Source organism: Haliotis rufescens, unplaced genomic scaffold (assembly GCF_023055435.1).
Source record: "Haliotis rufescens isolate VD_foot unplaced genomic scaffold, xgHalRufe1.0.p SCAF_13, whole genome shotgun sequence".
Classification (NCBI taxonomy): Eukaryota; Metazoa; Mollusca; class Gastropoda; order Lepetellida; family Haliotidae; genus Haliotis; species Haliotis rufescens.
This window is the reverse complement of record NW_025963813.1, coordinates 41,146,985-41,214,950: the sequence shown is the minus strand read 5'-3', so window position 1 is coordinate 41,214,950 and position 67,966 is coordinate 41,146,985. Positions and strand designations below refer to the sequence as shown.

The 67,966-nt window shown below is 41.7% G+C and overlaps 3 protein-coding genes and 13 long non-coding RNA genes across 18 annotated transcripts; 1 reads left to right on the top strand and 15 right to left on the bottom strand.

The window, feature by feature from the left end:
• Nucleotides 1–450: 450 nt before the first annotated feature.
• On the bottom strand, nucleotides 451–1,398 carry LOC125378823. Its single transcript, XR_007220527.1, has 3 exons — nucleotides 1,305–1,398; nucleotides 804–1,024; nucleotides 451–595 (listed from the first exon to the last, which is right to left on the bottom strand). It is a non-coding gene; the product is annotated as an uncharacterized LOC125378823 (long non-coding RNA).
• A 5,526-nt stretch (nucleotides 1,399–6,924) lies between these two features.
• LOC125378704 (holotricin-3-like) lies at nucleotides 6,925–10,543 on the bottom strand. Of its 3 annotated transcripts, XR_007220484.1 has the most exons (3): nucleotides 10,468–10,482; nucleotides 9,965–10,191; nucleotides 9,612–9,756 (listed from the first exon to the last, which is right to left on the bottom strand). XR_007220484.1 is itself a non-coding variant. In XM_048394644.1 (2 exons), the coding sequence occupies exons 1-2, from the start codon at nucleotides 10,502–10,504 to the stop codon at nucleotides 6,937–6,939; spliced, it is 246 nt and encodes an 81-aa protein (XP_048250601.1). In that variant the 5' UTR covers nucleotides 10,505–10,543; the 3' UTR covers nucleotides 6,925–6,936. The 3 variants fall into 3 exon arrangements, 2 of the variants coding, with proteins under 2 accessions (XP_048250601.1, XP_048250600.1); XM_048394644.1 differs by lacking the exons at nucleotides 9,612–9,756; nucleotides 9,965–10,191 and adding an exon at nucleotides 6,925–7,145 and having other exon boundaries at nucleotides 10,468–10,543; XM_048394643.1 differs by lacking the exons at nucleotides 9,612–9,756; nucleotides 9,965–10,191; nucleotides 10,468–10,482 and adding exons at nucleotides 6,925–7,145; nucleotides 7,422–7,517.
• Nucleotides 10,544–13,012: 2,469 nt separating this feature from the next.
• On the bottom strand, nucleotides 13,013–13,605 carry LOC125378703 (holotricin-3-like). The gene is made up of 2 exons (XM_048394642.1): nucleotides 13,510–13,605; nucleotides 13,013–13,233 (listed from the first exon to the last, which is right to left on the bottom strand). Exons 1-2 carry the CDS (start codon nucleotides 13,544–13,546, stop codon nucleotides 13,025–13,027), a joined length of 246 nt encoding a protein of 81 aa, XP_048250599.1. The 5' UTR covers nucleotides 13,547–13,605; the 3' UTR covers nucleotides 13,013–13,024.
• Nucleotides 13,606–15,715: 2,110 nt separating this feature from the next.
• On the bottom strand, nucleotides 15,716–16,661 carry LOC125378705. The gene is made up of 3 exons (XR_007220485.1): nucleotides 16,566–16,661; nucleotides 16,069–16,289; nucleotides 15,716–15,860 (listed from the first exon to the last, which is right to left on the bottom strand). It is a non-coding gene; the product is annotated as an uncharacterized LOC125378705 (long non-coding RNA).
• Nucleotides 16,662–18,752: 2,091 nt separating this feature from the next.
• On the bottom strand, nucleotides 18,753–19,698 carry LOC125378822. Its single transcript, XR_007220525.1, has 3 exons — nucleotides 19,603–19,698; nucleotides 19,106–19,326; nucleotides 18,753–18,897 (listed from the first exon to the last, which is right to left on the bottom strand). It is a non-coding gene; the product is annotated as an uncharacterized LOC125378822 (long non-coding RNA).
• A 2,088-nt stretch (nucleotides 19,699–21,786) lies between these two features.
• Nucleotides 21,787–22,732, bottom strand: LOC125378702. The gene is made up of 3 exons (XR_007220483.1): nucleotides 22,637–22,732; nucleotides 22,140–22,360; nucleotides 21,787–21,931 (listed from the first exon to the last, which is right to left on the bottom strand). It is a non-coding gene; the product is annotated as an uncharacterized LOC125378702 (long non-coding RNA).
• Nucleotides 22,733–24,839: 2,107 nt separating this feature from the next.
• LOC125378699 lies at nucleotides 24,840–25,785 on the bottom strand. Its single transcript, XR_007220480.1, has 3 exons — nucleotides 25,690–25,785; nucleotides 25,193–25,413; nucleotides 24,840–24,984 (listed from the first exon to the last, which is right to left on the bottom strand). It is a non-coding gene; the product is annotated as an uncharacterized LOC125378699 (long non-coding RNA).
• A 2,098-nt stretch (nucleotides 25,786–27,883) lies between these two features.
• LOC125378700 lies at nucleotides 27,884–28,829 on the bottom strand. The gene is made up of 3 exons (XR_007220481.1): nucleotides 28,734–28,829; nucleotides 28,237–28,457; nucleotides 27,884–28,028 (listed from the first exon to the last, which is right to left on the bottom strand). It is a non-coding gene; the product is annotated as an uncharacterized LOC125378700 (long non-coding RNA).
• A 2,088-nt stretch (nucleotides 28,830–30,917) lies between these two features.
• Nucleotides 30,918–31,863, bottom strand: LOC125378701. Its single transcript, XR_007220482.1, has 3 exons — nucleotides 31,768–31,863; nucleotides 31,271–31,491; nucleotides 30,918–31,062 (listed from the first exon to the last, which is right to left on the bottom strand). It is a non-coding gene; the product is annotated as an uncharacterized LOC125378701 (long non-coding RNA).
• A 609-nt stretch (nucleotides 31,864–32,472) lies between these two features.
• Nucleotides 32,473–33,196, top strand: LOC125378698 (cold and drought-regulated protein CORA-like). Its single transcript, XM_048394641.1, has 2 exons — nucleotides 32,473–32,551; nucleotides 32,832–33,196. The coding sequence occupies exons 1-2, from the start codon at nucleotides 32,515–32,517 to the stop codon at nucleotides 33,041–33,043; spliced, it is 249 nt and encodes an 82-aa protein (XP_048250598.1). The 5' UTR covers nucleotides 32,473–32,514; the 3' UTR covers nucleotides 33,044–33,196.
• Nucleotides 33,197–33,963: 767 nt separating this feature from the next.
• On the bottom strand, nucleotides 33,964–34,909 carry LOC124149557. Its single transcript, XR_007220479.1, has 3 exons — nucleotides 34,814–34,909; nucleotides 34,317–34,537; nucleotides 33,964–34,108 (listed from the first exon to the last, which is right to left on the bottom strand). It is a non-coding gene; the product is annotated as an uncharacterized LOC124149557 (long non-coding RNA).
• A 2,109-nt stretch (nucleotides 34,910–37,018) lies between these two features.
• LOC125378821 lies at nucleotides 37,019–37,964 on the bottom strand. Its single transcript, XR_007220524.1, has 3 exons — nucleotides 37,869–37,964; nucleotides 37,372–37,592; nucleotides 37,019–37,163 (listed from the first exon to the last, which is right to left on the bottom strand). It is a non-coding gene; the product is annotated as an uncharacterized LOC125378821 (long non-coding RNA).
• A 2,127-nt stretch (nucleotides 37,965–40,091) lies between these two features.
• Nucleotides 40,092–41,037, bottom strand: LOC125378819. Its single transcript, XR_007220523.1, has 3 exons — nucleotides 40,942–41,037; nucleotides 40,445–40,665; nucleotides 40,092–40,236 (listed from the first exon to the last, which is right to left on the bottom strand). It is a non-coding gene; the product is annotated as an uncharacterized LOC125378819 (long non-coding RNA).
• Nucleotides 41,038–43,149: 2,112 nt separating this feature from the next.
• On the bottom strand, nucleotides 43,150–44,095 carry LOC125378818. Its single transcript, XR_007220522.1, has 3 exons — nucleotides 44,000–44,095; nucleotides 43,503–43,723; nucleotides 43,150–43,294 (listed from the first exon to the last, which is right to left on the bottom strand). It is a non-coding gene; the product is annotated as an uncharacterized LOC125378818 (long non-coding RNA).
• Nucleotides 44,096–46,194: 2,099 nt separating this feature from the next.
• Nucleotides 46,195–47,122, bottom strand: LOC125378817. Its single transcript, XR_007220521.1, has 3 exons — nucleotides 47,045–47,122; nucleotides 46,548–46,768; nucleotides 46,195–46,339 (listed from the first exon to the last, which is right to left on the bottom strand). It is a non-coding gene; the product is annotated as an uncharacterized LOC125378817 (long non-coding RNA).
• Nucleotides 47,123–55,337: 8,215 nt separating this feature from the next.
• Nucleotides 55,338–56,283, bottom strand: LOC124149570. Its single transcript, XR_006863127.2, has 3 exons — nucleotides 56,188–56,283; nucleotides 55,691–55,911; nucleotides 55,338–55,482 (listed from the first exon to the last, which is right to left on the bottom strand). It is a non-coding gene; the product is annotated as an uncharacterized LOC124149570 (long non-coding RNA).
• Between the last annotated feature and the right edge of the window lie 11,683 nt (nucleotides 56,284–67,966).

Genomic DNA, 67,966 nt, shown 5'->3' with positions numbered 1-67,966 from the left:
ATGTCCCAACTACTTTCAACTGGTACGTGCGTCGGGTCTCTCAAATGTGCCACTGAGTCATATATATCTTGTATCAACCCACATACTTAGCAAGGATTCGTCGTCATTTGATGGTATTAACCTAATATGCACACCATTGTCGATATGCATTGAATTTATCATATGGACGCGGGAGGCGCTATCAGCTATCAAGATAGCAAATGTGTCAGTAGGCTTGTTTGTCTGTTAGTGTTTGTGAGAGAGAGAGAGAGAGAGAGAGAGAGAGAGAGAGAGAGAGAGAGAGAGAGAGAGAGAGAGAGAGAGAGAGAGAGAGAGAGTCCATGATAAACCAGTGTGCATATGAATCATTCCTCATACCAATTTGGTAAGAGGTAAATGTATTGGCGGCCAGAGCATTCTCACTTTAGCCCAGTGATCCCCGTACACAATAAAAGAGAAGATAATGTGTAATCAGATTTAACACTTTGGAGTGTATTTTTATTCAGAGGTCTGGTCAAACAAAATACAAGATCATCATGTTTTACATGAGTTGTTGTTTCCCCGTTGTCCAGCAGCAGTGGAATAAAAAACAAGGGCTTTCTCGTGACACATCTTTCTGAAATGAAGAATAGGCCAAAGTTATCAGGCATGTCATTTCTACTAAAATTTGCAGAGGACATTGCCTCCGAGATATATACTTTATGTTTACAGAAACGAGTATTCCCGAGGAAAGAGTTCATCCCATCAGGCGTTAATTGTTCTTTGGAAAACACAGTTAAGAACGTTTGCAACACAACCATTGTGAGATCTAACCGTCTACCTACCAGCTGCTATGTTTATCCATGGTGCCCCTTTCCTCCATGGCCGCCTCCATGTCCTTTGCCCCCGTGTCCGCCACCATGGCCTCCGTGTCCCTTGCCCCCATGGCCACCACCATGACCTTTGCCGCCATGACCCTTTCCACCTCCATGACCGCCTCCATGACCATGACCATGACCACCACCATGACCCTTGGCCATGCTGGTTCCGAACACTGCAGCAAGAACTGTCAGAAAGAGAGAAACACAATACATTATTTGCGACGCTGATAATGTGTACTGTTCAGGCTAGTTAAAAGCAATTATTAAGACGTAAACACAGTCACATCGCGTTAATAAAATGTTGACAGTTGGAGTAGATGGCATATCATATTTAGGTTTTCCTATATAGATTGACAGTGACTGTCAAGTAACTTTTCTCACAAATGATCTGAACTTTCAGCCAGGCGATTATACAGCCGTGACTAGTGTTAGATTTACATTTAGGCACCAACGAGGTATGCTCACCTGCTACAAGGAGCACTGCGACTTTAAGAAAATGCATATTTGATGGTTCTGATGAATGCAAACCTCAGAAAACGTAAAGTTACCTTCTGCACGTTCTCTTTTATAGAGAGGTGTAACAGCATGTTCTGTGCATGCATGGGGATGCGGCGCACCTTTCCAAATCAGATTAATTAACCAGATGTTTAATTTCTACATCAACTACACTTTTTTCAATTTTACTTTTTCTCAAGCGTTTGAACTTTTGCATTAATCTCCCGCCACGATCTCCGCATGTCCTAATATAGATATGGCCCAGCTTTTAGGTGTTGTCTGTTAGGGAGAAATTACTTTGTGTCCTTTGTTCAAATTAAGTTTGTTATTGTTATCGAATACATGCCACAGAGACAATTGAAATAGTTCTTGTACCGACAAAAGGTAAGAGGGTATGGTGAAGGCCAGTCTAATGGTAATTGATAAAGGGGGTTGAACTACATGTATGTGTTAAAACGAAAACATTTAGCCGACAGCAAATCACCACATGCATCGCTTGCGGGATATTAATAGGCTTCCTTGGAGCTCTGCGGTGTGCTTGGTGTGTAGCTAAAACCACTGTGACATCACCACAAGCGTTACAAAGCAGTTTATGCAATAATATCATTATGATATAATTTTTCTACCATTTCCGCGATCGCGAGGTATATAAGTTCGTAAAAAACTGGCAGCTATCAGTTTTTTCCTTTCGCTTACCAAAGAAGGACATTACGATACAATATGCAGTTCTCTAACTTCGCCGCACTTCTTGGCCTTGGTGAGTATTATCATTCTGTTGTCATGCTATATCAGTTTAAATGGTATTAGCTGTCCGAAATAAAACGCTGGAAAGTAACATGTCCCATGCAATCTTTAAAATGGAGTTGTTTGTGTGTGATATGACAGTATTGTAACTCCAAATCCTATATTCCAACAGCGTAAAAGTGTTAATTTCACAGGAAAGTGTGTTGCTTCAAGTTTCAAGCAACATCCTCCTCAACATCTACTATATAAAGTGTAATGCTTTATACATGGGCGTGTCTTTGTTTATTTTCCAGCTGTGGCAGCCGTTTTGGGTTTGGCTAGTGCTCACGGTCATGGTGGCCACGGACATGGTGGTCATGGACATGGTGGTCACGGACATGGAGGTCATGGACATGGACATGGTGGTCACGGTCATGGAGGACATGGTCATGGTCACGGAGGTCATGGTCACGGAGGTCATGGCCACGGAGGACACGGTCACCACGGATGAAGCTGCCGAGACGTTGGGGATTGATATCCTAAGTACACAGTCACATGAGAATCTGGATGCTGGGAATCCACTGTGTAGTCGATAACCTATTGTATTGATTGTGATTCGTGTATCATCATTGCCTCAAAGAATTAAAACATCGATCTGACAATTATACTACTGTTTGTATTATTCATTCTCTTCTATATGGATGCTAGAATGACTACAGAACTAAAGCAATTGTGCAAATAAAATAATACTTAGTGCATGTACATAACAGCCCAAGTGACAGACGTAGGTTTAAGTCTGACAGCAAGAGAGTATGGTCTGAGATATGATAAGACGACACATCCTTGTTTCGTGCATGCTATAAAATCCACTCCCGAAACACCATGGCTCATGTCATCCAAAATGCCGTAGTGTTTAACTGCAGCTATAAAGCAACTTAGGATAGAGGTAGTAATCAGTCCAATCTGCACAACGCCTGCTCTATGGCATGTCCCCAACTACTTTCAACTGGTACGTGCGTCGGGGTCTCTCAAATGTGCCACTGAGTCATATATATCTTGTATCAACCCACATACGTAGCAAGGATTCGTCGTCATTTGATGGTATTAACCTAATATGCACACATTGTCGATATGCATTGAATTTATCATATGGACGCGGGAGGCGCTTATCAGCTATCAAGATAGCAAATGTGTCAGTAGGCTTGTTTGTCTGTTAGTGTTTGTGAGAGAGAGAGAGAGAGAGAGAGAGAGAGAGAGAGAGAGAGAGAGAGAGAGAGAGAGGAGAGAGAGAGAGAGAGGGGAGGGAGAGAGAGAGAGAGAGAGAGAGAGAGAGAGAGAGTCCATGATAAACCAGTGTGCATATGAATCATTCCTCATACCAATTTGGTAAGAGGTAAATGTATTGGCGGCCAGAGCATTTCTCACTTTAGGCCCAGTGATCCCCGTACACAATAAAAGAGAAGATAATGTGTAATCAGATTTAACACTTTGGAGTTTATTTTTATTCAGAGGTCTGGTCAAACAAAATACAAGATCATCATGTTTTACATGAGTTGTTGTTTCCCCGTTGTCCAGCAGCAGTGGAATAAAAAACAAGGGGCTTTCTCGTGACACATCTTTCTGAAATGAAGAATAGGCCAAAGTTATTAGGCCATGTCATTTCTACTAAAATTTGCAGAGGACATTGCCTCCGAGATATATACTTTATGTTTACAGAAACGAGTATTCCGAGGAAAGAGTTCATCCCGTCAGGCGTTAATTGTTCTTTGGAAAATACAGTTAAGAACGTTTGCAACACAACCATTGTGAGATCTAACCGTCTACCTACCAGCTGCTATGTTTATCCATGGTGCCCCTTTCCTCCATGGCCGCCTCCATGTCCTTTGCCCCCGTGTCCGCCACCATGGCCTCCGTGTCCCTTGCCCCCATGGCCACCACCATGACCTTTGCCGCCATGACCCTTTCCACCTCCATGACCGCCTCCATGACCATGACCATGACCACCACCATGACCCTTGCCATGCTGGTTCCGAACACTGCAGCAAGAACTGTCAGAAAGAGAAAACACAATACATTATTTGCGACGCTGATAATGTGTACTGTTCAGGCTAGTTAAAAGCAATTATTAAGACGTAAACACAGTCACATCGCGTTAATAAAATGTTGACAGTTGGAGTAGATGGCATATCATATTTAGGTTTCCTATATAGATTGACAGTGACTGTCAAGTAACTTTTCTCACAAATGATCTGAACTTTCAGCCAGGCGATTATACAGCGTGACTAGTGTAGATTTACATTTAGGCACCAACGAGGTATGCTCACCTGCTACAAGGAGCACTGCGACTTTAAGAAAATGCATATTTGATGGTTCTGATGAATGCAAACCTCAGAAAACGTAAAGTTACCTTCTGCACGTTCTCTTTTATAGAGGTGTAACAGCATGTTCTGTGCATGCATGGGGATGCGGCGCACCTTTCCAAATCAGATTAATTAACCAGATGTTTAATTTCTACATCAACTGCACTTTTTTTCAATTTTACTTTTTCTCAAGCGTTTGAACTTTTGCATTAATCTCCCGCCACGATCTCCGCATGTCCTAATATAGATATGGCCAGCTTTTAGGTGTTGTCTGTTAGGGAGAAATTACTTTGTGTCCTTTGTTCAAATTAAGTTTGTTATTGTATCGAATACATGCCACAGAGACAATTGAAATGGTTCTTGTACCGACAAAAGGTAAGAGGGTATGGTGAAGGCCAGTCTAATGGTAATTGATAAAGGGGGTTGAACTACATGTATGTGTAAAACGAAAACATTTAGCCGACAGCAAATCACCACATGCATCGCTTGCGGGATATTAATAGGCTTCCTTGGAGCTCTGCGGTGTGCTTGGTGTGTAGCTAAAACCACTGTGACATCACCACAAGCGTTACAAAGCAGTTTATGCAATAATATCATTATGATATATTTTTTCTACCATTTCCGCGATCGCGAGGTATATAAGTTCGTAAAAAACTGGCAGCTATCAGTTTTTTTCCTTTCGCTTACCAAAGAAGGACATTACGATACAATATGCAGTTCTCTAACTTCGCCGCACTTCTTGGCCTTGGTGAGTATTATCATTCTGTTGTCATGCTATATCAGTTTAAATGGTATTAGCTGTCCGAAATAAAACGCTGGAAAGTAACATGTCCCATGCAATCTTTAAAATGGAGTTGTTTGTGTGTGATATGACAGTATTGTAACTCCAAATCCTATATTCCAACAGCGTAAAAGTGTTAATTTCACAGGAAAGTGTGTTGCTTCAAGTTTCAAGCAACATCCTCCTCAACATCTACTATATAAAGTGTAATGCTTTATACATGGGCGTGTCTTTGTTTATTTTCCAGCTGTGGCAGCCGTTTTGGGTTTGGCTAGTGCTCACGGTCATGGTGGCCACGGACATGGTGGTCATGGACATGGTGGTCACGGACATGGAGGTCATGGACATGGACATGGTGGTCACGGTCATGGAGGACATGGTCATGGTCACGGAGGTCATGGTCACGGAGGTCATGGCCACGGAGGACACGGTCACCACGGATGAAGCTGCCGAGACGTTGGGGATTGATATCCTAAGTACACAGTCACATGAGAATCTGGATGCTGGGAATCCACTGTGTAGTCGATAACCTATTGTATTGATTGTGATTCGTGTATCATCATTGCCTCAAAGAATTAAAACATCGATCTGACAATTATGCTACTGTTTGTATTATTCATTCTCTTCTATATGGATGCTAGAATGACTACAGAACTAAAGCAATTGTGCAAATAAAATAATACTTAGTGCATGTACATAACAGCCCAAGTGACAGACGTAGGTTTAAGTCTGACAGCAAGAGAGTATGGTCTGAGATATGATAAGACGACACATCCTTGTTTCGTGCATGCTATAAAATCCACTCCCCGAAACACCATGGCTCATGTCATCCAAAATGCCGTAGTGTTTAACTGCAGCTATAAAGCAACTTAGGATAGAGGTAGTAATCAGTCCAATTCTGCACAACGCCTGCTCTATGGCATGTCCCAACTACTTTCAACTGGTACGTGCGTCGGGTCTCTCAAATGTGCCACTGAGTCATATATATCTTGTATCAACCCACATACTTAGCAAGGATTCGTCGTCATTTGATGGTATTAACCTAATATGCACACCATTGTCGATATGCATTGAATTTATCATATGGACGCGGGAGGCGCTATCAGCTATCAAGATAGCAAATGTGTCAGTAGGCTTGTTTGTCTGTTAGTGTTTGTGAGAGAGAGAGAGAGAGAGAGAGAGAGAGAGAGAGAGAGAGAGAGAGAGAGAGAGAGAGAGAGAGAGAGAGAGAGAGAGAGAGTCCATGATAAACCAGTGTGCATATGAATCATTCCTCATACCAATTTGGTAAGAGGTAAATGTATTGGCGGCCAGAGCATTCTCACTTTAGCCCAGTGATCCCCGTACACAATAAAAGAGAAGATAATGTGTAATCAGATTTAACACTTTGGAGTTTATTTTTATTCAGAGGTCTGGTCAAACAAAATACAAGATCATCATGTTTTACATGAGTTGTTGTTTCCCCGTTGTCCAGCAGCAGTGGAATAAAAAACAAGGGCTTTCTCGTGACACATCTTTCTGAAATGAAGAATAGGCCAAAGTTATTAGGCATGTCATTTCTACTAAAATTTGCAGAGGACATTGCCTCCGAGATATATACTTTATGTTTACAGAAACGAGTATTCCCGAGGAAAGAGTTCATCCCGTCAGGCGTTAATTGTTCTTTGGAAAATACAGTTAAGAACGTTTGCAACACAACCATTGTGAGATCTAACCGTCTACCTACCAGCTGCTATGTTTATCCATGGTGCCCCTTTCCTCCATGGCCGCCTCCATGTCCTTTGCCCCCGTGTCCGCCACCATGGCCTCCGTGTCCCTTGCCCCCATGGCCACCACCATGACCTTTGCCGCCATGACCCTTTCCACCTCCATGACCGCCTCCATGACCATGACCATGACCACCACCATGACCCTTGGCCATGCTGGTTCCGAACACTGCAGCAAGAACTGTCAGAAAGAGAAAACACAATACATTATTTGCGACGCTGATAATGTGTACTGTTCAGGCTAGTTAAAAGCAATTATTAAGACGTAAACACAGTCACATCGCGTTAATAAAATGTTGACAGTTGGAGTAGATGGCATATCATATTTAGGTTTCCTATATAGATTGACAGTGACTGTCAAGTAACTTTTCTCACAAATGATCTGAACTTTCAGCCAGGCGATTATACAGCGTGACTAGTGTAGATTTACATTTAGGCACCAACGAGGTATGCTCACCTGCTACAAGGAGCACTGCGACTTTAAGAAAATGCATATTTGATGGTTCTGATGAATGCAAACCTCAGAAAACGTAAAGTTACCTTCTGCACGTTCTCTTTTATAGAGGTGTAACAGCATGTTCTGTGCATGCATGGGGATGCGGCGCACCTTTCCAAATCAGATTAATTAACCAGATGTTTAATTTCTACATCAACTGCACTTTTTTCAATTTTACTTTTTCTCAAGCGTTTGAACTTTTGCATTAATCTCCCGCCACGATCTCCGCATGTCCTAATATAGATATGGCCCAGCTTTTAGGTGTTGTCTGTTAGGGAGAAATTACTTTGTGTCCTTTGTTCAAATTAAGTTTGTTATTGTTATCGAATACATGCCACAGAGACAATTGAAATGGTTCTTGTACCGACAAAAGGTAAGAGGGTATGGTGAAGGCCAGTCTAATGGTAATTGATAAAGGGGGTTGAACTACATGTATGTGTAAAACGAAAACATTTAGCCGACAGCAAATCACCACATGCATCGCTTGCGGGATATTAATAGGCTTCCTTGGAGCTCTGCGGTGTGCTTGGTGTGTAGCTAAAACCACTGTGACATCACCACAAGCGTTACAAAGCAGTTTATGCAATAATATCATTATGATATATTTTTTCTACCATTTCCGCGATCGCGAGGTATATAAGTTCGTAAAAAACTGGCAGCTATCAGTTTTTTTCCTTTCGCTTACCAAAGAAGGACATTACGATACAATATGCAGTTCTCTAACTTCGCCGCACTTCTTGGCCTTGGTGAGTATTATCATTCTGTTGTCATGCTATATCAGTTTAAATGGTATTAGCTGTCCGAAATAAAACGCTGGAAAGTAACATGTCCCATGCAATCTTTAAAATGGAGTTGTTTGTGTGTGATATGACAGTATTGTAACTCCAAATCCTATATTCCAACAGCGTAAAAGTGTTAATTTCACAGGAAAGTGTGTTGCTTCAAGTTTCAAGCAACATCCTCCTCAACATCTACTATATAAAGTGTAATGCTTTATACATGGGCGTGTCTTTGTTTATTTTCCAGCTGTGGCAGCCGTTTTGGGTTTGGCTAGTGCTCACGGTCATGGTGGCCACGGACATGGTGGTCATGGACATGGTGGTCACGGACATGGAGGTCATGGACATGGACATGGTGGTCACGGTCATGGAGGACATGGTCATGGTCACGGAGGTCATGGTCACGGAGGTCATGGCCACGGAGGACACGGTCACCACGGATGAAGCTGCCGAGACGTTGGGGATTGATATCCTAAGTACACAGTCACATGAGAATCTGGATGCTGGGAATCCACTGTGTAGTCGATAACCTATTGTATTGATTGTGATTCGTGTATCATCATTGCCTCAAAGAATTAAAAACATCGATCTGACAATTATGCTACTGTTTGTATTATTCATTCTCTTCTATATGGATGCTAGAATGACTACAGAACTAAAGCAATTGTGCAAATAAAATAATACTTAGTGCATGTACATAACAGCCCAAGTGACAGACGTAGGTTTAAGTCTGACAGCAAGAGAGTATGGTCTGAGATATGATAAGACGACACATCCTTGTTTCGTGCATGCTATAAAATCCACTCCCCGAAACACCATGGCTCATGTCATCCAAAATGCCGTAGTGTTTAACTGCAGCTATAAAGCAACTTAGGATAGAGGTAGTAATCAGTCCAATTCTGCACAACGCCTGCTCTATGGCATGTCCCAACTACTTTCAACTGGTACGTGCGTCGGGTCTCTCAAATGTGCCACTGAGTCATATATATCTTGTATCAACCCACATACTTAGCAAGGATTCGTCGTCATTTGATGGTATTAACCTAATATGCACACCATTGTCGATATGCATTGAATTTATCATATGGACGCGGGAGGCGCTATCAGCTATCTAGATAGCAAATGTGTCAGTAGGCTTGTTTGTCTGTTAGTGTTTGTGAGAGAGAGAGAGAGAGAGAGAGAGAGAGAGAGAGAGAGAGAGAGAGAGAGAGAGAGAGAGAGAGAGAGAGAGAGAGAGAGTCCATGATAAACCAGTGTGCATATGAATCATTCCTCATACCAATTTGGTAAGAGGTAAATGTATTGGCGGCCAGAGCATTCTCACTTTAGCCCAGTGATCCCCGTACACAATAAAAGAGAAGATAATGTGTAATCAGATTTAACACTTTGGAGTGTATTTTTATTCAGAGGTCTGGTCAAACAAAATACAAGATCATCATGTTTTACATGAGTTGTTGTTTCCCCGTTGTCCAGCAGCAGTGGAATAAAAAACAAGGGCTTTCTCGTGACACATCTTTCTGAAATGAAGAATAGGCCAAAGTTATCAGGCATGTCATTTCTACTAAAATTTGCAGAGGACATTGCCTCCGAGATATATACTTTATGTTTACAGAAACGAGTATTCCCGAGGAAAGAGTTCATCCCGTCAGGCGTTAATTGTTCTTTGGAAAATACAGTTAAGAACGTTTGCAACACAACCATTGTGAGATCTAACCGTCTACCTACCAGCTGCTATGTTTATCCATGGTGCCCCTTTCCTCCATGGCCGCCTCCATGTCCTTTGCCCCCGTGTCCGCCACCATGGCCTCCGTGTCCCTTGCCCCCATGGCCACCACCATGACCTTTGCCGCCATGACCCTTTCCACCTCCATGACCGCCTCCATGACCATGACCATGACCATGACCACCACCATGACCCTTGGCCACGCTGGTTCCGAACACTGCAGCAAGAACTGTCAGAAAGAGAAAACACAATACATTATTTGCGACGCTGATAATGTGTACTGTTCAGGCTAGTTAAAAGCAATTATTAAGACGTAAACACAGTCACATCGCGTTAATAAAATGTTGACAGTTGGAGTAGATGGCATATCATATTTAGGTTTCCTATATAGATTGACAGTGACTGTCAAGTAACTTTTCTCACAAATGATCTGAACTTTCAGCCAGGCGATTATACAGCGTGACTAGTGTAGATTTACATTTAGGCACCAACGAGGTATGCTCACCTGCTACAAGGAGCACTGCGACTTTAAGAAAATGCATATTTGATGGTTCTGATGAATGCAAACCTCAGAAAACGTAAAGTTACCTTCTGCACGTTCTCTTTTATAGAGGTGTAACAGCATGTTCTGTGCATGCATGGGGATGCGGCGCACCTTTCCAAATCAGATTAATTAACCAGATGTTTAATTTCTACATCAACTGCACTTTTTTCAATTTTACTTTTTCTCAAGCGTTTGAACTTTTGCATTAATCTCCCGCCACGATCTCCGCATGTCCTAATATAGATATGGCCCAGCTTTTAGGTGTTGTCTGTTAGGGAGAAATTACTTTGTGTCCTTTGTTCAAATTAAGTTTGTTATTGTTATCGAATACATGCCACAGAGACAATTGAAATGGTTCTTGTACCGACAAAAGGTAAGAGGGTATGGTGAAGGCCAGTCTAATGGTAATTGATAAAGGGGGTTGAACTTCATGTATGTGTAAAACGAAAACATTTAGCCGACAGCAAATCACCACATGCATCGCTTGCGGGATATTAATAGGCTTCCTTGGAGCTCTGCGGTGTGCTTGGTGTGTAGCTAAAACCACTGTGACATCACCACAAGCGTTACAAAGCAGTTTATGCAATAATATCATTATGATATATTTTTTCTACCATTTCCGCGATCGCGAGGTATATAAGTTCGTAAAAAACTGGCAGCTATCAGTTTTTTTCCTTTCGCTTACCAAAGAAGGACATTACGATACAATATGCAGTTCTCTAACTTCGCCGCACTTCTTGGCCTTGGTGAGTATTATCATTCTGTTGTCATGCTATATCAGTTTAAATGGTATTAGCTGTCCGAAATAAAACGCTGGAAAGTAACATGTCCCATGCAATCTTTAAAATGGAGTTGTTTGTGTGTGATATGACAGTATTGTAACTCCAAATCCTATATTCCAACAGCGTAAAAGTGTTAATTTCACAGGAAAGTGTGTTGCTTCAAGTTTCAAGCAACATCCTCCTCAACATCTACTATATAAAGTGTAATGCTTTATACATGGGCGTGTCTTTGTTTATTTTCCAGCTCTGGCAGCCGTTTTGGGTTTGGCTAGTGCTCACGGTCATGGTGGCCACGGACATGGTGGTCATGGACATGGTGGTCACGGACATGGAGGTCATGGACATGGACATGGTGGTCACGGTCATGGAGGACATGGTCATGGTCACGGAGGTCATGGTCACGGAGGTCATGGTCACGGAGGTCATGGCCACGGAGGACACGGTCACCACGGATGAAGCTGCCGAGACGTTGGGGATTGATATCCTAAGTACACAGTCACATGAGAATCTGGATGCTGGGAATCCACTGTGTAGTCGATAACCTATTGTATTGATTGTGATTCGTGTATCATCATTGCCTCAAAGAATTAAAACATCGATCTGACAATTATGCTACTGTTTGTATTATTCATTCTCTTCTATATGGATGCTAGAATGACTACAGAACTAAAGCAATTGTGCAAATAAAATAATACTTAGTGCATGTACATAACAGCCCAAGTGACAGACGTAGGTTTAAGTCTGACAGCAAGAGAGTATGGTCTGAGATATGATAAGACGACACATCCTTGTTTCGTGCATGCTATAAAATCCACTCCCCGAAACACCATGGCTCATGTCATCCAAAATGCCGTAGTGTTTAACTGCAGCTATAAAGCAACTTAGGATAGAGGTAGTAATCAGTCCAATTCTGCACAACGCCTGCTCTATGGCATGTCCCAACTACTTTCAACTGGTACGTGCGTCGGGTCTCTCAAATGTGCCACTGAGTCATATATATCTTGTATCAACCCACATACTTAGCAAGGATTCGTCGTCATTTGATGGTATTAACCTAATATGCACACCATTGTCGATATGCATTGAATTTATCATATGGACGCGGGAGGCGCTATCAGCTATCAAGATAGCAAATGTGTCAGTAGGCTTGTTTGTCTGTTAGTGTTTGTGAGAGAGAGAGAGAGAGAGAGAGAGAGAGAGAGAGAGAGAGAGAGAGAGAGAGAGAGAGAGAGAGAGAGTCCATGATAAACCAGTGTGCATATGAATCATTCCTCATACCAATTTGGTAAGAGGTAAATGTATTGGCGGCCAGAGCATTCTCACTTTAGCCCAGTGATCCCCGTACACAATAAAAGAGAAGATAATGTGTAATCAGATTTAACACTTTGGAGTTTATTTTTATTCAGGGGTCTGGTCAAACAAAATACAAGATCATCATGTTTTACATGAGTTGTTGTTTCCCCGTTGTCCAGCAGCAGTGGAATAAAAAACAAGGGCTTTCTCGTGACACATCTTTCTGAAATGAAGAATAGGCCAAAGTTATCAGGCATGTCATTTCTACTAAAATTTGCAGAGGACATTGCCTCCGAGATATATACTTTATGTTTACAGAAACGAGTATTCCCGAGGAAAGAGTTCATCCCGTCAGGCGTTAATTGTTCTTTGGAAAATACAGTTAAGAACGTTTGCAACACAACCATTGTGAGATCTAACCGTCTACCTACCAGCTGCTATGTTTATCCATGGTGCCCCTTTCCTCCATGGCCGCCTCCATGTCCTTTGCCCCCGTGTCCGCCACCATGGCCTCCGTGTCCCTTGCCCCCATGGCCACCACCATGACCTTTGCCGCCATGACCCTTTCCACCTCCATGACCGCCTCCATGACCATGACCATGACCACCACCATGACCCTTGGCCATGCTGGTTCCGAACACTGCAGCAAGAACTGTCAGAAAGAGAAAACACAATACATTATTTGCGACGCTGATAATGTGTACTGTTCAGGCTAGTTAAAAGCAATTATTAAGACGTAAACACAGTCACATCGCGTTAATAAAATGTTGACAGTTGGAGTAGATGGCATATCATATTTAGGTTTCCTATATAGATTGACAGTGACTGTCAAGTAACTTTTCTCACAAATGATCTGAACTTTCAGCCAGGCGATTATACAGCGTGACTAGTGTAGATTTACATTTAGGCACCAACGAGGTATGCTCACCTGCTACAAGGAGCACTGCGACTTTAAGAAAATGCATATTTGATGGTTCTGATGAATGCAAACCTCAGAAAACGTAAAGTTACCTTCTGCACGTTCTCTTTTATAGAGGTGTAACAGCATGTTCTGTGCATGCATGGGGATGCGGCGCACCTTTCCAAATCAGATTAATTAACCAGATGTTTAATTTCTACATCAACTGCACTTTTTTCAATTTTACTTTTTCTCAAGCGTTTGAACTTTTGCATTAATCTCCCGCCACGATCTCCGCATGTCCTAATATAGATATGGCCCAGCTTTTAGGTGTTGTCTGTTAGGGAGAAATTACTTTGTGTCCTTTGTTCAAATTAAGTTTGTTATTGTTATCGAATACATGCCACAGAGACAATTGAAATGGTTCTTGTACCGACAAAAGGTAAGAGGGTATGGTGAAGGCCAGTCTAATGGTAATTGATAAAGGGGGTTGAACTACATGTATGTGTAAAACGAAAACATTTAGCCGACAGCAAATCACCACATGCATCGCTTGCGGGATATTAATAGGCTTCCTTGGAGCTCTGCGGTGTGCTTGGTGTGTAGCTAAAACCACTGTGACATCACCACAAGCGTTACAAAGCAGTTTATGCAATAATATCATTATGATATATTTTTTCTACCATTTCCGCGATCGCGAGGTATATAAGTTCGTAAAAAACTGGCAGCTATCAGTTTTTTTCCTTTCGCTTACCAAAGAAGGACATTACGATACAATATGCAGTTCTCTAACTTCGCCGCACTTCTTGGCCTTGGTGAGTATTATCATTCTGTTGTCATGCTATATCAGTTTAAATGGTATTAGCTGTCCGAAATAAAACGCTGGAAAGTAACATGTCCCATGCAATCTTTAAAATGGAGTTGTTTGTGTGTGATATGACAGTATTGTAACTCCAAATCCTATATTCCAACAGCGTAAAAGTGTTAATTTCACAGGAAAGTGTGTTGCTTCAAGTTTCAAGCAACATCCTCCTCAACATCTACTATATAAAGTGTAATGCTTTATACATGGGCGTGTCTTTGTTTATTTTCCAGCTCTGGCAGCCGTTTTGGGTTTGGCTAGTGCTCACGGTCATGGTGGCCACGGACATGGTGGTCATGGACATGGTGGTCACGGACATGGAGGTCATGGACATGGACATGGTGGTCACGGTCATGGAGGACATGGTCATGGTCACGGAGGTCATGGTCACGGAGGTCATGGTCACGGAGGTCATGGCCACGGAGGACACGGTCACCACGGATGAAGCTGCCGAGACGTTGGGGATTGATATCCTAAGTACACAGTCACATGAGAATCTGGATGCTGGGAATCCACTGTGTAGTCGATAACCTATTGTATTGATTGTGATTCGTGTATCATCATTGCCTCAAAGAATTAAAACATCGATCTGACAATTATGCTACTGTTTGTATTATTCATTCTCTTCTATATGGATGCTAGAATGACTACAGAACTAAAGCAATTGTGCAAATAAAATAATACTTAGTGCATGTACATAACAGCCCAAGTGACAGACGTAGGTTTAAGTCTGACAGCAAGAGAGTATGGTCTGAGATATGATAAGACGACACATCCTTGTTTCGTGCATGCTATAAAATCCACTCCCCGAAACACCATGGCTCATGTCATCCAAAATGCCGTAGTGTTTAACTGCAGCTATAAAGCAACTTAGGATAGAGGTAGTAATCAGTCCAATTCTGCACAACGCCTGCTCTATGGCATGTCCCAACTACTTTCAACTGGTACGTGCGTCGGGTCTCTCAAATGTGCCACTGAGTCATATATATCTTGTATCAACCCACATACTTAGCAAGGATTCGTCGTCATTTGATGGTATTAACCTAATATGCACACCATTGTCGATATGCATTGAATTTATCATATGGACGCGGGAGGCGCTATCAGCTTTCAAGATAGCAAATGTGTCAGTAGGCTTGTTTGTCTGTTAGTGTTTGTGAGAGAGAGAGAGAGAGAGAGAGAGAGAGAGAGAGAGAGAGAGAGAGAGAGAGAGAGAGAGAGAGAGAGAGAGAGAGAGAGAGTCCATGATAAACCAGTGTGCATATGAATCATTCCTCATACCAATTTGGTAAGAGGTAAATGTATTGGCGGCCAGAGCATTCTCACTTAAGCCCAGTGATCCCCGTACACAATAAAAGAGAAGATAATGTGTAATCAGATTTAACACTTTGGAGTGTATTTTTATTCAGAGGTCTGGTCAAACAAAATACAAGATCATCATGTTTTACATGAGTTGTTGTTTCCCCGTTGTCCAGCAGCAGTGGAATAAAAAACAAGGGCTTTCTCGTGACACATCTTTCTGAAATGAAGAATAGGCCAAAGTTATCAGGCATGTCATTTCTACTAAAATTTGCAGAGGACATTGCCTCCGAGATATATACTTTATGTTTACAGAAACGAGTATTCCCGAGGAAAGAGTTCATCCCGTCAGGCGTTAATTGTTCTTTGGAAAATACAGTTAAGAACGTTTGCAACACAACCATTGTGAGATCTAACCGTCTACCTACCAGCTGCTATGTTTATCCATGGTGCCCCTTTCCTCCATGGCCGCCTCCATGTCCTTTGCCCCCGTGTCCGCCACCATGGCCTCCGTGTCCCTTGCCCCCATGGCCACCACCATGACCTTTGCCGCCATGACCCTTTCCACCTCCATGACCGCCTCCATGACCATGACCATGACCACCACCATGACCCTTGGCCATGCTGGTTCCGAACACTGCAGCAAGAACTGTCAGAAAGAGAAAACACAATACATTATTTGCGACGCTGATAATGTGTACTGTTCAGGCTAGTTAAAAGCAATTATTAAGACGTAAACACAGTCACATCACGTTAATAAAATGTTGACAGTTGGAGTAGATGGCATATCATATTTAGGTTTCCTATATAGATTGACAGTGACTGTCAAGTAACTTTTCTCACAAATGATCTGAACTTTCAGCCAGGCGATTATACAGCGTGACTAGTGTAGATTTACATTTAGGCACCAACGAGGTATGCTCACCTGCTACAAGGAGCACTGCGACTTTAAGAAAATGCATATTTGATGGTTCTGATGAATGCAAACCTCAGAAAACGTAAAGTTACCTTCTGCACGTTCTCTTTTATAGAGGTGTAACAGCATGTTCTGTGCATGCATGGGGATGCGGCGCACCTTTCCAAATCAGATTAATTAACCAGATGTTTAATTTCTACATCAACTGCACTTTTTTCAATTTTACTTTTTCTCAAGCGTTTGAACTTTTGCATTAATCTCCCGCCACGATCTCCGCATGTCCTAATATAGATATGGCCCAGCTTTTAGGTGTTGTCTGTTAGGGAGAAATTACTTTGTGTCCTTTGTTCAAATTAAGTTTGTTATTGTTATCGAATACATGCCACAGAGACAATTGAAATAGTTCTTGTACCGACAAAAGGTAAGAGGGTATGGTGAAGGCCAGTCTAATGGTAATTGATAAAGGGGGTTGAACTACATGTATGTGTAAAACGAAAACATTTAGCCGACAGCAAATCACCACATGCATCGCTTGCGGGATATTAATAGGCTTCCTTGGAGCTCTGCGGTGTGCTTGGTGTGTAGCTAAAACCACTGTGACATCACCACAAGCGTTACAAAGCAGTTTATGCAATAATATCATTATGATATATTTTTTCTACCATTTCCGCGATCGCGAGGTATATAAGTTCGTAAAAAACTGGCAGCTATCAGTTTTTTTCCTTTCGCTTACCAAAGAAGGACATTACGATACAATATGCAGTTCTCTAACTTCGCCGCACTTCTTGGCCTTGGTGAGTATTATCATTCTGTTGTCATGCTATATCAGTTTAAATGGTATTAGCTGTCCGAAATAAAACGCTGGAAAGTAACATGTCCCATGCAATCTTTAAAATGGAGTTGTTTGTGTGTGATATGACAGTATTGTAACTCCAAATCCTATATTCCAACAGCGTAAAAGTGTTAATTTCACAGGAAAGTGTGTTGCTTCAAGTTTCAAGCAACATCCTCCTCAACATCTACTATATAAAGTGTAATGCTTTATACATGGGCGTGTCTTTGTTTATTTTCCAGCTCTGGCAGCCGTTTTGGGTTTGGCTAGTGCTCACGGTCATGGTGGCCACGGACATGGTGGTCATGGACATGGTGGTCACGGACATGGAGGTCATGGACATGGACATGGTGGTCACGGTCATGGAGGACATGGTCATGGTCACGGAGGTCATGGTCACGGAGGTCATGGCCACGGAGGACACGGTCACCACGGATGAAGCTGCCGAGACGTTGGGGATTGATATCCTAAGTACACAGTCACATGAGAATCTGGATGCTGGGAATCCACTGTGTAGTCGATAACCTATTGTATTGATTGTGATTCGTGTATCATCATTGCCTCAAAGAATTAAAACATCGATCTGACAATTATGCTACTGTTTGTATTATTCATTCTCTTCTATATGGATGCTAGAATGACTACAGAACTAAAGCAATTGTGCAAATAAAATAATACTTAGTGCATGTACATAACAGCCCAAGTGACAGACGTAGGTTTAAGTCTGACAGCAAGAGAGTATGGTCTGAGATATGATAAGACGACACATCCTTGTTTCGTGCATGCTATAAAATCCACTCCCCGAAACACCATGGCTCATGTCATCCAAAATGCCGTAGTGTTTAACTGCAGCTATAAAGCAACTTAGGATAGAGGTAGTAATCAGTCCAATTCTGCACAACGCCTGCTCTATGGCATGTCCCAACTACTTTCAACTGGTACGTGCGTCGGGTCTCTCAAATGTGCCACTGAGTCATATATATCTTGTATCAACCCACATACTTAGCAAGGATTCGTCGTCATTTGATGGTATTAACCTAATATGCACACCATTGTCGATATGCATTGAATTTATCATATGGACGCGGGAGGCGCTATCAGCTATCAAGATAGCAAATGTGTCAGTAGGCTTGTTTGTCTGTTAGTGTTTGTGAGAGAGAGAGAGAGAGAGAGGGAGAGAGAGAGAGAGAGAGAGAGAGAGAGAGAGAGAGAGAGAGAGAGAGAGAGAGAGTCCATGATAAACCAGTGTGCATATGAATCATTCCTCATACCAATTTGGTAAGAGGTAAATGTATTGGCGGCCAGAGCATTCTCACTTTAGCCCAGTGATCCCCGTACACAATAAAAGAGAAGATAATGTGTAATCAGATTTAACACTTTGGAGTGTATTTTTATTCAGAGGTCTGGTCAAACAAAATACAAGATCATCATGTTTTACATGAGTTGTTGTTTCCCCGTTGTCCAGCAGCAGTGGAATAAAAAACAAGGGCTTTCTCGTGACACATCTTTCTGAAATGAAGAATAGGCCAAAGTTATCAGGCATGTCATTTCTACTAAAATTTGCAGAGGACATTGCCTCCGAGATATACACTTTATGTTTACAGAAACGAGTATTCCCGAGGAAAGAGTTCATCCCATCAGGCGTTAATTGTTCTTTGGAAAACACAGTTAAGAACGTTTGCAACACAACCATTGTGAGATCTAACCGTCTACCTACCAGCTGCTATGTTTATCCATGGTGCCCCTTTCCTCCATGGCCGCCTCCATGTCCTTTGCCCCCGTGTCCGCCACCATGGCCTCCGTGTCCCTTGCCCCCATGGCCACCACCATGACCTTTGCCGCCATGACCCTTTCCACCTCCATGACCGCCTCCATGACCATGACCATGACCACCACCATGACCCTTGGCCATGCTGGTTCCGAACACTGCAGCAAGAACTGTCAGAAAGAGAAAACACAATACATTATTTGCGACGCTGATAATGTGTACTGTTCAGGCTAGTTAAAAGCAATTATTAAGACGTAAACACAGTCACATCGCGTTAATAAAATGTTGACAGTTGGAGTAGATGGCATATCATATTTAGGTTTCCTATATAGATTGACAGTGACTGTCAAGTAACTTTTCTCACAAATGATCTGAACTTTCAGCCAGGCGATTATACAGCGTGACTAGTGTAGATTTACATTTAGGCACCAACGAGGTATGCTCACCTGCTACAAGGAGCACTGCGACTTTAAGAAAATGCATATTTGATGGTTCTGATGAATGCAAACCTCAGAAAACGTAAAGTTACCTTCTGCACGTTCTCTTTTATAGAGGTGTAACAGCATGTTCTGTGCATGCATGGGGATGCGGCGCACCTTTCCAAATCAGATTAATTAACCAGATGTTTAATTTCTACATCAACTACACTTTTTTCAATTTTACTTTTTCTCAAGCGTTTGAACTTTTGCATTAATCTCCCGCCACGATCTCCGCATGTCCTAATATAGATATGGCCCAGCTTTTAGGTGTTGTCTGTTAGGGAGAAATTACTTTGTGTCCTTTGTTCAAATTAAGTTTGTTATTGTTATCGAATACATGCCACAGAGACAATTGAAATAGTTCTTGTACCGACAAAAGGTAAGAGGGTATGGTGAAGGCCAGTCTAATGGTTATTGATAAAGGGGGTTGAACTACATGTATGTGTAAAACGAAAACATTTAGCCGACAGCAAATCACCACATGCATCGCTTGCGGGATATTAATAGGCTTCCTTGGAGCTCTGCGGTGTGCTTGGTGTGTAGCTAAAACCACTGTGACATCACCACAAGCGTTACAAAGCAGTTTATGCAATAATATCATTATGATATAATTTTTCTACCATTTCCGCGATCGCGAGGTATATAAGTTCGTAAAAAACTGGCAGCTATCAGTTTTTTCCTTTCGCTTACCAAAGAAGGACATTACGATACAATATGCAGTTCTCTAACTTCGCCGCACTTCTTGGCCTTGGTGAGTATTATCATTCTGTTGTCATGCTATATCAGTTTAAATGGTATTAGCTGTCCGAAATAAAACGCTGGAAAGTAACATGTCCCATGCAATCTTTAAAATGGAGTTGTTTGTGTGTGATATGACAGTATTGTAACTCCAAATCCTATATTCCAACAGCGTAAAAGTGTTAATTTCACAGGAAAGTGTGTTGCTTCAAGTTTCAAGCAACATCCTCCTCAACATCTACTATATAAAGTGTAATGCTTTATACATGGGCGTGTCTTTGTTTATTTTCCAGCTGTGGCAGCCGTTTTGGGTTTGGCTAGTGCCCACGGTCATGGTGGCCACGGACATGGTGGTCATGGACATGGTGGTCACGGACATGGAGGTCATGGACATGGACATGGTGGTCACGGTCATGGAGGACATGGTCATGGTCACGGAGGTCATGGTCACGGAGGTCATGGCCACGGAGGACACGGTCACCACGGATGAAGCTGCCGAGACGTTGGGGATTGATATCCTAAGTACACAGTCACATGAGAATTTGGATGCTGGGAATCCACTGTGTAGTCGATAACCTATTGTATTGATTGTGATTCGTGTATCATCATTGCCTCAAAGAATTAAAACATCGATCTGACAATTATGCTACTGTTTGTATTATTCATTCTCTTCTATATGGATGCTAGAATGACTACAGAACTAAAGCAATTGTGCAAATAAAATAATACTTAGTGCATGTACATAACAGCCCAAGTGACAGACGTAGGTTTAAGTCTGACAGCAAGAGAGTATGGTCTGAGATATGATAAGACGACACATCCTTGTTTCGTGCATGCTATAAAATCCACTCCCCGAAACACCATGGCTCATGTCATCCAAAATGCCGTAGTGTTTAACTGTAGCTATAAAGCAACTTAGGATAGAGGTAGTAATCAGTCCAATTCTGCACAACGCCTGCTCTATGGCATGTCCCAACTACTTTCAACTGGTACGTGCGTCGGGTCTCTCAAATGTGCCACTGAGTCATATATATCTTGTATCAACCCACATACTTAGCAAGGATTCGTCGTCATTTGATGGTATTAACCTAATATGCACACCATTGTCGATATGCATTGAATTTATCATATGGACGCGGGAGGCGCTATCAGCTATCAAGATAGCAAATGTGTCAGTAGGCTTGTTTGTCTGTTAGTGTTTGTGAGAGAGAGAGAGAGAGAGAGAGAGAGAGAGAGAGAGAGAGAGAGAGAGAGAGAGAGAGAGAGAGAGAGAGAGAGAGTCCATGATAAACCAGTGTGCATATGAATCATTCCTCATACCAATTTGGTAAGAGGTAAATGTATTGGCGGCCAGAGCATTCTCACTTTAGCCCAGTGATCCCCGTACACAATAAAAGAGAAGATAATGTGTAATCAGATTTAACACTTTGGAGTGTATTTTTATTCAGAGGTCTGGTCAAACAAAATACAAGATCATCATGTTTTACATGAGTTGTTGTTTCCCCGTTGTCCAGCAGCAGTGGAATAAAAAACAAGGGCTTTCTCGTGACACATCTTTCTGAAATGAAGAATAGGCCAAAGTTATCAGGCATGTCATTTCTACTAAAATTTGCAGAGGACATTGCCTCCGAGATATATACTTTATGTTTACAGAAACGAGTATTCCCGAGGAAAGAGTTCATCCCGTCAGGCGTTAATTGTTCTTTGGAAAATACAGTTAAGAACGTTTGCAACACAACCATTGTGAGATCTAACCGTCTACCTACCAGCTGCTATGTTTATCCATGGTGCCCCTTTCCTCCATGGCCGCCTCCATGTCCTTTGCCCCCGTGTCCGCCACCATGGCCTCCGTGTCCCTTGCCCCCATGGCCACCACCATGACCTTTGCCGCCATGACCCTTTCCACCTCCATGACCGCCTCCATGACCATGACCATGACCACCACCATGACCCTTGGCCATGCTGGTTCCGAACACTGCAGCAAGAACTGTCAGAAAGAGAAAACACAATACATTATTTGCGACGCTGATAATGTGTACTGTTCAGGCTAGTTAAAAGCAATTATTAAGACGTAAACACAGTCACATCGCGTTAATAAAATGTTGACAGTTGGAGTAGATGGCATATCATATTTAGGTTTCCTATATAGATTGACAGTGACTGTCAAGTAACTTTTCTCACAAATGATCTGAACTTTCAGCCAGGCGATTATACAGCGTGACTAGTGTAGATTTACATTTAGGCACCAACGAGGTATGCTCACCTGCTACAAGGAGCACTGCGACTTTAAGAAAATGCATATTTGATGGTTCTGATGAATGCAAACCTCAGAAAACGTAAAGTTACCTTCTGCACGTTCTCTTTTATAGAGGTGTAACAGCATGTTCTGTGCATGCATGGGGATGCGGCGCACCTTTCCAAATCAGATTAATTAACCAGATGTTTAATTTCTACATCAACTGCACTTTTTTCAATTTTACTTTTTCTCAAGCGTTTGAACTTTTGCATTAATCTCCCGCCACGATCTCCGCATGTCCTAATATAGATATGGCCCAGCTTTTAGGTGTTGTCTGTTAGGGAGAAATTACTTTGTGTCCTTTGTTCAAATTAAGTTTGTTATTGTTATCGAATACATGCCACAGAGACAATTGAAATAGTTCTTGTACCGACAAAAGGTAAGAGGGTATGGTGAAGGCCAGTCTAATGGTAATTGATAAAGGGGGTTGAACTACATGTATGTGTAAAACGAAAACATTTAGCCGACAGCAAATCACCACATGCATCGCTTGCGGGATATTAATAGGCTTCCTTGGAGCTCTGCGGTGTGCTTGGTGTGTAGCTAAAACCACTGTGACATCACCACAAGCGTTACAAAGCAGTTTATGCAATAATATCATTATGATATATTTTTTCTACCATTTCCGCGATCGCGAGGTATATAAGTTCGTAAAAAACTGGCAGCTATCAGTTTTTTTCCTTTCGCTTACCAAAGAAGGACATTACGATACAATATGCAGTTCTCTAACTTCGCCGCACTTCTTGGCCTTGGTGAGTATTATCATTCTGTTGTCATGCTATATCAGTTTAAATGGTATTAGCTGTCCGAAATAAAACGCTGGAAAGTAACATGTCCCATGCAATCTTTAAAATGGAGTTGTTTGTGTGTGATATGACAGTATTGTAACTCCAAATCCTATATTCCAACAGCGTAAAAGTGTTAATTTCACAGGAAAGTGTGTTGCTTCAAGTTTCAAGCAACATCCTCCTCAACATCTACTATATAAAGTGTAATGCTTTATACATGGGCGTGTCTTTGTTTATTTTCCAGCTCTGGCAGCCGTTTTGGGTTTGGCTAGTGCTCACGGTCATGGTGGCCACGGACATGGTGGTCATTGACATGGTGGTCACGGACATGGAGGTCATGGACATGGACATGGTGGTCACGGTCATGGAGGACATGGTCATGGTCACGGAGGTCATGGTCACGGAGGTCATGGTCACGGAGGTCATGGCCACGGAGGACACGGTCACCGCGGATGAAGCTGCCGAGACGTTGGGTTTGATATCCTAAGTACACAGTCACATGAGAATCTGGATGCTGGGAATCCACTGTGTAGTCGATAACCTATTGTATTGATTGTGATTCGTGTATCATCATTGCCTCAAAGAATTAAAACATCGATCTGACAATTATGCTACTGTTTGTATTATTCATTCTCTTCTATATGGATGCTAGAATGACTACAGAACTAAAGCAATTGTGCAAATAAAATAATACTTAGTGCATGTACATAACAGCCCAAGTGACAGACGTAGGTTTAAGTCTGACAGCAAGAGAGTATGGTCTGAGATATGATAAGACGACACATCCTTGTTTCGTGCATGCTATAAAATCCACTCCCCGAAACACCATGGCTCATGTCATCCAAAATGCCGTAGTGTTTAACTGCAGCTATAAAGCAACTTAGGATAGAGGTAGTAATCAGTCCAATTCTGCACAACGCCTGCTCTATGGCATGTCCCAACTACTTTCAACTGGTACGTGCGTCGGGTCTCTCAAATGTGCCACTGAGTCATATATATCTTGTATCAACCCACATACTTAGCAAGGATTCGTCGTCATTTGATGGTATTAACCTAATATGCACACCATTGTCGATATGCATTGAATTTATCATATGGACGCGGGAGGCGCTATCAGCTATCAAGATAGCAAATGTGTCAGTAGGCTTGTTTGTCTGTTAGTGTTTGTGAGAGAGAGAGAGAGAGAGAGAGAGAGAGAGAGAGAGAGAGAGAGAGAGAGAGAGAGAGAGAGAGAGAGAGAGAGAGAGAGTCCATGATAAACCAGTGTGCATATGAATCATTCCTCATACCAATTTGGTAAGAGGTAAATGTATTGGCGGCCAGAGCATTCTCACTTTAGCCCAGTGATCCCCGTACACAATAAAAGAGAAGATAATGTGTAATCAGATTTAACACTTTGGAGTGTATTTTTATTCAGAGGTCTGGTCAAACAAAATACAAGATCATCATGTTTTACATGAGTTGTTGTTTCCCCGTTGTCCAGCAGCAGTGGAATAAAAAACAAGGGCTTTCTCGTGACACATCTTTCTGAAATGAAGAATAGGCCAAAGTTATCAGGCATGTCATTTCTACTAAAATTTGCAGAGGACATTGCCTCCGAGATATATACTTTATGTTTACAGAAACGAGTATTCCCGAGGAAAGAGTTCATCCCGTCAGGCGTTAATTGTTCTTTGGAAAATACAGTTAAGAACGTTTGCAACACAACCATTGTGAGATCTAACCGTCTACCTACCAGCTGCTATGTTTATCCATGGTGCCCCTTTCCTCCATGGCCGCCTCCATGTCCTTTGCCCCCGTGTCCGCCACCATGGCCTCCGTGTCCCTTGCCCCCATGGCCACCACCATGACCTTTGCCGCCATGACCCTTTCCACCTCCATGACCGCCTCCATGACCATGACCATGACCACCACCATGACCCTTGGCCATGCTGGTTCCGAACACTGCAGCAAGAACTGTCAGAAAGAGAAAACACAATACATTATTTGCGACGCTGATAATGTGTACTGTTCAGGCTAGTTAAAAGCAATTATTAAGACGTAAACACAGTCACATCGCGTTAATAAAATGTTGACAGTTGGAGTAGATGGCATATCATATTTAGGTTTCCTATATAGATTGACAGTGACTGTCAAGTAACTTTTCTCACAAATGATCTGAACTTTCAGCCAGGCGATTATACAGCGTGACTAGTGTAGATTTACATTTAGGCACCAACGAGGTATGCTCACCTGCTACAAGGAGCACTGCGACTTTAAGAAAATGCATATTTGATGGTTCTGATGAATGCAAACCTCAGAAAACGTAAAGTTACCTTCTGCACGTTCTCTTTTATAGAGGTGTAACAGCATGTTCTGTGCATGCATGGGGATGCGGCGCACCTTTCCAAATCAGATTAATTAACCAGATGTTTAATTTCTACATCAACTGCACTTTTTTCAATTTTACTTTTTCTCAAGCGTTTGAACTTTTGCATTAATCTCCCGCCACGATCTCCGCATGTCCTAATATAGATATGGCCCAGCTTTTAGGTGTTGTCTGTTAGGGAGAAATTACTTTGTGTCCTTTGTTCAAATTAAGTTTGTTATTGTTATCGAATACATGCCACAGAGACAATTGAAATAGTTCTTGTACCGACAAAAGGTAAGAGGGTATGGTGAAGGCCAGTCTAATGGTAATTGATAAAGGGGGTTGAACTACATGTATGTGTAAAACGAAAACATTTAGCCGACAGCAAATCACCACATGCATCGCTTGCGGGATATTAATAGGCTTCCTTGGAGCTCTGCGGTGTGCTTGGTGTGTAGCTAAAACCACTGTGACATCACCACAAGCGTTACAAAGCAGTTTATGCAATAATATCATTATGATATATTTTTTCTACCATTTCCGCGATCGCGAGGTATATAAGTTCGTAAAAAACTGGCAGCTATCAGTTTTTTTCCTTTCGCTTACCAAAGAAGGACATTACGATACAATATGCAGTTCTCTAACTTCGCCGCACTTCTTGGCCTTGGTGAGTATTATCATTCTGTTGTCATGCTATATCAGTTTAAATGGTATTAGCTGTCCGAAATAAAACGCTGGAAAGTAACATGTCCCATGCAATCTTTAAAATGGAGTTGTTTGTGTGTGATATGACAGTATTGTAACTCCAAATCCTATATTCCAACAGCGTAAAAGTGTTAATTTCACAGGAAAGTGTGTTGCTTCAAGTTTCAAGCAACATCCTCCTCAACATCTACTATATAAAGTGTAATGCTTTATACATGGGCGTGTCTTTGTTTATTTTCCAGCTCTGGCAGCCGTTTTGGGTTTGGCTAGTGCTCACGGTCATGGTGGCCACGGACATGGTGGTCATTGACATGGTGGTCACGGACATGGAGGTCATGGACATGGACATGGTGGTCACGGTCATGGAGGACATGGTCATGGTCACGGAGGTCATGGTCACGGAGGTCATGGTCACGGAGGTCATGGCCACGGAGGACACGGTCACCGCGGATGAAGCTGCCGAGACGTTGGGGTTTGATATCCTAAGTACACAGTCACATGAGAATCTGGATGCTGGGAATCCACTGTGTAGTCGATAACCTATTGTATTGATTGTGATTCGTGTATCATCATTGCCTCAAAGAATTAAAACATCGATCTGACAATTATGCTACTGTTTGTATTATTCATTCTCTTCTATATGGATGCTAGAATGACTACAGAACTAAAGCAATTGTGCAAATAAAATAATACTTAGTGCATGTACATAACAGCCCAAGTGACAGACGTAGGTTTAAGTCTGACAGCAAGAGAGTATGGTCTGAGATATGATAAGACGACACATCCTTGTTTCGTGCATGCTATAAAATCCACTCCCCGAAACACCATGGCTCATGTCATCCAAAATGCCGTAGTGTTTAACTGCAGCTATAAAGCAACTTAGGATAGAGGTAGTAATCAGTCCAATTCTGCACAACGCCTGCTCTATGGCATGTCCCAACTACTTTCAACTGGTACGTGCGTCGGGTCTCTCAAATGTGCCACTGAGTCATATATATCTTGTATCAACCCACATACTTAGCAAGGATTCGTCGTCATTTGATGGTATTAACCTAATATGCACACCATTGTCGATATGCATTGAATTTATCATATGGACGCGGGAGGCGCTATCAGCTATCAAGATAGCAAATGTGTCAGTAGGCTTGTTTGTCTGTTAGTGTTTGTGAGAGAGAGAGAGAGAGAGAGAGAGAGAGAGAGAGAGAGAGAGAGAGAGAGAGAGAGAGAGAGAGAGAGAGTCCATGATAAACCAGTGTGCATATGAATCATTCCTCATACCAATTTGGTAAGAGGTAAATGTATTGGCGGCCAGAGCATTCTCACTTAAGCCCAGTGATCCCCGTACACAATAAAAGAGAAGATAATGTGTAATCAGATTTAACACTTTGGAGTGTATTTTTATTCAGAGGTCTGGTCAAACAAAATACAAGATCATCATGTTTTACATGAGTTGTTGTTTCCCCGTTGTCCAGCAGCAGTGGAATAAAAAACAAGGGCTTTCTCGTGACACATCTTTCTGAAATGAAGAATAGGCCAAAGTTATCAGGCATGTCATTTCTACTAAAATTTGCAGAGGACATTGCCTCCGAGATATATACTTTATGTTTACAGAAACGAGTATTCCCGAGGAAAGAGTTCATCCCGTCAGGCGTTAATTGTTCTTTGGAAAATACAGTTAAGAACGTTTGCAACACAACCATTGTGAGATCTAACCGTCTACCTACCAGCTGCTATGTTTATCCATGGTGCCCCTTTCCTCCATGGCCGCCTCCATGTCCTTTGCCCCCGTGTCCGCCACCATGGCCTCCGTGTCCCTTGCCCCCATGGCCACCACCATGACCTTTGCCGCCATGACCCTTTCCACCTCCATGACCGCCTCCATGACCATGACCATGACCACCACCATGACCCTTGGCCATGCTGGTTCCGAACACTGCAGCAAGAACTGTCAGAAAGAGAAAACACAATACATTATTTGCGACGCTGATAATGTGTACTGTTCAGGCTAGTTAAAAGCAATTATTAAGACGTAAACACAGTCACATCACGTTAATAAAATGTTGACAGTTGGAGTAGATGGCATATCATATTTAGGTTTCCTATATAGATTGACAGTGACTGTCAAGTAACTTTTCTCACAAATGATCTGAACTTTCAGCCAGGCGATTATACAGCGTGACTAGTGTAGATTTACATTTAGGCACCAACGAGGTATGCTCACCTGCTACAAGGAGCACTGCGACTTTAAGAAAATGCATATTTGATGGTTCTGATGAATGCAAACCTCAGAAAACGTAAAGTTACCTTCTGCACGTTCTCTTTTATAGAGGTGTAACAGCATGTTCTGTGCATGCATGGGGATGCGGCGCACCTTTCCAAATCAGATTAATTAACCAGATGTTTAATTTCTACATCAACTGCACTTTTTTCAATTTTACTTTTTCTCAAGCGTTTGAACTTTTGCATTAATCTCCCGCCACGATCTCCGCATGTCCTAATATAGATATGGCCCAGCTTTTAGGTGTTGTCTGTTAGGGAGAAATTACTTTGTGTCCTTTGTTCAAATTAAGTTTGTTATTGTTATCGAATACATGCCACAGAGACAATTGAAATAGTTCTTGTACCGACAAAAGGTAAGAGGGTATGGTGAAGGCCAGTCTAATGGTTATTGATAAAGGGGGTTGAACTACATGTATGTGTAAAACGAAAACATTTAGCCGACAGCAAATCACCACATGCATCGCTTGCGGGATATTAATAGGCTTCCTTGGAGCTCTGCGGTGTGCTTGGTGTGTAGCTAAAACCACTGTGACATCACCACAAGCGTTACAAAGCAGTTTATGCAATAATATCATTATGATATAATTTTTCTACCATTTCCGCGATCGCGAGGTATATAAGTTCGTAAAAAACTGGCAGCTATCAGTTTTTTCCTTTCGCTTACCAAAGAAGGACATTACGATACAATATGCAGTTCTCTAACTTCGCCGCACTTCTTGGCCTTGGTGAGTATTATCATTCTGTTGTCATGCTATATCAGTTTAAATGGTATTAGCTGTCCGAAATAAAACGCTGGAAAGTAACATGTCCCATGCAATCTTTAAAATGGAGTTGTTTGTGTGTGATATGACAGTATTGTAACTCCAAATCCTATATTCCAACAGCGTAAAAGTGTTAATTTCACAGGAAAGTGTGTTGCTTCAAGTTTCAAGCAACATCCTCCTCAACATCTACTATATAAAGTGTAATGCTTTATACATGGGCGTGTCTTTGTTTATTTTCCAGCTCTGGCAGCCGTTTTGGGTTTGGCTAGTGCTCACGGTCATGGTGGCCACGGACATGGTGGTCATGGACATGGTGGTCACGGACATGGAGGTCATGGACATGGACATGGTGGTCACGGTCATGGAGGACATGGTCATGGTCACGGAGGTCATGGTCACGGAGGTCATGGCCACGGAGGACACGGTCACCACGGATGAAGCTGCCGAGACGTTGGGGATTGATATCCTAAGTACACAGTCACATGAGAATCTGGATGCTGGGAATCCACTGTGTAGTCGATAACCTATTGTATTGATTGTGATTCGTGTATCATCATTGCCTCAAAGAATTAAAACATCGATCTGACAATTATGCTACTGTTTGTATTATTCATTCTCTTCTATATGGATGCTAGAATGACTACAGAACTAAAGCAATTGTGCAAATAAAATAATACTTAGTGCATGTACATAACAGCCCAAGTGACAGACGTAGGTTTAAGTCTGACAGCAAGAGAGTATGGTCTGAGATATGATAAGACGACACATCCTTGTTTCGTGCATGCTATAAAATCCACTCCCCGAAACACCATGGCTCATGTCATCCAAAATGCCGTAGTGTTTAACTGCAGCTATAAAGCAACTTAGGATAGAGGTAGTAATCAGTCCAATTCTGCACAACGCCTGCTCTATGGCATGTCCCAACTACTTTCAACTGGTACGTGCGTCGGGTCTCTCAAATGTGCCACTGAGTCATATATATCTTGTATCAACCCACATACTTAGCAAGGATTCGTCGTCATTTGATGGTATTAACCTAATATGCACACCATTGTCGATATGCATTGAATTTATCATATGGACGCGGGAGGCGCTATCAGCTATCAAGATAGCAAATGTGTCAGTAGGCTTGTTTGTCTGTTAGTGTTTGTGAGAGAGAGAGAGAGAGAGAGAGAGAGAGAGAGAGAGAGAGAGAGAGAGAGAGAGAGAGAGAGAGAGAGAGAGAGAGTCCATGATAAACCAGTGTGCATATGTATCATTCCTCATACCAATTTGGTAAGAGGTAAATGTATTGGCGGCCAGAGCATTCTCACTTAAGCCCAGTGATCCCCGTACACAATAAAAGAGAAGATAATGTGTAATCAGATTTAACACTTTGGAGTGTATTTTTATTCAGAGGTCTGGTCAAACAAAATACAAGATCATCATGTTTTACATGAGTTGTTGTTTCCCCGTTGTCCAGCAGCAGTGGAATAAAAAACAAGGGCTTTCTCGTGACACATCTTTCTGAAATGAAGAATAGGCCAAAGTTATCAGGCATGTCATTTCTACTAAAATTTGCAGAGGACATTGCCTCCGAGATATATACTTTATGTTTACAGAAACGAGTATTCCCGAGGAAAGAGTTCATCCCGTCAGGCGTTAATTGTTCTTTGGAAAATACAGTTAAGAACGTTTGCAACACAACCATTGTGAGATCTAACCGTCTACCTACCAGCTGCTATGTTTATCCATGGTGCCCCTTTCCTCCATGGCCGCCTCCATGTCCTTTGCCCCCGTGTCCGCCACCATGGCCTCCGTGTCCCTTGCCCCCATGGCCACCACCATGACCTTTGCCGCCATGACCCTTTCCACCTCCATGACCGCCTCCATGACCATGACCATGACCACCACCATGACCCTTGGCCATGCTGGTTCCGAACACTGCAGCAAGAACTGTCAGAAAGAGAAAACACAATACATTATTTGCGACGCTGATAATGTGTACTGTTCAGGCTAGTTAAAAGCAATTATTAAGACGTAAACACAGTCACATCACGTTAATAAAATGTTGACAGTTGGAGTAGATGGCATATCATATTTAGGTTTCCTATATAGATTGACAGTGACTGTCAAGTAACTTTTCTCACAAATGATCTGAACTTTCAGCCAGGCGATTATACAGCGTGACTAGTGTAGATTTACATTTAGGCACCAACGAGGTATGCTCACCTGCTACAAGGAGCACTGCGACTTTAAGAAAATGCATATTTGATGGTTCTGATGAATGCAAACCTCAGAAAACGTAAAGTTACCTTCTGCACGTTCTCTTTTATAGAGGTGTAACAGCATGTTCTGTGCATGCATGGGGATGCGGCGCACCTTTCCAAATCAGATTAATTAACCAGATGTTTAATTTCTACATCAACTACACTTTTTTCAATTTTACTTTTTCTCAAGCGTTTGAACTTTTGCATTAATCTCCCGCCACGATCTCCGCATGTCCTAATATAGATATGGCCCAGCTTTTAGGTGTTGTCTGTTAGGGAGAAATTACTTTGTGTCCTTTGTTCAAATTAAGTTTGTTATTGTTATCGAATACATGCCACAGAGACAATTGAAATAGTTCTTGTACCGACAAAAGGTAAGAGGGTATGGTGAAGGCCAGTCTAATGGTAATTGATAAAGGGGGTTGAACTACATGTATGTGTAAAACGAAAACATTTAGCCGACAGCAAATCACCACATGCATCGCTTGCGGGATATTAATAGGCTTCCTTGGAGCTCTGCGGTGTGCTTGGTGTGTAGCTAAAACCACTGTGACATCCCCACAAGCGTTACAAAGCAGTTTATGCAATAATATCATTATGATATATTTTTTCTACCATTTCCGCGATCGCGAGGTATATAAGTTCGTAAAAAACTGGCAGCTATCAGTTTTTTCCTTTCGCTTACCAAAGAAGGACATTACGATACAATATGCAGTTCTCTAACTTCGCCGCACTTCTTGGCCTTGGTGAGTATTATCATTCTGTTGTCATGCTATATCAGTTTAAATGGTATTAGCTGTCCGAAATAAAACGCTGGAAAGTAACATGTCCCATGCAATCTTTAAAATGGAGTTGTTTGTGTGTGATATGACAGTATTGTAACTCCAAATCCTATATTCCAACAGCGTAAAAGTGTTGATTTCACAGGAAAGTGTGTTGCTTCAAGTTTCAAGCAACATCCTCCTCAACATCTACTATATAAAGTGTAATGCTTTATACATGGGCGTGTCTTTGTTTATTTTCCAGCTCTGGCAGCCGTTTTGGGTTTGGCTAGTGCTCACGGTCATGGTGGCCACGGACATGGTGGTCATGGACATGGTGGTCACGGACATGGAGGTCATGGACATGGACATGGTGGTCACGGTCATGGAGGACATGGTCATGGTCACGGAGGTCATGGTCACGGAGGTCATGGTCACGGAGGTCATGGCCACGGAGGACACGGTCACCACGGATGAAGCTGCCGAGACGTTGGGTTTGATATCCTAAGTACACAGTCACATGAGAATCTGGATGCTGGGAATCCACTGTGTAGTCGATAACCTATTGTATTGATTGTGATTCGTGTATCATCATTGCCTCAAAGAATTAAAACATCGATCTGACAATTATGCTACTGTTTGTATTATTCATTCTCTTCTATATGGATGCTAGAATGACTACAGAACTAAAGCAATTGTGCAAATAAAATAATACTTAGTGCATGTACATAACAGCCCAAGTGACAGACGTAGGTTTAAGTCTGACAGCAAGAGAGTATGGTCTGAGATATGATAAGACGACACATCCTTGTTTCGTGCATGCTATAAAATCCACTCCCCGAAACACCATGGCTCATGTCATCCAAAATGCCGTAGTGTTTAACTGCAGCTATAAAGCAACTTAGGATAGAGGTAGTAATCAGTCCAATTCTGCACAACGCCTGCTCTATGGCATGTCCCAACTACTTTCAACTGGTACGTGCGTCGGGTCTCTCAAATGTGCCACTGAGTCATATATATCTTGTATCAACCCACATACTTAGCAAGGATTCGTCGTCATTTGATGGTATTAACCTAATATGCACACCATTGTCGATATGCATTGAATTTATCATATGGACGCGGGAGGCGCTATCAGCTATCAAGATAGCAAATGTGTCAGTAGGCTTGTTTGTCTGTTAGTGTTTGTGTGAGAGAGAGAGAGAGAGAGAGAGAGAGAGAGAGAGAGAGAGAGAGAGAGAGAGAGAGAGAGAGAGAGAGAGAGTCCATGATAAACCAGTGTGCATATGAATCATTCCTCATACCAATTTGGTAAGAGGTAAATGTATTGGCGGCCAGAGCATTCTCACTTAAGCCCAGTGATCCCCGTACACAATAAAAGAGAAGATAATGTGTAATCAGATTTAACACTTTGGAGTGTATTTTTATTCAGAGGTCTGGTCAAACAAAATACAAGATCATCATGTTTTACATGAGTTGTTGTTTCCCCGTTGTCCAGCAGCAGTGGAATAAAAAACAAGGGCTTTCTCGTGACACATCTTTCTGAAATGAAGAATAGGCCAAAGTTATCAGGCATGTCATTTCTACTAAAATTTGCAGAGGACATTGCCTCCGAGATATATACTTTATGTTTACAGAAACAAGTATTCCCGAGGAAAGAGTTCATCCCGTCAGGCGTTAATTGTTCTTTGGAAAATACAGTTAAGAACGTTTGCAACACAACCATTGTGAGATCTAACCGTCTACCTACCAGCTGCTATGTTTATCCATGGTGCCCATTTCCTCCATGGCCGCCTCCATGTCCTTTGCCCCCGTGTCCGCTACCATGGCCTCCGTGTCCCTTGCCCCCATGGCCACCACCATGACCTTTGCCGCCATGACCCTTTCCACCTCCATGACCGCCTCCATGACCATGACCATGACCACCACCATGACCCTTGGCCATGCTGGTTCCGAACACTGCAGCAAGAACTGTCAGAAAGAGAAAACACAATACATTATTTGCGACGCTGATAATGTGTACTGTTCAGGCTAGTTAAAAGCAATTATTAAGACGTAAACACAGTCACATCGCGTTAATAAAATGTTGACAGTTGGAGTAGATGGCATATCATATTTAGGTTTCCTATATAGATTGACAGTGACTGTCAAGTAACTTTTCTCACAAATGATCTGAACTTTCAGCCAGGCGATTATACAGCGTGACTAGTGTAGATTTACATTTAGGCACCAACGAGGTATGCTCACCTGCTACAAGGAGCACTGCGACTTTAAGAAAATGCATATTTGATGGTTCTGATGAATGCAAACCTCAGAAAACGTAAAGTTACCTTCTGCACGTTCTCTTTTATAGAGGTGTAACAGCATGTTCTGTGCATGCATGGGGATGCGGCGCACCTTTCCAAATCAGATTAATTAACCAGATGTTTAATTTCTACATCAACTGCACTTTTTTCAATTTTACTTTTTCTCAAGCGTTTGAACTTTTGCATTAATCTCCCGCCACGATCTCCGCATGTCCTAATATAGATATGGCCCAGCTTTTAGGTGTTGTCTGTTAAGGAGAAATTACTTTGTGTCCTTTGTTCAAATTAAGTTTGTTATTGTTATCGAATACATGCCACAGAGACAATTGAAATAGTTCTTGTACCGACAAAAGGTAAGAGGGTATGGTGAAGGCCAGTCTAATGGTAATTGATAAAGGGGGTTGAACTACATGTATGTGTAAAACGAAAACATTTAGCCGACAGCAAATCACCACATGCATCGCTTGCGGGATATTAATAGGCTTCCTTGGAGCTCTGCGGTGTGCTTGGTGTGTAGCTAAAACCACTGTGACATCACCACAAGCGTTACAAAGCAGTTTATGCAATAATATCATTATGATATAATTTTTCTACCATTTCCGCGATCGCGAGGTATATAAGTTCGTAAAAAACTGGCAGCTATCAGTTTTTTCCTTTCGCTTACCAAAGAAGGACATTACGATACAATATGCAGTTCTCTAACTTCGCCGCACTTCTTGGCCTTGGTGAGTATTATCATTCTGTTGTCATGCTATATCAGTTTAAATGGTATTAGCTGTCCGAAATAAAACGCTGGAAAGTAACATGTCCCATGCAATCTTTAAAATGGAGTTGTTTGTGTGTGATATGACAGTATTGTAACTCCAAATCCTATATTCCAACAGCGTAAAAGTGTTAATTTCACAGGAAAGTGTGTTGCTTCAAGTTTCAAGCAACATCCTCCTCAACATCTACTATATAAAGTGTAATGCTTTATACATGGGCGTGTCTTTGTTTATTTTCCAGCTCTGGCAGCCGTTTTGGGTTTGGCTAGTGCTCACGGTCATGGTGGCCACGGACATGGTGGTCATGGACATGGTGGTCACGGACATGGAGGTCATGGACATGGACATGGTGGTCACGGTCATGGAGGACATGGTCATGGTCACGGAGGTCATGGTCACGGAGGTCATGGTCACGGAGGTCATGGCCACGGAGGACACGGTCACCACGGATGAAGCTGCCGAGACGTTGGGGATTGATATCCTAAGTACACAGTCACATGAGAATCTGGATGCTGGGAATCCACTGTGTAGTCGATAACCTATTGTATTGATTGTGATTCGTGTATCATCATTGCCTCAAAGAATTAAAACATCGATCTGACAATTATGCTACTGTTTGTATTATTCATTCTCTTCTATATGGATGCTAGAATGACTACAGAACTAAAGCAATTGTGCAAATAAAATAATACTTAGTGCATGTACATAACAGCCCAAGTGACAGACGTAGGTTTAAGTCTGACAGCAAGAGAGTATGGTCTGAGATATGATAAGACGACACATCCTTGTTTCGTGCATGCTATAAAATCCACTCCCCGAAACACCATGGCTCATGTCATCCAAAATGCCGTAGTGTTTAACTGCAGCTATAAAGCAACTTAGGATAGAGGTAGTAATCAGTCCAATTCTGCACAACGCCTGCTCTATGGCATGTCCCAACTACTTTCAACTGGTACGTGCGTCGGGTCTCTCAAATGTGCCACTGAGTCATATATATCTTGTATCAACCCACATACTTAGCAAGGATTCGTCGTCATTTGATGGTATTAACCTAATATGCACACCATTGTCGATATGCATTGAATTTATCATATGGACGCGGGATGCGCTATCAGCTATCAAGATAGCAAATGTGTCAGTAGGCTTGTTTGTCTGTTAGTGTTTGTGAGAGAGAGAGAGAGAGAGAGAGAGAGAGAGAGAGAGAGAGAGAGAGAGAGAGAGAGAGAGAGAGAGAGAGAGATAGAGAGAGTCCATGATAAACCAGTGTGCATATGAATCATTCCTCATACCAATTTGGTAAGAGGTAAATGTATTGGCGGCCAGAGCATTCTCACTTTAGCCCAGTTATCCCCGTACACAATAAAAGAGAAGATAATGTGTAATCAGATTTAACACTTTGGAGTGTATTTTTATTCAGAGGTCTGGTCAAACAAAATACAAGATCATCATGTTTTACATGAGTTGTTGTTTCCCCGTTGTCCAGCAGCAGTGGAATAAAAAACAAGGGCTTTCTCGTGACACATCTTTCTGAAATGAAGAATAGGCCAAAGTTATCAGGCATGTCATTTCTACTAAAATTTGCAGAGGACATTGCCTCCGAGATATATACTTTATGTTTACAGAAACGAGTATTCCCGAGGAAAGAGTTCATCCCGTCATGCGTTAATTGTTCTTTGGAAAACACAGTTAAGAACGTTTGCAACACAACCATTGTGAGATCTAACCGTCTACCTACCAGCTGCTATGTTTATCCATGGTGCCCCTTTCCTCCATGGCCGCCTCCATGTCCTTTGCCCCCGTGTCCGCCACCATGGCCTCCGTGTCCCTTGCCCCCATGGCCACCACCATGACCTTTGCCGCCATGACCCTTTCCACCTCCATGACCGCCTCCATGACCATGACCATGACCACCACCATGACCCTTGGCCATGCTGGTTCCGAACACTGCAGCAAGAACTGTCAGAAAGAGAAAACACAATACATTATTTGCGACGCTGATAATGTGTACTGTTCAGGCTAGTTAAAAGCAATTATTAAGACGTAAACACAGTCACATCGCGTTAATAAAATGTTGACAGTTGGAGTAGATGGCATATCATATTTAGGTTTCCTATATAGATTGACAGTGACTGTCAAGTAACTTTTCTCACAAATGATCTGAACTTTCAGCCAGGCGATTATACAGCGTGACTAGTGTAGATTTACATTTAGGCACCAACGAGGTATGCTCACCTGCTACAAGGAGCACTGCGACTTTAAGAAAATGCATATTTGATGGTTCTGATGAATGCAAACCTCAGAAAACGTAAAGTTACCTTCTGCACGTTCTCTTTTATAGAGGTGTAACAGCATGTTCTGTGCATGCATGGGGATGCGGCGCACCTTTCCAAATCAGATTAATTAACCAGATGTTTAATTTCTACATCAACTGCACTTTTTTCAATTTTACTTTTTCTCAAGCGTTTGAACTTTTGCATTAATCTCCCGCCACGATCTCCGCATGTCCTAATATAGATATGGCCCAGCTTTTAGGTGTTGTCTGTTAAGGAGAAATTACTTTGTGTCCTTTGTTCAAATTAAGTTTGTTATTGTTATCGAATACATGCCACAGAGACAATTGAAATAGTTCTTGTACCGACAAAAGGTAAGAGGGTATGGTGAAGGCCAGTCTAATGGTAATTGATAAAGGGGGTTGAACTACATGTATGTGTAAAACGAAAACATTTAGCCGACAGCAAAACACCACATGCATCGCTTGCGGGATATTAATAGGCTTCCTTGGAGCTCTGCGGTGTGCTTGGTGTGTAGCTAAAACCACTGTGACATCACCACAAGCGTTACAAAGCAGTTTATGCAATAATATCATTATGATATAATTTTTCTACCATTTCCGCGATCGCGAGGTATATAAGTTCGTAAAAAACTGGCAGCTATCCGTTTTTTCCTTTCGCTTACCAAAGAAGGACATTACGATACAATATGCAGTTCTCTAACTTCGCCGCACTTCTTGGCCTTGGTGAGTATTATCATTCTGTTGTCATGCTATATCAGTTTAAATGGTATTAGCTGTCCGAAATAAAACACTGGAAAGTAACATGTCCCATGCAATCTTTAAAATGGAGTTGTTTGTGTGTGATATGACAGTATTGTAACTCCAAATCCTATATTCCAACAGCGTAAAAGTGTTAATTTCACAGGAAAGTGTGTTGCTTCAAGTTTCAAGCAACATCCTCCTCAACATCTACTATATAAAGTGTAATGCTTTATACATGGGCGTGTCTTTGTTTATTTTCCAGCTCTGGCAGCCGTTTTGGGTTTGGCTAGTGCTCACGGTCATGGTGGCCACGGACATGGTGGTCATGGACATGGTGGTCACGGACATGGAGGTCATGGACATGGACATGGTGGTCACGGTCATGGAGGACATGGTCATGGTCACGGAGGTCATGGTCACGGAGGTCATGGTCACGGAGGTCATGGCCACGGAGGACACGGTCACCACGGATGAAGCTGCCGAGACGTTGGGGATTGATATCCTAAGTACACAGTCACATGAGAATCTGGATGCTGGGAATCCACTGTGTAGTCGATAACCTATTGTATTGATTGTGATTCGTGTATCATCATTGCCTCAAAGAATTAAAACATCGATCTGACAATTATGCTACTGTTTGTATTATTCATTCTCTTCTATATGGATGCTAGAATGACTACAGAACTAAAGCAATTGTGCAAATAAAATAATACTTAGTGCATGTACATAACAGCCCAAGTGACAGACGTAGGTTTAAGTCTGACAGCAAGAGAGTATGGTCTGAGATATGATAAGACGACACATCCTTGTTTCGTGCATGCTATAAAATCCACTCCCCGAAACACCATGGCTCATGTCATCCAAAATGCCGTAGTGTTTAACTGCAGCTATAAAGCAACTTAGGATAGAGGTAGTAATCAGTCCAATTCTGCACAACGCCTGCTCTATGGCATGTCCCAACTACTTTCAACTGGTACGTGCGTCGGGTCTCTCAAATGTGCCACTGAGTCATATATATCTTGTATCAACCCACATACTTAGCAAGGATTCGTCGTCATTTGATGGTATTAACCTAATATGCACACCATTGTCGATATGCATTGAATTTATCATATGGACGCGGGAGGCGCTATCAGCTATCAAGATAGCAAATGTGTCAGTAGGCTTGTTTGTCTGTTAGTGTTTGTGAGAGAGAGAGAGAGAGAGAGAGAGAGAGAGAGAGAGAGAGAGAGAGAGAGAGAGAGAGAGAGAGAGAGAGAGAGAGAGAGAGAGAGAGAGAGAGAGAGAGTCCATGATAAACCAGTGTGCATATGAATCATTCCTCATACCAATTTGGTAAGAGGTAAATGTATTGGCGGCCAGAGCATTCTCACTTTAGCCCAGTTATCCCCGTACACAATAAAAGAGAAGATAATGTGTAATCAGATTTAACACTTTGGAGTGTATTTTTATTCAGAGGTCTGGTCAAACAAAATACAAGATCATCATGTTTTACATGAGTTGTTGTTTCCCCGTTGTCCAGCAGCAGTGGAATAAAAAACAAGGGCTTTCTCGTGACACATCTTTCTGAAATGAAGAATAGGCCAAAGTTATCAGGCATGTCATTTCTACTAAAATTTGCAGAGGACATTGCCTCCGAGATATATACTTTATGTTTACAGAAACGAGTATTCCCGAGGAAAGAGTTCATCCCGTCATGCGTTAATTGTTCTTTGGAAAACACAGTTAAGAACGTTTGCAACACAACCATTGTGAGATCTAACCGTCTACCTACCAGCTGCTATGTTTATCCATGGTGCCCCTTTCCTCCATGGCCGCCTCCATGTCCTTTGCCCCCGTGTCCGCCACCATGGCCTCCGTGTCCCTTGCCCCCATGGCCACCACCATGACCTTTGCCGCCATGACCCTTTCCACCTCCATGACCGCCTCCATGACCATGACCATGACCACCACCATGACCCTTGGCCATGCTGGTTCCGAACACTGCAGCAAGAACTGTCAGAAAGAGAAAACACAATACATTATTTGCGACGCTGATAATGTGTACTGTTCAGGCTAGTTAAAAGCAATTATTAAGACGTAAACACAGTCACATCGCGTTAATAAAATGTTGACAGTTGGAGTAGATGGCATATCATATTTAGGTTTCCTATATAGATTGACAGTGACTGTCAAGTAACTTTTCTCACAAATGATCTGAACTTTCAGCCAGGCGATTATACAGCGTGACTAGTGTAGATTTACATTTAGGCACCAACGAGGTATGCTCACCTGCTACAAGGAGCACTGCGACTTTAAGAAAATGCATATTTGATGGTTCTGATGAATGCAAACCTCAGAAAACGTAAAGTTACCTTCTGCACGTTCTCTTTTATAGAGGTGTAACAGCATGTTCTGTGCATGCATGGGGATGCGGCGCACCTTTCCAAATCAGATTAATTAACCAGATGTTTAATTTCTACATCAACTGCACTTTTTTCAATTTTACTTTTTCTCAAGCGTTTGAACTTTTGCATTAATCTCCCGCCACGATCTCCGCATGTCCTAATATAGATATGGCCCAGCTTTTAGGTGTTGTCTGTTAAGGAGAAATTACTTTGTGTCCTTTGTTCAAATTAAGTTTGTTATTGTTATCGAATACATGCCACAGAGACAATTGAAATAGTTCTTGTACCGACAAAAGGTAAGAGGGTATGGTGAAGGCCAGTCTAATGGTAATTGATAAAGGGGGTTGAACTACATGTATGTGTAAAACGAAAACATTTAGCCGACAGCAAATCACCACATGCATCGCTTGCGGGATATTAATAGGCTTCCTTGGAGCTCTGCGGTGTGCTTGGTGTGTAGCTAAAAACCACTGTGACATCACCACAAGCGTTACAAAGCAGTTTATGCAATAATATCATTATGATATAATTTTTCTACCATTTCCGCGATCGCGAGGTATATAAGTTCGTAAAAAACTGGCAGCTATCCGTTTTTTCCTTTCGCTTACCAAAGAAGGACATTACGATACAATATGCAGTTCTCTAACTTCGCCGCACTTCTTGGCCTTGGTGAGTATTATCATTCTGTTGTCATGCTATATCAGTTTAAATGGTATTAGCTGTCCGAAATAAAACGCTGGAAAGTAACATGTCCCATGCAATCTTTAAAATGGAGTTGTTTGTGTGTGATATGACAGTATTGTAACTCCAAATCCTATATTCCAACAGCGTAAAAGTGTTAATTTCACAGGAAAGTGTGTTGCTTCAAGTTTCAAGCAACATCCTCCTCAACATCTACTATATAAAGTGTAATGCTTTATACATGGGCGTGTCTTTGTTTATTTTCCAGCTCTGGCAGCCGTTTTGGGTTTGGCTAGTGCTCACGGTCATGGTGGCCACGGACATGGTGGTCATGGACATGGTGGTCACGGACATGGAGGTCATGGACATGGACATGGTGGTCACGGTCATGGAGGACATGGTCATGGTCACGGAGGTCATGGTCACGGAGGTCATGGTCACGGAGGTCATGGCCACGGAGGACACGGTCACCACGGATGAAGCTGCCGAGACGTTGGGGATTGATATCCTAAGTACACAGTCACATGAGAATCTGGATGCTGGGAATCCACTGTGTAGTCGATAACCTATTGTATTGATTGTGATTCGTGTATCATCATTGCCTCAAAGAATTAAAACATCGATCTGACAATTATGCTACTGTTTGTATTATTCATTCTCTTCTATATGGATGCTAGAATGACTACAGAACTAAAGCAATTGTGCAAATAAAATAATACTTAGTGCATGTACATAACAGCCCAAGTGACAGACGTAGGTTTAAGTCTGACAGCAAGAGAGTATGGTCTGAGATATGATAAGACGACACATCCTTGTTTCGTGCATGCTATAAAATCCACTCCCCGAAACACCATGGCTCATGTCATCCAAAATGCCGTAGTGTTTAACTGCAGCTATAAAGCAACTTAGGATAGAGGTAGTAATCAGTCCAATTCTGCACAACGCCTGCTCTATGGCATGTCCCAACTACTTTCAACTGGTACGTGCGTCGGGTCTCTCAAATGTGCCACTGAGTCATATATATCTTGTATCAACCCACATACTTAGCAAGGATTCGTCGTCATTTGATGGTATTAACCTAATATGCACACCATTGTCGATATGCATTGAATTTATCATATGGACGCGGGAGGCGCTATCAGCTATCAAGATAGCAAATGTGTCAGTAGGCTTGTTTGTCTGTTAGTGTTTGTGAGAGAGAGAGAGAGAGAGAGAGAGAGAGAGAGAGAGAGAGAGAGAGAGAGAGAGAGAGAGAGAGAGAGAGAGAGAGAGAGAGAGTCCATGATAAACCAGTGTGCATATGAATCATTCCTCATACCAATTTGGTAAGAGGTAAATGTATTGGCGGCCAGAGCATTCTCACTTTAGCCCAGTTATCCCCGTACACAATAAAAGAGAAGATAATGTGTAATCAGATTTAACACTTTGGAGTGTATTTTTATTCAGAGGTCTGGTCAAACAAAATACAAGATCATCATGTTTTACATGAGTTGTTGTTTCCCCGTTGTCCAGCAGCAGTGGAATAAAAAACAAGGGCTTTCTCGTGACACATCTTTCTGAAATGAAGAATAGGCCAAAGTTATCAGGCATGTCATTTCTACTAAAATTTGCAGAGGACATTGCCTCCGAGATATATACTTTATGTTTACAGAAACGAGTATTCCCGAGGAAAGAGTTCATCCCGTCATGCGTTAATTGTTCTTTGGAAAACACAGTTAAGAACGTTTGCAACACAACCATTGTGAGATCTAACCGTCTACCTACCAGCTGCTATGTTTATCCATGGTGCCCCTTTCCTCCATGGCCGCCTCCATGTCCTTTGCCCCCGTGTCCGCCACCATGGCCTCCGTGTCCCTTGCCCCCATGGCCACCACCATGACCTTTGCCGCCATGACCCTTTCCACCTCCATGACCGCCTCCATGACCATGACCATGACCACCACCATGACCCTTGGCCATGCTGGTTCCGAACACTGCAGCAAGAACTGTCAGAAAGAGAAAACACAATACATTATTTGCGACGCTGATAATGTGTACTGTTCAGGCTAGTTAAAAGCAATTATTAAGACGTAAACACAGTCACATCGCGTTAATAAAATGTTGACAGTTGGAGTAGATGGCATATCATATTTAGGTTTCCTATATAGATTGACAGTGACTGTCAAGTAACTTTTCTCACAAATGATCTGAACTTTCAGCCAGGCGATTATACAGCGTGACTAGTGTAGATTTACATTTAGGCACCAACGAGGTATGCTCACCTGCTACAAGGAGCACTGCGACTTTAAGAAAATGCATATTTGATGGTTCTGATGAATGCAAACCTCAGAAAACGTAAAGTTACCTTCTGCACGTTCTCTTTTATAGAGGTGTAACAGCATGTTCTGTGCATGCATGGGGATGCGGCGCACCTTTCCAAATCAGATTAATTAACCAGATGTTTAATTTCTACATCAACTGCACTTTTTTCAATTTTACTTTTTCTCAAGCGTTTGAACTTTTGCATTAATCTCCCGCCACGATCTCCGCATGTCCTAATATAGATATGGCCCAGCTTTTAGGTGTTGTCTGTTAAGGAGAAATTACTTTGTGTCCTTTGTTCAAATTAAGTTTGTTATTGTTATCGAATACATGCCACAGAGACAATTGAAATAGTTCTTGTACCGACAAAAGGTAAGAGGGTATGGTGAAGGCCAGTCTAATGGTAATTGATAAAGGGGGTTGAACTACATGTATGTGTAAAACGAAAACATTTAGCCGACAGCAAATCACCACATGCATCGCTTGCGGGATATTAATAGGCTTCCTTGGAGCTCTGCGGTGTGCTTGGTGTGTAGCTAAAACCACTGTGACATCACCACAAGCGTTACAAAGCAGTTTATGCAATAATATCATTATGATATAATTTTTCTACCATTTCCGCGATCGCGAGGTATATAAGTTCGTAAAAAACTGGCAGCTATCCGTTTTTTCCTTTCGCTTACCAAAGAAGGACATTACGATACAATATGCAGTTCTCTAACTTCGCCGCACTTCTTGGCCTTGGTGAGTATTATCATTCTGTTGTCATGCTATATCAGTTTAAATGGTATTAGCTGTCCGAAATAAAACGCTGGAAAGTAACATGTCCCATGCAATCTTTAAAATGGAGTTGTTTGTGTGTGATATGACAGTATTGTAACTCCAAATCCTATATTCCAACAGCGTAAAAGTGTTAATTTCACAGGAAAGTGTGTTGCTTCAAGTTTCAAGCAACATCCTCCTCAACATCTACTATATAAAGTGTAATGCTTTATACATGGGCGTGTCTTTGTTTATTTTCCAGCTCTGGCAGCCGTTTTGGGTTTGGCTAGTGCTCACGGTCATGGTGGCCACGGACATGGTGGTCATGGACATGGTGGTCACGGACATGGAGGTCATGGACATGGACATGGTGGTCACGGTCATGGAGGACATGGTCATGGTCACGGAGGTCATGGTCACGGAGGTCATGGTCACGGAGGTCATGGCCACGGAGGACACGGTCACCACGGATGAAGCTGCCGAGACGTTGGGGATTGATATCCTAAGTACACAGTCACATGAGAATCTGGATGCTGGGAATCCACTGTGTAGTCGATAACCTATTGTATTGATTGTGATTCGTGTATCATCATTGCCTCAAAGAATTAAAACATCGATCTGACAATTATGCTACTGTTTGTATTATTCATTCTCTTCTATATGGATGCTAGAATGACTACAGAACTAAAGCAATTGTGCAAATAAAATAATACTTAGTGCATGTACATAACAGCCCAAGTGACAGACGTAGGTTTAAGTCTGACAGCAAGAGAGTATGGTCTGAGATATGATAAGACGACACATCCTTGTTTCGTGCATGCTATAAAATCCACTCCCCGAAACACCATGGCTCATGTCATCCAAAATGCCGTAGTGTTTAACTGCAGCTATAAAGCAACTTAGGATAGAGGTAGTAATCAGTCCAATTCTGCACAACGCCTGCTCTATGGCATGTCCCAACTACTTTCAACTGGTACGTGCGTCGGGTCTCTCAAATGTGCCACTGAGTCATATATATCTTGTATCAACCCACATACTTAGCAAGGATTCGTCGTCATTTGATGGTATTAACCTAATATGCACACCATTGTCGATATGCATTGAATTTATCATATGGACGCGGGATGCGCTATCAGCTATCAAGATAGTAAATGTGTCAGTAGGCTTGTTTGTCTGTTAGTGTTTGTGAGAGAGAGAGAGAGAGAGAGAGAGAGAGAGAGAGAGAGAGAGAGAGAGAGAGAGAGAGAGAGAGAGAGAGAGTCCATGATAAACCAGTGTGCATATGAATCATTCCTCATACCAATTTGGTAAGAGGTAAATGTATTGGCGGCCAGAGCATTCTCACTTTAGCCCAGTTATCCCCGTACACAATAAAAGAGAAGATAATGTGTAATCAGATTTAACACTTTGGAGTGTATTTTTATTCAGAGGTCTGGTCAAACAAAATACAAGATCATCATGTTTTACATGAGTTGTTGTTTCCCCGTTGTCCAGCAGCAGTGGAATAAAAAACAAGGGCTTTCTCGTGACACATCTTTCTGAAATGAAGAATAGGCCAAAGTTATCAGGCATGTCATTTCTACTAAAATTTGCAGAGGACATTGCCTCCGAGATATATACTTTATGTTTACAGAAACGAGTATTCCCGAGGAAAGAGTTCATCCCGTCAGGCGTTAATTGTTCTTTGGAAAACACAGTTAAGAACGTTTGCAACACAACCATTGTGAGATCTAACCGTCTACCTACCAGCTGCTATGTTTATCCATGGTGCCCCTTTCCTCCATGGCCGCCTCCATGTCCTTTGCCCCCGTGTCCGCCACCATGGCCTCCGTGTCCCTTGCCCCCATGGCCACCACCATGACCTTTGCCGCCATGACCCTTTCCACCTCCATGACCGCCTCCATGACCATGACCATGACCACCACCATGACCCTTGGCCATGCTGGTTCCGAACACTGCAGCAAGAACTGTCAGAAAGAGAAAACACAATACATTATTTGCGACGCTGATAATGTGTACTGTTCAGGCTAGTTAAAAGCAATTATTAAGACGTAAACACAGTCACATCGCGTTAATAAAATGTTGACAGTTGGAGTAGATGGCATATCATATTTAGGTTTCCTATATAGATTGACAGTGACTGTCAAGTAACTTTTCTCACAAATGATCTGAACTTTCAGCCAGGCGATTATACAGCGTGACTAGTGTAGATTTACATTTAGGCACCAACGAGGTATGCTCACCTGCTACAAGGAGAACTGCGACTTTAAGAAATTGCATATTTGATGGTTCTGATGAATGCAAACCTCAGAAAACGTAAAGTTACCTTCTGCACGTTCTCTTTTATAGAGGTGTAACAGCATGTTCTGTGCATGCATGGGGATGCGGCGCACCTTTCCAAATCAGATTAATTAACCAGATGTTTAATTTCTACATCAACTGCACTTTTTTCAGTTTTACTTTTCTCAAGCGTTTGAACTTTTGCATTAATCTCCCGCCACGATCTCCGCATGTCCTAATATAGATATGGCCCAGCTTTTAGGTGTTGTCTGTTAAGGAGAAATTACTTTGTGTCCTTTGTTCAAATTAAGTTTGTTATTGTTATCGAATACATGCCACAGAGACAATTGAAATAGTTCTTGTACCGACAAAAGGTAAGAGGGTATGGTGAAGGCCAGTCTAATGGTAATTGATAAAGGGGTTGAACTACATGTATGTGTAAAACGAAAACATTTAGCCGACAGCAAATCACCACATGCATCGCTTGCGGGATATTAATAGGCTTCCTTGGAGCTCTGCGGTGTGCTTGGTGTGTAGCTAAAACCACTGTGACATCACCACAAGCGTTACAAAGCAGTTTATGCAATAATATCATTATGATATAATTTTTCTACCATTTCCGCGATCGCGAGGTATATAAGTTCGTAAAAAACTGGCAGCTATCAGTTTTTTCCTTTCGCTTACCAAAGAAGGACATTACGATACAATATGCAGTTCTCTAACTTCGCCGCACTTCTTGGCCTTGGTGAGTATTATCATTCTGTTGTCATGCTATATCAGTTTAAATGGTATTAGCTGTCCGAAATAAAACGCTGGAAAGTAACATGTCCCATGCAATCTTTAAAATGGAGTTGTTTGTGTGTGATATGACAGTATTGTAACTCCAAATCCTATATTCCAACAGCGTAAAAGTGTTAATTTCACAGGAAAGTGTGTTGCTTCAAGTTTCAAGCAACATCCTCCTCAACATCTACTATATAAAGTGTAATGCTTTATACATGGGCGTGTCTTTGTTTATTTTCCAGCTCTGGCAGCCGTTTTGGGTTTGGCTAGTGCTCACGGTCATGGTGGCCACGGACATGGTGGTCATGGACATGGTGGTCACGGACATGGAGGTCATGGACATGGACATGGTGGTCACGGTCATGGAGGACATGGTCATGGTCACGGAGGTCATGGTCACGGAGGTCATGGTCACGGAGGTCATGGCCACGGAGGACACGGTCACCACGGATGAAGCTGCCGAGACGTTGGGGATTGATATCCTAAGTACACAGTCACATGAGAATCTGGATGCTGGGAATCCACTGTGTAGTCGATAACCTATTGTATTGATTGTGATTCGTGTATCATCATTGCCTCAAAGAATTAAAACATCGATCTGACAATTATGCTACCGTTTGTATTATTCATTCTCTTCTATATGGATGCTAGAATGACTACAGAACTAAAGCAATTGTGCAAATAAAATAATACTTAGTGCATGTACATAACAGCCCAAGTGACAGACGTAGGTTTAAGTCTGACAGCAAGAGAGTATGGTCTGAGATATGATAAGACGACACATCCTTGTTTCGTGCATGCTATAAAATCCACTCCCCGAAACACCATGGCTCATGTCATCCAAAATGCCGTAGTGTTTAACTGCAGCTATAAAGCAACTTAGGATAGAGGTAGTAATCAGTCCAATTCTGCACAACGCCTGCTCTATGGCATGTCCCAACTACTTTCAACTGGTACGTGCGTCGGGTCTCTCAAATGTGCCACTGAGTCATATATATCTTGTATCAACCCACATACTTAGCAAGGATTCGTCGTCATTTGATGGTATTAACCTAATATGCACACCATTGTCGATATGCATTGAATTTATCATATGGACGCGGGAGGCGCTATCAGCTATCAAGATAGCAAATGTGTCAGTAGGCTTGTTTGTCTGTTAGTGTTTGTGAGAGAGAGAGAGAGAGAGAGAGAGAGAGAGAGAGAGAGAGAGAGAGAGAGAGAGAGAGAGAGAGTCCATGATAAACCAGTGTGCATATGAATCATTCCTCATACCAATTTGGTAAGAGGTAAATGTATTGGCGGCCAGAGCATTCTCACTTTAGCCCAGTTATCCCCGTACACAATAAAAGAGAAGATAATGTGTAATCAGATTTAACACTTTGGAGTGTATTTTTATTCAGAGGTCTGGTCAAACAAAATACAAGATCATCATGTTTTACATGAGTTGTTGTTTCCCCGTTGTCCAGCAGCAGTGGAATAAAAAACAAGGGCTTTCTCGTGACACATCTTTCTGAAATGAAGAATAGGCCAAAGTTATCAGGCATGTCATTTCTACTAAAATTTGCAGAGGACATTGCCTCCGAGATATATACTTTATGTTTACAGAAACGAGTATTCCCGAGGAAAGAGTTCATCCCGTCAGGCGTTAATTGTTCTTTGGAAAACACAGTTAAGAACGTTTGCAACACAACCATTGTGAGATCTAACCGTCTACCTACCAGCTGCTATGTTTATCCATGGTGCCCCTTTCCTCCATGGCCGCCTCCATGTCCTTTGCCCCCGTGTCCGCCACCATGGCCTCCGTGTCCCTTGCCCCCATGGCCACCACCATGACCTTTGCCGCCATGACCCTTTCCACCTCCATGACCGCCTCCATGACCATGACCATGACCACCACCATGACCCTTGGCCATGCTGGTTCCGAACACTGCAGCAAGAACTGTCAGAAAGAGAAAACACAATACATTATTTGCGACGCTGATAATGTGTACTGTTCAGGCTAGTTAAAAGCAATTATTAAGACGTAAACACAGTCACATCGCGTTAATAAAATGTTGACAGTTGGAGTAGATGGCATATCATATTTAGGTTTCCTATATAGATTGACAGTGACTGTCAAGTAACTTTTCTCACAAATGATCTGAACTTTCAGCCAGGCGATTATACAGCGTGACTAGTGTAGATTTACATTTAGGCACCAACGAGGTATGCTCACCTGCTACAAGGAGAACTGCGACTTTAAGAAAATGCATATTTGATGGTTCTGATGAATGCAAACCTCAGAAAACGTAAAGTTACCTTCTGCACGTTCTCTTTTATAGAGGTGTAACAGCATGTTCTGTGCATGCATGGGGATGCGGCGCACCTTTCCAAATCAGATTAATTAACCAGATGTTTAATTTCTACATCAACTGCACTTTTTTCAGTTTTACTTTTTCTCAAGCGTTTGAACTTTTGCATTAATCTCCCGCCACGATCTCCGCATGTCCTAATATAGATATGGCCCAGCTTTTAGGTGTTGTCTGTTAAGGAGAAATTACTTTGTGTCCTTTGTTCAAATTAAGTTTGTTATTGTTATCGAATACATGCCACAGAGACAATTGAAATAGTTCTTGTACCGACAAAAGGTAAGAGGGTATGGTGAAGGCCAGTCTAATGGTAATTGATAAAGGGGGTTGAACTACATGTATGTGTAAAACGAAAACATTTAGCCGACAGCAAATCACCACATGCATCGCTTGCGGGATATTAATAGGCTTCCTTGGAGCTCTGCGGTGTGCTTGGTGTGTAGCTAAAACCACTGTGACATCACCACAAGCGTTACAAAGCAGTTTATGCAATAATATCATTATGATATAATTTTTCTACCATTTCCGCGATCGCGAGGTATATAAGTTCGTAAAAAACTGGCAGCTATCAGTTTTTTCCTTTCGCTTACCAAAGAAGGACATTACGATACAATATGCAGTTCTCTAACTTCGCCGCACTTCTTGGCCTTGGTGAGTATTATCATTCTGTTGTCATGCTATATCAGTTTAAATGGTATTAGCTGTCCGAAATAAAACGCTGGAAAGTAACATGTCCCATGCAATCTTTAAAATGGAGTTGTTTGTGTGTGATATGACAGTATTGTAACTCCAAATCCTATATTCCAACAGCGTAAAAGTGTTAATTTCACAGGAAAGTGTGTTGCTTCAAGTTTCAAGCAACATCCTCCTCAACATCTACTATATAAAGTGTAATGCTTTATACATGGGCGTGTCTTTGTTTATTTTCCAGCTCTGGCAGCCGTTTTGGGTTTGGCTAGTGCTCACGGTCATGGTGGCCACGGACATGGTGGTCATGGACATGGTGGTCACGGACATGGAGGTCATGGACATGGACATGGTGGTCACGGTCATGGAGGACATGGTCATGGTCACGGAGGTCATGGTCACGGAGGTCATGGTCACGGAGGTCATGGCCACGGAGGACACGGTCACCACGGATGAAGCTGCCGAGACGTTGGGGATTGATATCCTAAGTACACAGTCACATGAGAATCTGGATGCTGGGAATCCACTGTGTAGTCGATAACCTATTGTATTGATTGTGATTCGTGTATCATCATTGCCTCAAAGAATTAAAACATCGATCTGACAATTATGCTACTGTTTGTATTATTCATTCTCTTCTATATGGATGCTAGAATGACTACAGAACTAAAGCAATTGTGCAAATAAAATAATACTTAGTGCATGTACATAACAGCCCAAGTGACAGACGTAGGTTTAAGTCTGACAGCAAGAGAGTATGGTCTGAGATATGATAAGACGACACATCCTTGTTTCGTGCATGCTATAAAATCCACTCCCCGAAACACCATGGCTCATGTCATCCAAAATGCCGTAGTGTTTAACTGCAGCTATAAAGCAACTTAGGATAGAGGTAGTAATCAGTCCAATTCTGCACAACGCCTGCTCTATGGCATGTCCCAACTACTTTCAACTGGTACGTGCGTCGGGTCTCTCAAATGTGCCACTGAGTCATATATATCTTGTATCAACCCACATACTTAGCAAGGATTCGTCGTCATTTGATGGTATTAACCTAATATGCACACCATTGTCGATATGCATTGAATTTATCATATGGACGCGGGAGGCGCTATCAGCTATCAAGATAGCAAATGTGTCAGTAGGCTTGTTTGTCTGTTAGTGTTTGTGAGAGAGAGAGAGAGAGAGAGAGAGAGAGAGAGAGAGAGAGAGAGAGAGAGAGAGAGAGAGAGAGAGAGAGAGAGAGAGAGAGAGTCCATGATAAACCAGTGTGCATATGAATCATTCCTCATACCAATTTGGTAAGAGGTAAATGTATTGGCGGCCAGAGCATTCTCACTTTAGCCCAGTTATCCCCGTACACAATAAAAGAGAAGATAATGTGTAATCAGATTTAACACTTTGGAGTGTATTTTTATTCAGAGGTCTGGTCAAACAAAATACAAGATCATCATGTTTTACATGAGTTGTTGTTTCCCCGTTGTCCAGCAGCAGTGGAATAAAAAACAAGGGCTTTCTCGTGACACATCTTTCTGAAATGAAGAATAGGCCAAAGTTATCAGGCATGTCATTTCTACTAAAATTTGCAGAGGACATTGCCTCCGAGATATATACTTTATGTTTACAGAAACGAGTATTCCCGAGGAAAGAGTTCATCCCGTCAGGCGTTAATTGTTCTTTGGAAAACACAGTTAAGAAAGTTTGCAACACAACCATTGTGAGATCTAACCGTCTACCTACCAGCTGCTATGTTTATCCATGGTGCCCCTTTCCTCCATGGCCGCCTCCATGTCCTTTGCCCCCGTGTCCGCCACCATGGCCTCCGTGTCCCTTGCCCCCATGGCCACCACCATGACCTTTGCCGCCATGACCCTTTCCACCTCCATGACCGCCTCCATGACCATGACCATGACCACCACCATGACCCTTGGCCATGCTGGTTCCGAACACTGCAGCAAGAACTGTCAGAAAGAGAAAACACAATACATTATTTGCGACGCTGATAATGTGTACTGTTCAGGCTAGTTAAAAGCAATTATTAAGACGTAAACACAGTCACATCGCGTTAATAAAATGTTGACAGTTGGAGTAGATGGCATATCATATTTAGGTTTCCTATATAGATTGACAGTGACTGTCAAGTAACTTTTCTCACAAATGATCTGAACTTTCAGCCAGGCGATTATACAGCGTGACTAGTGTAGATTTACATTTAGGCACCAACGAGGTATGCTCACCTGCTACAAGGAGAACTGCGACTTTAAGAAAATGCATATTTGATGGTTCTGATGAATGCAAACCTCAGAAAACGTAAAGTTACCTTCTGCACGTTCTCTTTTATAGAGGTGTAACAGCATGTTCTGTGCATGCATGGGGATGCGGCGCACCTTTCCAAATCAGATTAATTAACCAGATGTTTAATTTCTACATCAACTGCACTTTTTTCAGTTTTACTTTTTCTCAAGCGTTTGAACTTTTGCATTAATCTCCCGCCACGATCTCCGCATGTCCTAATATAGATATGGCCCAGCTTTTAGGTGTTGTCTGTTAAGGAGAAATTACTTTGTGTCCTTTGTTCAAATTAAGTTTGTTATTGTTATCGAATACATGCCACAGAGACAATTGAAATAGTTCTTGTACCGACAAAAGGTAAGAGGGTATGGTGAAGGCCAGTCTAATGGTAATTGATAAAGGGGGTTGAACTACATGTATGTGTAAAACGAAAACATTTAGCCGACAGCAAATCACCACATGCATCGCTTGCGGGATATTAATAGGCTTCCTTGGAGCTCTGCGGTGTGCTTGGTGTGTAGCTAAAACCACTGTGACATCACCACAAGCGTTACAAAGCAGTTTATGCAATAATATCATTATGATATAATTTTTCTACCATTTCCGCGATCGCGAGGTATATAAGTTCGTAAAAAACTGGCAGCTATCAGTTTTTTCCTTTCGCTTACCAAAGAAGGACATTACGATACAATATGCAGTTCTCTAACTTCGCCGCACTTCTTGGCCTTGGTGAGTATTATCATTCTGTTGTCATGCTATATCAGTTTAAATGGTATTAGCTGTCCGAAATAAAACGCTGGAAAGTAACATGTCCCATGCAATCTTTAAAATGGAGTTGTTTGTGTGTGATATGACAGTATTGTAACTCCAAATCCTATATTCCAACAGCGTAAAAGTGTTAATTTCACAGGAAAGTGTGTTGCTTCAAGTTTCAAGCAACATCCTCCTCAACATCTACTATATAAAGTGTAATGCTTTATACATGGGCGTGTCTTTGTTTATTTTCCAGCTCTGGCAGCCGTTTTGGGTTTGGCTAGTGCTCACGGTCATGGTGGCCACGGACATGGTGGTCATGGACATGGTGGTCACGGACATGGAGGTCATGGACATGGACATGGTGGTCACGGTCATGGAGGACATGGTCATGGTCACGGAGGTCATGGTCACGGAGGTCATGGTCACGGAGGCCATGGCCACGGAGGACACGGTCACCACGGATGAAGCTGCCGAGACGTTGGGGATTGATATCCTAAGTACACAGTCACATGAGAATCTGGATGCTGGGAATCCACTGTGTAGTCGATAACCTATTGTATTGATTGTGATTCGTGTATCATCATTGCCTCAAAGAATTAAAACATCGATCTGACAATTATGCTACTGTTTGTATTATTCATTCTCTTCTATATGGATGCTAGAATGACTACAGAACTAAAGCAGTTGTGCAAATAAAATAATACTTAGTGCATGTACATAACAGCCCAAGTGACAGACGTAGGTTTAAGTCTGACAGCAAGAGAGTATGGTCTGAGATATGATAAGACGACACATCCTTGCTTCGTGCATGCTATAAAATCCACTCCCCGAAACACCATGGCTCATGTCATCCAAAATGCCGTAGTGTTTAACTGCAGCTATAAAGCAACTTAGGATAGAGGTAGTAATCAGTCCAATTCTGCACAACGCCTGCTCTATGGCATGTCCCAACTACTTTCAACTGGTACGTGCGTCGGGTCTCTCAAATGTGCCACTGAGTCATATATATCTTGTATCAACCCACATACTTAGCAAGGATTCGTCGTCATTTGATGGTATTAACCTAATATGCACACCATTGTCGATATGCATTGAATTTATCATATGGACGCGGGATGCGCTATCAGCTATCAAGATAGTAAATGTGTCAGTAGGCTTGTTTGTCTGTTAGTGTTTGTGAGAGAGAGAGAGAGAGAGAGAGAGAGAGAGAGAGAGAGAGAGAGAGAGAGAGAGAGAGAGAGAGAGAGAGAGAGAGAGTCCATGATAAACCAGTGTGCATATGAATCATTCCTCATACCAATTTGGTAAGAGGTAAATGTATTGGCGGCCAGAGCATTCTCACTTTAGCCCAGTTATCCCCGTACACAATAAAAGAGAAGATAATGTGTAATCAGATTTAACACTTTGGAGTGTATTTTTATTCAGAGGTCTGGTCAAACAAAATACAAGATCATCATGTTTTACATGAGTTGTTGTTTCCCCGTTGTCCAGCAGCAGTGGAATAAAAAACAAGGGCTTTCTCGTGACACATCTTTCTGAAATGAAGAATAGGCCAAAGTTATCAGGCATGTCATTTCTACTAAAATTTGCAGAGGACATTGCCTCCGAGATATATACTTTATGTTTACAGAAACGAGTATTCCCGAGGAAAGAGTTCATCCCGTCAGGCGTTAATTGTTCTTTGGAAAACACAGTTAAGAACGTTTGCAACACAACCATTGTGAGATCTAACCGTCTACCTACCAGCTGCTATGTTTATCCATGGTGCCCCTTTCCTCCATGGCCGCCTCCATGTCCTTTGCCCCCGTGTCCGCCACCATGGCCTCCGTGTCCCTTGCCCCCATGGCCACCACCATGACCTTTGCCGCCATGACCCTTTCCACCTCCATGACCGCCTCCATGACCATGACCATGACCACCACCATGACCCTTGGCCATGCTGGTTCCGAACACTGCAGCAAGAACTGTCAGAAAGAGAAAACACAATACATTATTTGCGACGCTGATAATGTGTACTGTTCAGGCTAGTTAAAAGCAATTATTAAGACGTAAACACAGTCACATCGCGTTAATAAAATGTTGACAGTTGGAGTAGATGGCATATCATATTTAGGTTTCCTATATAGATTGACAGTGACTGTCAAGTAACTTTTCTCACAAATGATCTGAACTTTCAGCCAGGCGATTATACAGCGTGACTAGTGTAGATTTACATTTAGGCACCAACGAGGTATGCTCACCTGCTACAAGGAGCACTGCGACTTTAAGAAAATGCATATTTGATGGTTCTGATGAATGCAAACCTCAGAAAACGTAAAGTTACCTTCTGCACGTTCTCTTTTATAGAGGTGTAACAGCATGTTCTGTGCATGCATGGGGATGCGGCGCACCTTTCCAAATCAGATTAATTAACCAGATGTTTAATTTCTACATCAACTGCACTTTTTTCAATTTTACTTTTTCTCAAGCGTTTGAACTTTTGCATTAATCTCCCGCCACGATCTCCGCATGTCCTAATATAGATATGGCCCAGCTTTTAGGTGTTGTCTGTTAAGGAGAAATTACTTTGTGTCCTTTGTTCAAATTAAGTTTGTTATTGTTATCGAATACATGCCACAGAGACAATTGAAATAGTTCTTGTACCGACAAAAGGTAAGAGGGTATGGTGAAAGCCAGTCTAATGGTAATTGATAAAGGGGGTTGAACTACATGTATGTGTAAAACGAAAACATTTAGCCGACAGCAAATCACCACATGCATCGCTTGCGGGATATTAATAGGCTTCCTTGGAGCTCTGCGGTGTGCTTGGTGTGTAGCTAAAACCACTGTGACATCACCACAAGCGTTACAAAGCAGTTTATGCAATAATATCATTATGATATAATTTTTCTACCATTTCCGCGATCGCGAGGTATATAAGTTCGTAAAAAACTGGCAGCTATCAGTTTTTTCCTTTCGCTTACCAAAGAAGGACATTACGATACAATATGCAGTTCTCTAACTTCGCCGCACTTCTTGGCCTTGGTGAGTATTATCATTCTGTTGTCATGCTATATCAGTTTAAATGGTATTAGCTGTCCGAAATAAAACGCTGGAAAGTAACATGTCCCATGCAATCTTTAAAATGGAGTTGTTTGTGTGTGATATGACAGTATTGTAACTCCAAATCCTATATTCCAACAGCGTAAAAGTGTTAATTTCACAGGAAAGTGTGTTGCTTCAAGTTTCAAGCAACATCCTCCTCAACATCTACTATATAAAGTGTAATGCTTTATACATGGGCGTGTCTTTGTTTATTTTCCAGCTCTGGCAGCCGTTTTGGGTTTGGCTAGTGCTCACGGTCATGGTGGCCACGGACATGGTGGTCATGGACATGGTGGTCACGGACATGGAGGTCATGGACATGGACATGGTGGTCACGGTCATGGAGGACATGGTCATGGTCACGGAGGTCATGGTCACGGAGGTCATGGTCACGGAGGTCATGGCCACGGAGGACACGGTCACCACGGATGAAGCTGCCGAGACGTTGGGGATTGATATCCTAAGTACACAGTCACATGAGAATCTGGATGCTGGGAATCCACTGTGTAGTCGATAACCTATTGTATTGATTGTGATTCGTGTATCATCATTGCCTCAAAGAATTAAAACATCGATCTGACAATTATGCTACTGTTTGTATTATTCATTCTCTTCTATATGGATGCTAGAATGACTACAGAACTAAAGCAATTGTGCAAATAAAATAATACTTAGTGCATGTACATAACAGCCCAAGTGACAGACGTAGGTTTAAGTCTGACAGCAAGAGAGTATGGTCTGAGATATGATAAGACGAAACATCCTTGTTTCGTGCATGCTATAAAATCCACTCCCCGAAACACCATGGCTCATGTCATCCAAAATGCCGTAGTGTTTAACTGCAGCTATAAAGCAACTTAGGATAGAGGTAGTAATCAGTCCAATTCTGCACAACGCCTGCTCTATGGCATGTCCCAACTACTTTCAACTGGTACGTGCGTCGGGTCTCTCAAATGTGCCACTGAGTCATATATATCTTGTATCAACCCACATACTTAGCAAGGATTCGTCGTCATTTGATGGTATTAACCTAATATGCACACCATTGTCGATATGCATTGAATTTATCATATGGACGCGGGATGCGCTATCAGCTATCAAGATAGCAAATGTGTCAGTAGGCTTGTTTGTCTGTTAGTGTTTGTGAGAGAGAGAGAGAGAGAGAGAGAGAGAGAGAGAGAGAGAGAGAGAGAGAGAGAGAGAGAGAGAGAGAGAGAGTCCATGATAAACCAGTGTGCATATGAATCATTCCTCATACCAATTTGGTAAGAGGTAAATGTATTGGCGGCCAGAGCATTCTCACTTTAGCCCAGTGATCCCCGTACACAATAAAAGAGAAGATAATGTGTAATCAGATTTAACACTTTGGAGTGTATTTTTATTCAGAGGTCTGGTCAAACAAAATACAAGATCATCATGTTTTACATGAGTTGTTGTTTCCCCGTTGTCCAGCAGCAGTGGAATAAAAAACAAGGGCTTTCTCGTGACACATCTTTCTGAAATGAAGAATAGGCCAAAGTTATCAGGCATGTCATTTCTACTAAAATTTGCAGAGGACATTGCCTCCGAGATATATACTTTATGTTTACAGAAACGAGTATTCCCGAGGAAAGAGTTCATCCCGTCAGGCGTTAATTGTTCTTTGGAAAACACAGTTAAGAACGTTTGCAACACAACCATTGTGAGATCTAACCGTCTACCTACCAGCTGCTATGTTTATCCATGGTGCCCCTTTCCTCCATGGCCGCCTCCATGTCCTTTGCCCCCGTGTCCGCCACCATGGCCTCCGTGTCCCTTGCCCCCATGGCCACCACCATGACCTTTGCCGCCATGACCCTTTCCACCTCCATGACCGCCTCCATGACCATGACCATGACCACCACCATGACCCTTGGCCATGCTGGTTCCGAACACTGCAGCAAGAACTGTCAGAAAGAGAAAACACAATACATTATTTGCGACGCTGATAATGTGTACTGTTCAGGCTAGTTAAAAGCAATTATTAAGACGTAAACACAGTCACATCGCGTTAATAAAATGTTGACAGTTGGAGTAGATGGCATATCATATTTAGGTTTCCTATATAGATTGACAGTGACTGTCAAGTAACTTTTCTCACAAATGATCTGAACTTTCAGCCAGGCGATTATACAGCGTGACTAGTGTAGATTTACATTTAGGCACCAACGAGGTATGCTCACCTGCTACAAGGAGAACTGCGACTTTAAGAAAATGCATATTTGATGGTTCTGATGAATGCAAACCTCAGAAAACGTAAAGTTACCTTCTGCACGTTCTCTTTTATAGAGGTGTAACAGCATGTTCTGTGCATGCATGGGGATGCGGCGCACCTTTCCAAATCAGATTAATTAACCAGATGTTTAATTTCTACATCAACTGCACTTTTTTCAATTTTACTTTTTCTCAAGCGTTTGAACTTTTGCATTAATCTCCCGCCACGATCTCCGCATGTCCTAATATAGATATGGCCCAGCTTTTAGGTGTTGTCTGTTAAGGAGAAATTACTTTGTGTCCTTTGTTCAAATTAAGTTTGTTATTGTTATCGAATACATGCCACAGAGACAATTGAAATAGTTCTTGTACCGACAAAAGGTAAGAGGGTATGGTGAAAGCCAGTCTAATGGTAATTGATAAAGGGGGTTGAACTACATGTATGTGTAAAACGAAAACATTTAGCCGACAGCAAATCACCACATGCATCGCTTGCGGGATATTAATAGGCTTCCTTGGAGCTCTGCGGTGTGCTTGGTGTGTAGCTAAAACCACTGTGACATCACCACAAGCGTTACAAAGCAGTTTATGCAATAATATCATTATGATATAATTTTTCTACCATTTCCGCGATCGCGAGGTATATAAGTTCGTAAAAAACTGGCAGCTATCAGTTTTTTCCTTTCGCTTACCAAAGAAGGACATTACGATACAATATGCAGTTCTCTAACTTCGCCGCACTTCTTGGCCTTGGTGAGTATTATCATTCTGTTGTCATGCTATATCAGTTTAAATGGTATTAGCTGTCCGAAATAAAACGCTGGAAAGTAACATGTCCCATGCAATCTTTAAAATGGAGTTGTTTGTGTGTGATATGACAGTATTGTAACTCCAAATCCTATATTCCAACAGCGTAAAAGTGTTAATTTCACAGGAAAGTGTGTTGCTTCAAGTTTCAAGCAACATCCTCCTCAACATCTACTATATAAAGTGTAATGCTTTATACATGGGCGTGTCTTTGTTTATTTTCCAGCTCTGGCAGCCGTTTTGGGTTTGGCTAGTGCTCACGGTCATGGTGGCCACGGACATGGTGGTCATGGACATGGTGGTCACGGACATGGAGGTCATGGACATGGACATGGTGGTCACGGTCATGGAGGACATGGTCATGGTCACGGAGGTCATGGTCACGGAGGTCATGGTCACGGAGGTCATGGCCACGGAGGACACGGTCACCACGGATGAAGCTGCCGAGACGTTGGGGATTGATATCCTAAGTACACAGTCACATGAGAATCTGGATGCTGGGAATCCACTGTGTAGTCGATAACCTATTGTATTGATTGTGATTCGTGTATCATCATTGCCTCAAAGAATTAAAACATCGATCTGACAATTATGCTACTGTTTGTATTATTCATTCTCTTCTATATGGATGCTAGAATGACTACAGAACTAAAGCAATTGTGCAAATAAAATAATACTTAGTGCATGTACATAACAGCCCAAGTGACAGACGTAGGTTTAAGTCTGACAGCAAGAGAGTATGGTCTGAGATATGATAAGACGACACATCCTTGTTTCGTGCATGCTATAAAATCCACTCCCCGAAACACCATGGCTCATGTCATCCAAAATGCCGTAGTGTTTAACTGCAGCTATAAAGCAACTTAGGATAGAGGTAGTAATCAGTCCAATTCTGCACAACGCCTGCTCTATGGCATGTCCCAACTACTTTCAACTGGTACGTGCGTCGGGTCTCTCAAATGTGCCACTGAGTCATATATATCTTGTATCAACCCACATACTTAGCAAGGATTCGTCGTCATTTGATGGTATTAACCTAATATGCACACCATTGTCGATATGCATTGAATTTATCATATCGACGCGGGATGCGCTATCAGCTATCAAGATAGTAAATGTGTCAGTAGGCTTGTTTGTCTGTTAGTGTTTGTGAGAGAGAGAGAGAGAGAGAGAGAGAGAGAGAGAGAGAGAGAGAGAGAGAGAGAGAGAGAGAGAGAGAGAGAGTCCATGATAAACCAGTGTGCATATGAATCATTCCTCATACCAATTTGGTAAGAGGTAAATGTATTGGCGGCCAGAGCATTCTCACTTTAGCCCAGTTATCCCCGTACACAATAAAAGAGAAGATAATGTGTAATCAGATTTAACACTTTGGAGTGTATTTTTATTCAGAGGTCTGGTCAAACAAAATACAAGATCATCATGTTTTACATGAGTTGTTGTTTCCCCGTTGTCCAGCAGCAGTGGAATAAAAAAACAAGGGCTTTCTCGTGACACATCTTTCTGAAATGAAGAATAGGCCAAAGTTATCAGGCATGTCATTTCTACTAAAATTTGCAGAGGACATTGCCTCCGAGATATATACTTTATGTTTACAGAAACGAGTATTCCCGAGGAAAGAGTTCATCCCGTCAGGCGTTAATTGTTCTTTGGAAAACACAGTTAAGAACGTTTGCAACACAACCATTGTGAGATCTAACCGTCTACCTACCAGCTGCTATGTTTATCCATGGTGCCCCTTTCCTCCATGGCCGCCTCCATGTCCTTTGCCCCCGTGTCCGCCACCATGGCCTCCGTGTCCCTTGCCCCCATGGCCACCACCATGACCTTTGCCGCCATGACCCTTTCCACCTCCATGACCGCCTCCATGACCATGACCATGACCACCACCATGACCCTTGGCCATGCTGGTTCCGAACACTGCAGCAAGAACTGTCAGAAAGAGAAAACACAATACATTATTTGCGACGCTGATAATGTGTACTGTTCAGGCTAGTTAAAAGCAATTATTAAGACGTAAACACAGTCACATCGCGTTAATAAAATGTTGACAGTTGGAGTAGATGGCATATCATATTTAGGTTTCCTATATAGATTGACAGTGACTGTCAAGTAACTTTTCTCACAAATGATCTGAACTTTCAGCCAGGCGATTATACAGCGTGACTAGTGTAGATTTACATTTAGGCACCAACGAGGTATGCTCACCTGCTACAAGGAGAACTGCGACTTTAAGAAAATGCATATTTGATGGTTCTGATGAATGCAAACCTCAGAAAACGTAAAGTTACCTTCTGCACGTTCTCTTTTATAGAGGTGTAACAGCATGTTCTGTGCATGCATGGGGATGCGGCGCACCTTTCCAAATCAGATTAATTAACCAGATGTTTAATTTCTACATCAACTGCACTTTTTTCAATTTTACTTTTTCTCAAGCGTTTGAACTTTTGCATTAATCTCCCGCCACGATCTCCGCATGTCCTAATATAGATATGGCCCAGCTTTTAGGTGTTGTCTGTTAAGGAGAAATTACTTTGTGTCCTTTGTTCAAATTAAGTTTGTTATTGTTATCGAATACATGCCACAGAGACAATTGAAATAGTTCTTGTACCGACAAAAGGTAAGAGGGTATGGTGAAGGCCAGTCTAATGGTAATTGATAAAGGGGGTTGAACTACATGTATGTGTAAAACGAAAACATTTAGCCGACAGCAAATCACCACATGCATCGCTTGCGGGATATTAATAGGCTTCCTTGGAGCTCTGCGGTGTGCTTGGTGTGTAGCTAAAACCACTGTGACATCACCACAAGCGTTACAAAGCAGTTTATGCAATAATATCATTATGATATAATTTTTCTTCCATTTCCGCGATCGCGAGGTATATAAGTTCGTAAAAAACTGGCAGCTATCAGTTTTTTCCTTTCGCTTACCAAAGAAGGACATTACGATACAATATGCAGTTCTCTAACTTCGCCGCACTTCTTGGCCTTGGTGAGTATTATCATTCTGTTGTCATGCTATATCAGTTTAAATGGTATTAGCTGTCCGAAATAAAACGCTGGAAAGTAACATGTCCCATGCAATCTTTAAAATGGAGTTGTTTGTGTGTGATATGACAGTATTGTAACTCCAAATCCTATATTCCAACAGCGTAAAAGTGTTAATTTCACAGGAAAGTGTGTTGCTTCAAGTTTCAAGCAACATCCTCCTCAACATCTACTATATAAAGTGTAATGCTTTATACATGGGCGTGTCTTTGTTTATTTTCCAGCTCTGGCAGCCGTTTTGGGTTTGGCTAGTGCTCACGGTCATGGTGGCCACGGACATGGTGGTCATGGACATGGTGGTCACGGACATGGACATGGTGGTCACGGTCATGGAGGACATGGTCATGGTCACGGAGGTCATGGTCACGGAGGTCATGGTCACGGAGGTCATGGCCACGGAGGACACGGTCACCACGGATGAAGCTGCCGAGACGTTGGGGATTGATATCCTAAGTACACAGTCACATGAGAATCTGGATGCTGGGAATCCACTGTGTAGTCGATAACCTATTGTATTGATTGTGATTCGTGTATCATCATTGCCTCAAAGAATTAAAACATCGATCTGACAATTATGCTACTGTTTGTATTATTCATTCTCTTCTATATGGATGCTAGAATGACTACAGAACTAAAGCAATTGTGCAAATAAAATAATACTTAGTGCATGTACATAACAGCCCAAGTGACAGACGTAGGTTTAAGTCTGACAGCAAGAGAGTATGGTCTGAGATATGATAAGACGACACATCCTTGTTTCGTGCATGCTATAAAATCCACTCCCCGAAACACCATGGCTCATGTCATCCAAAATGCCGTAGTGTTTAACTGCAGCTATAAAGCAACTTAGGATAGAGGTAGTAATCAGTCCAATTCTGCACAACGCCTGCTCTATGGCATGTCCCAACTACTTTCAACTGGTACGTGCGTCGGGTCTCTCAAATGTGCCACTGAGTCATATATATATTGTATCAACCCACATACTTAGCAAGGATTCGTCGTCATTTGATGGTATTAACACAGCAAAAAAAATGCAGTTTCCGGTATCCGGATACCTGCCGGATACCACCGGACACTTACCCAAAACGCGTCCGGGTATCCGGTGGCAGATACCTTGCCGGATACCAGATCTGTGGTATCCGGCATGGACACCTCACCGGAAAGTATGTCACCTGGAATCCGGGTATCCGGCACCGGATACCTCACCGGATACCTCAATCTGGGTGTCCAGGGATCCGGCACCGGATACCTCATTCTGAGTTTCCAAAAACATGTCACAATTTGGGGGGTGCATTTTGTTCAATTAAGTGTGAAACACCTAAAAATATATTGAAAACTAACCATGAAAATTGAACATTGCTGAAGGTATCCGGCAGGTATCCGGCAGGTATCCGGATGCAATTTTTCGAGATGTCTTTCTCCTAGTAAATAATGTTAGCCTGGGCATAGCAGATAGCTGTAGTAATATTCTGTGCTATTTTAGTTGTAAATATCCCCTTGAAGTTGAGATCTATGGGCATGTACTTTTGGTGAAAACATTTTTCAAGTTCATATATATTTCAATTTAGATGTTCAGCGTATTAAATGAAAAGCATTCAGTCCTGGTTTGATGGTATCCTTACATATCATCTTCATATTCCCAGTTTGTTTTAGCCTAGTGGTTGAAGCATTCGATTCACCACATCGGTACATTGCTTGGTGTCACCCATCATGATATTGTTTGAATTTTGCTCATAAAGTGGTATAACACCATACTCACTCTGACAAAAAAATGAAAGTCATTGGCTATGTACTCACTTGGGCCTTTGTTCCTGGTGAGATTAAAAGTTTATTTTGGAACTGTATCAATACTTGTTACATCTTGACAGACGAGTTTCATTGAAGTTCGAAACAGAATATCATTAACCCAAATGGGTGCATAAGACTAATGGCATCCACAGAAAACACCTAATAAAGTACTGGTACATAAAAATATCAATGTAACTTTTCTACTGACATGGAACTAAAAACTTCGTTCAGTGAGCTGTATTAATTGTAGGAAAACATTCAGGGCATTAGTATATTTGATATATGTTAGCACCTATGTTATGAATGATCAATATCATATTTCTTTAAAGAAGCAAAACAAAAAAATTGTTAAGATAAAAAATCATATTTATTGATTTTATGACATTTCATTGGTTCAGTAACCAGAGGTGTTTGCAAGAACATTCAAAAACAGAAACAGATGCTTCAATGCCATTTTTTAAATAAACAAATTAGTCAAATCTCAGAAGAATTTCAAGGTAGAAGAATATCTAAAGTCAATTATGTTTGTGCAGTAAACCACAAAAGTCATTCAGATTTGTATAGTCAGCGTCAGTGTACACCACATAAACAGTCTCACTGCTGTGGTATTGATTCCTTTAGACTTGATTAATGTCGTAATAAAACAACCTACAGAATCACACTGATGTGGCATTATTCATTCAGAATCATCACTTTCTGAGGTGAACCTGTTAGTTGTTCTGGGGAGGATTATTCATCATCCGGAGAGTCCTTTGTATGACTTGTCTGATCTGGTGTCATTGTGAAATCCAGGTGCCTGAAACAATTTATAACATCTTTAAAAGCTTGTTATTAAAAATATAAGAAACACACATATATTGACAAAGGGTAAAAATTTGGTTTCTCAATGAGTAAGGTAATGACAATTTATCAAGCAACTGTTAACCAAACCATGTTAACCAATGTAAAAAAGCCATAGCAAACAGTAAATTGTACAGAAAATACAAAATTGTAATTGATCTTCTGAAAACAATTCCTGTAGTGCCATAAGGCAGGCTCACCTGAATTTTTCTCAAATGTTTGCATTACATCAAAACATAAGGAAAGGTAAACAAGGCAATGCAAATTGCATAAAATAGGTTCTTATACATAAAAACAGAACTAAAGTATTTGACGTAATAAGCGCCTCGCTCTAATAAGCGCCCATGGGAATATTTGCTAATATATTGGCTAGTGAACAATCCCAATTAGGACCCTTTCCAATTAATCAATGTATACAAGACTTATTTATTTGCGTATAATACACACTTGTGTGTGATATGCATTATCATATTTTTATCATTTATCCTATCTTTAATTCAGATTAACAATAACGGCAAAAACTGCCAAATATATTGGTCAAGTGTAATCATAATTTAAGTAGTTCTATTTGGTTTTGGAACTTTTCAAGGGTAATTGTAAATCATTTGATTGTTATAAAGTTACACAGTATTGCATCTATCGTCTGTTTCTAAATACAGTGGAACCTATCTTTGACTTGTGTGACATAATTGAATCATACCCCAAGTTCATTATGCATTGTTATGCATCTGCACAGAGTGGTCAAAGTCCTTGTCACACACATAGTTTGCTACAAGGCAGAATCCAATAAGTACAGTTGAGACATCAGGCTGTATCCAGACAAACTGTCTGATAATCTCAAGTATGGTCTTGGTCGCATCAAGGGATGTAGCTAATCCTAAATAAACATTAAACAAGTGACATAATCTCTTCTACAGAACACTTGATCAAAGCCTGCCCCACCTTTGATGTTTATCATCTCGTTACGCTCACAACAGCTCATTAGCAAGATGAGCTCAATGTCAACTCATGGTGGATTAGGGATTAACAGGGCAATTAGTGTCAGGTGGGTATTATCACTTGCAATTGTCTGTTAATTACTTAATTGAGTAGTGACGGCTTAATTAGTTTCCAACCACACTGACTGTTATGCTACTTATCAAGTCAGTTTACTGGTAACATGTGTCTGTGGACCAAGGAAATGTATCATGCCAGATACTTAAAAAGTTCTACTCATAAGTAATAAAATAATGACAGTTTTGATATGCAATTCTCCCTACAAAGACATTTAACATTTGATATACATAAACTGTCTGTTGAAACTATGATGATGCTAATATACAAGTCGCACTAAACAACCTATTCATATACTGGTACCTAGCCAAACAAACATAATTTTTTTTATGTGTATGCACATGCTTGTACACATATACCTCTACTGGCATATCACACATACAAACAATCATTAGATGGATGTAATCGTTCAAAAATATTTTACATACAAAAACAAGTGAACAGATTCTGTAATAGCATGGTTAATATTGGGAGATGTTTTAGCATTTCCATTTTCACAGAATCGAAGGCATATCCTTTCATGACTCAGATCAGCTTGTAGTGATTTAAATTCACATAAAACTGATTCATGTCAAATGACCTATCCCGCATGTGTGGGACCTGTTATAAAAATACCATTCATTACTTATTTGTGTGTCCAAATTATGCTATTATTAGAAATAATAGGTATTATTATACAGCATGGATATGATATAAGAAAGCTTTATATGGAATTGTTGAAAATTATGTACAGGAAAACATTGAAATAAATCAATCAATACGTGCATTTATCTCAGAATCTGGTAGATTTAATCAATATGGACTTCTCCTTCATTATCTACTTATAATCAGATGATTACATTATTGCTCAACTGATAGTTTGCAATAGTATAGAATTAGTATTTTATTAATACTTATTTTGTATTTCAGCATCATTTAGATAAGCCATCGGCTTGTTTGCAAATCCAGTTCACTATAAAAAAAATATATGTTTAAAACACATGTAGTAGAACATATTGCAATAGTTAAGACCCGAAAAGAAGTTATGTGTAGGATCTTCAAAATGGTATCCACAAGAGCAGGTTGTAGAATCATGTTGGTGTTTGTTTTTTAACTCTGTACTCAGCCATATTCCAGCTATATGAAGGCGGTCTGTAAATAATCAAGTCTGGACCAGTCTATCCAGTG

Coding starts and splice junctions, on each gene's coding strand:
- LOC125378704 (XM_048394644.1), bottom strand. CDS start 10,504: ATGCATTTTCTTAAAGTCGCAGTGCTCCTTGTAGCAG. Junction 7,146..10,467: donor CGCAGTGCTCCTTGTAGCAG/GTGAGCATACCT, acceptor TCTTTCTGACAG/TTCTTGCTGCAGTGTTCGGA.
- LOC125378703 (XM_048394642.1), bottom strand. CDS start 13,546: ATGCATTTTCTTAAAGTCGCAGTGCTCCTTGTAGCAG. Junction 13,234..13,509: donor CGCAGTGCTCCTTGTAGCAG/GTGAGCATACCT, acceptor TCTTTCTGACAG/TTCTTGCTGCAGTGTTCGGA.
- LOC125378698 (XM_048394641.1), top strand. CDS start 32,515: ATGCAGTTCTCTAACTTCGCCGCACTTCTTGGCCTTG. Junction 32,552..32,831: donor CGCCGCACTTCTTGGCCTTG/GTGAGTATTATC, acceptor TTTATTTTCCAG/CTCTGGCAGCCGTTTTGGGT.